This window comes from Bombina bombina, chromosome 3 (assembly GCF_027579735.1).
Source record: "Bombina bombina isolate aBomBom1 chromosome 3, aBomBom1.pri, whole genome shotgun sequence".
NCBI lineage: Eukaryota > Metazoa > Chordata > Amphibia > Anura > Bombinatoridae > Bombina > Bombina bombina.
In genome coordinates, this window is record NC_069501.1 from 1,202,300,268 (window position 1) to 1,202,372,356 (window position 72,089).

Consider the following 72,089-nt stretch of genomic DNA (forward strand, 5'->3'; position numbering starts at 1 on the left):
CTCTGAGGATCTGAAAAAAAGAATTGTTGCTGTACATAAAGATGGCCAAGGCTATAAGAAGATTCCCAAGACCCTGAAACAAGAGCTGCAGCATGGTAGACAAGACCATACAGTGGTTTCACAGGACAGGTTCCACTCAAAACAGGCCTCGCCATGGTCGACCAAAGAAGCTGAGTGCACATGCTCAGCGTCATATCCAGAGGTTGTCTGAGTGCTGCCAACATTGCTGCAGAGGTTGAACAGGTTGGGGGTCAGCCTGTCAGTGCTCAGACCATACGCCACACACTGCATCAAATTGGTCTGCATGGCTGTCGTCCCAGAAGGAAGCCTCTTCTAAAGATGATGCACAAGAAAGCCTGCAAACAGTTTGCTGAAGACAAGCAGACTAAGGACATGGATTACTGGAACCATGTCCTGTGGTCTGATGAGACCAAGATAAACTTATTTGGTTAAGATGGTGTCAAGCGTGTGTGGCGGCAATCAGGTGAGGAGTACAAAGACAAATGTGTCTTGCCTACAGTCAAGCATGGTGGTGGGAGTGTCATGGTCTGGGCCTGCATGAGTGCTGCCGGCACTGGGGAGCTACAGTTCATTGGGGGAACCATGAATGCCAACTTGTACTGTGACATACTGAAGCAGAACATGATCCCCTCCCTTCGGAGACTGGGCCGCAGGACAGTATTCCAACATAACGACCCCAAACACACCTTCAAAATGCAATATAGCGATGTTAAGTGCATATGGATATGAGTGCACTAGTAACCTACGTATGTTAATAGAACCAGTAACAACTAACGGCTAAACAAATACATTAAGAATAGATGGTAGACCATTAAGAACACACTATATAATATTCATATATGCACAGATACAACAATCAAACTCAATAGTGTGTATGAAATTCACGAACAATATATGCATGAAAAAGAAGCCAGTGTGTATGAGTTTAACCAACAATAGATGTATGTAAAAGTTGCCGGAGACACGGTATACTTATAGTGATCTATCAGGTGTTGCATATGTCACATAACTGTGAATCCAGCACATACGTGGATATAGTAATTAACTATCAATAATAGTAACAAGTGGAATAAAATTATTGATAAAACCCATGAATATACACTAAGTAAACAACATATACGTTATTGTGCTGAGAATCTTATCACTAGGCTGTTATAAGGACACCGTCACAATAGTTAACCCTTAACAGTGTAGACAAATTGTATTGAAGTTATAAGTGAATAACAAACAGTTAACTATTGTAGTAACAAGTGATAGTTAACGGAACTGTTGACAAAATCTATGAATGCAGACCAAGCAAGTAATACATATGTCATTGCACTGAGAATCTATCAAAAGCTATGTACACTGTTACAACAGTTAACCCTTAACGGTACATACGAGTTCTATTAAAATAAAGTGTGAATGCCAATAAGTCATTTACTGCTAACAAAATTAAAGAGGCAAATGTCTCAGTAATGGGGACGCATCACTGAATAACCCTGATAGTGTGCTAGAACCTATAAGTCGGAAACCGGTACACAACAGTTAATGACATAGCATGGTACTATAAACCAACTAGTGTTGCCAATGTGTGAATCTATTAAAACCATTTTTATTAATACAGGGGTGCCATAGTTAAACCCTTACCAACGTGCATGAATTCCTAATAACGTGTTACTGTAAACTAATCAATATTACCAATGGTCCAATATTGAAAAAATCTTTTTCATTAATATAGGGGTGTAATAGTTAACCCTAAACAACGTGCATGAATTCCCAACAATACTACGTGAATGGAGTTAAGCTATACAGAGTGACAAACCAACACTCAATACTTGGTTTTGATGCACCTCAGTAAAAAAAACATACAATCAAATAAACATCAACTGAATATAACTATTCCAATGATATCATGGAAATTGTACTATAGTATCCATGTGTTATATCAATTCATAATAAGTGCCTTTTTGCAACTAACAGCAGTTCATTGAGGCATAGACCTCATAGGAATATATTATTCATTAGGCAACTTAATTACAAACCATACTGTGGTATCGAATCTGAGTCATATAGTGACAATATTATCCATCTTTAATTGTGAATGGATAGATCTGCTTTATATCAGAGATGACCAATAGAAGTTGACTTATTCTATGCTTTACACTTGTTATGACAGTGTGAAACAATAAGATTATTAATATTATTTTGACACACTATTCATTTGATATTCACCGCCCTGTATAATCCCAACTATTGGAAACTACATAGAGAGATCTGACCATACAGTTCATGCTATAAAGGCCATATTAATAACTTTCAGATCTCGCAATTTATCTAATACGGCTATTTATGATAGAGTGATTTTAAATGTTTTTCCCATCTTTTAACCGATTTAATAAAGGTTATATTTTATTTTACATTTTTTGCTTCTACAATCAGTCTGGGCAGACAGTGCTGTAACAGCATTTCTTTCCAGGGAACCTAATCCCAATTTTTCAAACAAGTTCAGCGTTAAATTCTAGCACCACTCCTTACAACAAATACATATATATTGATGCTTGAGACACAAGGTATCAAAAGCAATAAGCAATAGAGAAGCTTGCCTTTATAGTGCCCTTGCAACTGTGTGTATAGTGTTAAACACCTCCAAGATGACCACTGCCTTGCTAAAGAAGCTGAGGGTAAAGGTGATGGACTGGCCAAGCATGTCTCTAGACCTAAACCCTATTGTGCATCTGTGGGGCATTCTCAAGCGGAAGGTGGGGGAGCGCAATGTCTAACATCAACCAGCTCTGCGATGTCGTCATAGAGGAGTGGAAGAGGACTCCAGTGGCAATCTGTGAAGCTCTGGTGAACTCCATGCCCAAGAGGGTTAAGGCAGTACTGGAAAATAATGGTCTCCACACAAAATATTGACACTTTCGGCCCAATTTCGACATTTCCACTTAGGGGTGTACTCACTTTTGTTGCCAATGGTTTAGACATTAATAGCTGTGTGTTCAGTTATTTTGAGGGGACAGCAAATTTACACTGTTATACAGGCTGTACACTCACTACTTTACATTGTAGCAAAGTGTCATTTCTTCAGTGTTGTCACATGTAAAGATATAATAAAATATTTACAAAAATGTGAGGGGTGTACTCACTTTTGTTAAATACTATGTATATGTGTATATATGTATATATATGTGTGTGTATATATATATATATATATATATATATATATATATATATATATATATATATATATATATAAACTGTAGCAAAGAAGCACTCACTGAACGATTCCAACTGTGACAAAAGACTTTAATTCAAATGAGTGACGTTTCGGGACAATAACAGTCCCTTCCTCTGACAAGCTAACAATGTGAAAAAGCAGGCCTTAAATAGGCTCCAAAAATACCCTCCCCATAAGTGTGACCAATCACGGTCAAGGTAACAAAACCTATCTTACCCAGTAACAAATAGTGATCGATATTACAATAGTGCAAAGTAAGTTAATCAAGTGAGTTAAAACATAGGACCCCGTGTTGCTAATAGAGTGGGGGGAATAATCACAGTTCAACCCTTTCTAATCAGCTGCTAAACGACCATAAACAAAGGAAAAAACGAAGAAAAAACGAAGAAAAAAACATATTATGTGAGGATCGTAATTCAACCAATCTGTGTGATCCCAGTCATGTAGATCGTAATTCCACCAATGGGCCGTCATCAGACTTGTGGGAATTATAATAGTACCAATCAGCAGCCTAATAGCATTCTGTATCAGAAGCGTCATACCATTACGCTTTCCAGATACGCCCACCTGTCACTGACTATGCCCGTTGCCTATAGCAACACAGTAAAAACATTTTGCTAAATCGGATCAGATCGCTACTTGCCAGTCATGGACAGATGCAGCGATACGCTCGCCATAGAGATCACAGCGGCTTTCGCATATCGGATAACAAAGGCGTTGCACAGCCAAAATAATGCTGTTAAAGAGATGGCGAGATCCGACCAATCAGCCGTGTGTCCACACCCCCATGGGCGTAACAAGATCATCACTGTGTTATTGTCCGCCTCTGTGCCTCTGTATCAGAGATGGGCTAATCTATTAAAATAATCACACTCGTCTAAAGGTGACAAGCAGTTTCCATCCTGGGCCACACATAGACTGTCAATGGCGAACACGGCTATATTCGTGTAACACTACCAATAAATTTCAGCTGTTTATTTCACAACAACAAACTGTTATTTATAATACCTGTCTGTTTCAACGGTCGCTGCATGCAGACTCCTATGCTGTGCATCAAACAACATCCTAAGAATAAAGTGTAAACAGTGTAAATAGAAACAATATATGTAAAAAAGGGGGACCTATATGTATAAAACCTATATGTATAAAACCACATATAAGCTATTATATATCCATAGAGAGTAATCACAAAAAAGTGAAAAGTATAAACAAATAAATCTTAGTTGTGTTTCTAATACCTATCTATTTCCACGGTCGCTGCATGCAGACTCCTATTCTGTGCATCAAACAACATCCTTAGAGTAAAGTGTAAACAATGTAAAAAAGGAACTATATATACAAAACGGGAAACCTATATACATATAATCTATATGAATAAAACAACATATAAGCTATTATATATCCATAGTAAGTAATCACGAAAAAGTGAAAAGTATATCACTGTCGGTTCCTTGTAAAGGCTCCGCCAGCCTTGTATCTAACCATAATTGTGGCACCGATTATGGGATTGGTGTGAAGTAGACCACCCAAGCTAAAAAGCAACACGGGGTAAGCACAAAGTGAATATAATTAAAATTAAAATTGAAATAATGTTAAAATTAATTCGTCCATATAATGGACACAATATTAACAACATGATGTCAAGAGAACCACCTATGGATATTACATAGGGGCAATATAGGACAGAGAAATCAGCATTGTCTTCAGTTACATTGTGCTTTTAGATCAATCAACTGTATTCAGGGTCTGGAAAAATAGTAAAAATAATAATAATAATAATAATAATAATAATAATAATAAAGATAAATAAATAAAATACAATAAAATAATAATAAAACAAAATGAAATGAGATGATAAATCAATGAAAGTAAATAAAATGAACTGAAATCAATAAATCAATACATAAATCAAAATAAATAAATAAAGAAAATAGACTAAAATAAAATAAAATAAAATAAAATGAGATAAACTAAATAAAATGAAATAAAATAAATTAAAATAAACTAACCAAAACAAAAATAAAATAAATATAAATAAAATATAAAAATATAAAATAAAGAAATAAAGAAATAAAGAAAAATAAAGAAAGTAAATGAATAAGATATAAAAGACGAGGGAAAACAAGGGGGGAAGAAACTGTAGAAGAAGAAAAAGCCAGTAGTAAATAAGACAGAAACAGCCACCATACAGAAAATGAAACCACATTAAATAAAATACGGGGGAATCAAGAAGTCAAGTTCGAGAGGAAAGAGAAATAGAGATAGAATAAAGACTAAGAACAAATGGATCATGAGCTCTCATTGAAATGGACATCAATATTCATATAGACTGGGTCTCAGCGTTCATAAATAACATTGCCATCCTGTGTGGGTGTTGAGACCCCTGGGACTGAGGGTACCAAGTTCATAGATCCACCTTGATTCTTTGCGGAGTAGCATGTTATCTCTGTCTCCCCCCCTCCGTGGGGTCGGTACGTGGTCGATCAGTCGAAATCTCAGATCGTTGACAGTGTGGCCTGACTCCAGGAAGTGCCTTGCGACCGGTTGATCTGCCTTTTTGTTTCTTATGGCCAAACGAATGCTGGACCTGTGGTTGGCCATTCTAGTCCTTGCATCGTCGGTTGTTTTGCCAATATAAAATTTCCCACAAGGGCAGTTCAAAAGATATATTACATATTGGGTGGTGCAAGTCAGATAGTACTTGATCTCATATGACCTGTTGCTTTCAGGGTGGTGAAAGTGGGAGCCAGTGATCATCCCACTACACGTCACACAACTAATGCAGCGGTAGCACCCTTTCTTTTTCGTCCTCAGCCATGTCCTTACACCCCCTTCTGGATTGACATCTGCTTTCACAAGATGATCCCTCAGATTTCTTCCTCGACGAAACCCTATCCTTGGTGCCTTCCAATTCTTGAAAGGCAGGGTATGGTCTGCTTCAATCAGTTTCCATTCATCCTTAATCGTATGGGTTAGGGGTATAATGTCTGGTGAATATGTGGTCACAAAGGTGAGTTGATCTCCTTGTTTAGATTGGGACTCTTCTCCTGGTCCACTCGTACATAACACTCCTGATTTAATCTCTAGCAGATCCTTATGCTTGTATCCTCTCTCCCTAAAGCGCTCTGTCATATCCTGTAGTTGTTCTTCACACAATACCTCATTGGTATTATTTCTAATCACCCGTTGGTACTGGGCTTTAGGGATATTGTGTATAAGGCTAGGCTGGTGGCAGCTTCTGGCATGCAGTAATGAGTTTCGGTCCGTAGCTTTACGGAACAAAGTTGTACCCAATCTCCCATTCACCTTGAAGATCCTCACATCAAGGTAGTCCACCGTGGAATGACTGATTGTGTGGGTAAATCTAATGGGACTTTCAAGTGTATTCAGATCCTCAATCCATTGTGTTAGGCTATCCTCCCCATCAGACCATACCAGGAACAGGTCGTCAATATATCGACAGTAGTACCTGATGTTAACATTGTTGAAGATCTTCATAATGGATGTCTCATAGAATGCCATAAACAGGTTGGCCAGCGATGGGGCCACATTGGACCCCATCGCTGTCCCTGAGATTTGTAGGTAAAATGTAGAGTCAAAAAGGAAGTAGTTCTCCCTCAGGCATAATGAAAGGAGGCAGATGATAACTTCTTCTGATGGGCCAATGTATGCTGCCTTCCTGAGTGCATGTGTAACTGCTGTGATGCCATCTTGATGTGGGATGACCGTGTAAAGGCTAGACACGTCAAGAGTGACCAAAAGGTCTCCATCAGTGATGTCCTCCAACTTCTTGATGCCCATGATGAAATCATTTGAATCCCGTATGTATGATGGCAAGGATTGCACCAAAGGCTGTAGGTAATGGTCAACAAATTGAGCTAGTGGTTGAAGTAGCGAACCCCTCGCTGAGACAATGGGTCTCCCAGGAGGGTTATAGGCATTCTTATGTACCTTCGGTAGAGTGTATAGCAGGGGGATTATTGGATGTTTCCGACTTAAGAAATTATAATCTTGTTGTGTGATAAGTGCCCTCTCTTTGAACTCCATTAGTATAGTGTCAATTTTCAGTTTAAGTTTCACAGTTGGATCGCCCCTGAGTGGTGTGTATGTCTTTTTATCAGACAGTTGTCCAAGAATCTCTTGCTTATAGTATGCAGTGTCCAGTAGGACTATCGCCCCACCTTTGTCCGCTGGGCGGATCACTACTGAGGTGTCTTCTTTCAAGGTTTTAAGAGCTGTCCTCTCACTCTTGGTGAGATTATCTCTGATCCTCATTTTAGGTCTGTCCTTGATGGATGTAGTAAGAAAATTAGTATAAGTGTGGATAGTGGAGTTATTGGAAGAGGGATCAAATGAGCTCTTGGCTCTAAATTTACACTCTTGTTCTTGATCATAATTAAAGAATTCTCTGAGTCTTAGGTTCCTGCCAAACCTCTGGATGTCTATGTAGGCATCAAATTCATTGACTTGCATGGATGGCACAAAGGATAAACCCTTATTTAGTAGGCTCACTTCAGACTCAGTTAGAGTGCGTGAACTGATGTTAATTACGTTGTTCTCTATATTCTCCGTTGTTGGTGGCGGCGGGCAATGCCCCCCCCCGCCTCGTGTGTGGCCTCCGCCTCTTCCTAAAAAACGATTGGCTGTTGGATGAGCTGCCAGTGGAGGTAAGGCTGCTCGACTGGCACCAGATGTCTCCCATTCGCCTCTGTTGCCCCTTGAACGGGTCATAACTCCTCTTTGAGTAGTGGCGGAATTTTCCAGTGGGGTCTCTGGGCCTGAGCTATCACCAGAGCTAGTGTCCACTGTTGTCATCGATTTTTTAGTGTGTCTACGTTCACATCTCGGTCGGTATGTCCTCCTATCTTCTGGGGACAGCATCCACCTGTAGATAGATTTATAGGTGTAATCCTGTGTGACCGTCTGCAGCTTACGGTTCTTAAAGGCTATCAGTTCCTGTTTGTAACTCTTAATCTGGAGACTAAGTTTGGAGAGCCAGTTGGTGTTAGTATCTGATTCGAATATATTCAGTTTTTCTAATTCAAATGTCTGTATTTCAGCTTTGACTGTTTGGAGCAAGCGACCCACTTCCCTGATAACCAGTAACATTAAATCAAAGGAGCACTTATTTAGAATTTTGCACCAGTTGATGCAAAATTCATTATTGGATCTCCCAATCGTAGGGATGTTTCTGATTCTAAACCCCCTTGGTATCATCCTCTTTTTATGGTAATCTGAGAGGTACGAGCCGTAAGCTGCAGACGGTCACACAGGATTACACCTATAAATCTATCTACAGGTGGATGCTGTCCCCAGAAGATAGGAGGACATACAGACCGAGACGTGAACGTAGACACACTAAAAAATCGATGACAACAGTGGACACTAGCTCTGGTGATAGCTCAGGCCCAGAGACCCCACTGGAAAATTCCGCCACTACTCAAAGAGGAGTTATGACCCGTTCAAGGGGCAACAGAGGCGAATGGGAGACATCTGGTGCCAGTCGAGCAGCCTTACCTCCACTGGCAGCTCATTCAACAGCCAATCGTTTTTTAGGAAGAGGCGGAGGCCACACACGAGGCGGGGGGGGCATTGCCCGCCGCCACCAACAACGGAGAATATAGAGAACAACGTAATTAACATCAGTTCACGCACTCTAACTGAGTCTGAAGTGAGCCTACTAAATAAGGGTTTATCCTTTGTGCCATCCATGCAAGTCAATGAATTTGATGCCTACATAGACATCCAGAGGTTTGGCAGGAACCTAAGACTCAGAGAATTCTTTAATTATGATCAAGAACAAGAGTGTAAATTTAGAGCCAAGAGCTCATTTGATCCCTCTTCCAATAACTCCACTATCCACACTTATACTAATTTTCTTACTACATCCATCAAGGACAGACCTAAAATGAGGATCAGAGATAATCTCACCAAGAGTGAGAGGACAGCTCTTAAAACCTTGAAAGAAGACACCTCAGTAGTGATCCGCCCAGCGGACAAAGGTGGGGCGATAGTCCTACTGGACACCGCATACTATAAGCAAGAGATTCTTGGACAACTGTCTGATAAAAAGACATACACACCACTCAGGGGCGATCCAACTGTGAAACTTAAACTGAAAATTGACACTATACTAATGGAGTTCAAAGAGAGGGCACTTATCACACAACAAGATTATAATTTCTTAAGTCGGAAACATCCAATAATCCCCCTGCTATACACTCTACCGAAGGTACATAAGAATGCCTATAACCCTCCTGGGAGACCCATTGTCTCAGCGAGGGGTTCGCTACTTCAACCACTAGCTCAATTTGTTGACCATTACCTACAGCCTTTGGTGCAATCCTTGCCATCATACATACGGGATTCAAATGATTTCATCATGGGCATCAAGAAGTTGGAGGACATCACTGATGGAGACCTTTTGGTCACTCTTGACGTGTCTAGCCTTTACACGGTCATCCCACATCAAGATGGCATCACAGCAGTTACACATGCACTCAGGAAGGCAGCATACATTGGCCCATCAGAAGAAGTTATCATCTGCCTCCTTTCATTATGCCTGAGGGAGAACTACTTCCTTTTTGACTCTACATTTTACCTACAAATCTCAGGGACAGCGATGGGGTCCAATGTGGCCCCATCGCTGGCCAACCTGTTTATGGCATTCTATGAGACATCCATTATGAAGATCTTCAACAATGTTAACATCAGGTACTACTGTCGATATATTGACGACCTGTTCCTGGTATGGTCTGATGGGGAGGATAGCCTAACACAATGGATTGAGGATCTGAATACACTTGAAAGTCCCATTAGATTTACCCACACAATCAGTCATTCCACGGTGGACTACCTTGATGTGAGGGTCTTCAAGGTGAATGGGAGATTGGGTACAACTTTGTTCCGTAAAGCTACGGACCGAAACTCATTACTGCATGCCAGAAGCTGCCACCAGCCTAGCCTTATACACAATATCCCTAAAGCCCAGTACCAACGGGTGATTAGAAATAATACCAATGAGGTATTGTGTGAAGAACAACTACAGGATATGACAGAGCGCTTTAGGGAGAGAGGATACAAGCATAAGGATCTGCTAGAGATTAAATCAGGAGTGTTATGTACGAGTGGACCAGGAGAAGAGTCCCAATCTAAACAAGGAGATCAACTCACCTTTGTGACCACATATTCACCAGACATTATACCCCTAACCCATACGATTAAGGATGAATGGAAACTGATTGAAGCAGACCATACCCTGCCTTTCAAGAATTGGAAGGCACCAAGGATAGGGTTTCGTCGAGGAAGAAATCTGAGGGATCATCTTGTGAAAGCAGATGTCAATCCAGAAGGGGGTGTAAGGACATGGCTGAGGACGAAAAAGAAAGGGTGCTACCGCTGCATTAGTTGTGTGACGTGTAGTGGGATGATCACTGGCTCCCACTTTCACCACCCTGAAAGCAACAGGTCATACGAGATCAAGTACTATCTGACTTGCACCACCCAATATGTAATATATCTTTTGAACTGCCCTTGTGGGAAATTTTATATTGGCAAAACAACCGACGATGCAAGGACGAGAATGGCCAACCACAGGTCCAGCATTCGTTTGGCCATAAGAAACAAAAAGGCAGATCAACCGGTCGCAAGGCACTTCCTGGAGTCAGGCCACACTGTCAACGATCTGAGATTTCGACTGATCGACCACGTACCGACCCCACGGAGGGGGGGAGACAGAGATAACATGCTACTCCGCAAAGAATCAAGGTGGATCTATGAACTTGGTACCCTCAGTCCCAGGGGTCTCAACACCCACACAGGATGGCAATGTTATTTATGAACGCTGAGACCCAGTCTATATGAATATTGATGTCCATTTCAATGAGAGCTCATGATCCATTTGTTCTTAGTCTTTATTCTATCTCTATTTCTCTTTCCTCTCGAACTTGACTTCTTGATTCCCCCGTATTTTATTTAATGTGGTTTCATTTTCTGTATGGTGGCTGTTTCTGTCTTATTTACTACTGGCTTTTTCTTCTTCTACAGTTTCTTCCCCCCTTGTTTTCCCTCGTCTTTTATATCTTATTCATTTACTTTCTTTATTTTTCTTTATTTCTTTATTTCTTTATTTTATATTTTTATATTTTATTTATATTTATTTTATTTTTGTTTTGGTTAGTTTATTTTAACCCCTTAATGACAACTGACGTACCAGGTACGTCCTGCAAAAACTTGCAGTTAGTGACAATGGACGTACCTGGTACGTCAGTTGTCTTAGAGAGTGCTGGAAGCGATCGCAATCGCTTCCAGCAGCTCTCAGGGTATTGCAGTGATGCCTCGATATTGAGGCATCCTGCAATACCCTTTAGAAAGCATCCGATGCAGAGAGAGCCACTCTGTGGCCCTCTCTGCACCGGTAGCGATGCGGCCGTTCGTTGGTGGGTGGGAGCTTACAGGGAGGAGGGTGGGCGGCCCATCGCTACCCGGCATCCGGTTCCTTTAAGTGCATTGTGCACGCCGGATGCCGGGAGCGTGCGGGGGGCTGCGTGCACGCGTGCGCGTGCGTGTGTGTGCGCAGCAATCACTGCCACTGCCACCAATGAATTTTGGTAAGAGGGAGGGGGGCAGAATTTTTTAAATAAAGGATCAAAGGATCAGGATTTGGATCTGGTGGGGGGAGTGGGGGGGGGTGTTGGGGCAGCTACACTACAGAAAAAATAAAAATAAAACATGCAAAAACACTTTACTTTTTGGGGAAAACTGGGTACTGGCAGACAGCTGCCAGTACCCAAGATGGTGGCAATTAGGTAGGTGGGGAGGGTTAGAGAGGTGTTTGGGGGGGATCAGGGAGGTTGGGGGTTAAGGCAGGGGTCCATCACAGCTGAATAATTAAAAAAAAAAAAATTAAAAAAAAAACACCTTTTATTTTAGTACTGGCAGACTTTCTGCCAGTACTTAAGATGGCGGGGACAATTGTGGGGTGGGGGAGGGAAGAGAGCTGTCTGGGAGGGATCAGGGGGTGGGATGTGTCAGGTGGGAGGCTAATCTCTACACTAAAGCTAAAATTAACCCTGCAAGCTCTCTACAAGCTACCTAATTAACCCCTTCACTGCTGGGCTTAATACAAGTGTGGTGCGCAGCAGCATTTAGCGGCCTCCTAATTGCCAAAAAGCAACGCCAAAGCCATATATGTCTGCTATTTATGAACAAAGGAGATCCCAGAGAAGCATTTACAACCATTTGTGCCATAATTGCACAAGCTGTTTGTAAATAATTTAAGTGAGAATCCTAAAATTGTGAAAAATGTCACTTTTTTTTTTATTTGCTCGCATTTGGCGGTGAAATGGTGGCATGAAATATACCAAAATGGGCCTAGATCAATACTTTGGGTTGTCTACTACACTACACTAAAGCTAAAATTAACACTACAAGCTCCCTACAAGCTCCCTAATTAACCCCTTCACTGCTGGGCATAATACACGTGTGGTGCGCAGCTGCATTTAGCGGCCTTCTAATTACCAAAAAGCAACGCCAAAGCCATATATGTCTGCTATTTCTGAACAAAGGGGATCCCAGAGAAGCATTTACAACCATTTGTGCCATAATTGCACAAACTGTTTGTAAATAATTTCAGTGAGAAACCTAAAGTTTGTGACAACATTTGTGAAAAAGTGAACAATTTTTTTTATTTGCTCGCATTTGGCAGTGAAATGGTGGCATGAAATATACCAAAATGGGCATAAATCAATACTTTGGGTTGTCTTCTAAAAAAAAATATATACATGTCAAGGGATATTCAGGGATTCCGGACAGATATCAGTGTTCCAATGTAACTAGCGCTAATTTTGAAAAAAAGTGGTTTGGAAATAGCAAAGTTCTACTTGTACTTATTGCCCTATAACTTGCAAAAAAAGCAAACAACATGTAACCATTGGGTATTTCTAAACTCAGGACAAAATTTAGAAACTATTTAGCATTTTTTGGTGGTTGTAGATGTGTAACAGATTTTGGAGGTCAAAGTTAGAAAAAGTGTGTTTTTTTCCATTTTTTCCTCATATTTTATATATTTTTTATATTAAATTATAAGATGTGATGAAAAAAATGGTATCTTTAGAAAGTCCATTTAATGGCGAGAAAAACTGTATATAATATGTGTGGGTACAGTAAATGAGTAAGAGGAAAATTACAGCTAAACACAAACACTGCAGAAATGTAAAAATAGCCATTGTCATTAAGGGTAAGAAAACTGAAAAATGGTCCGGTCATTAAGGGGTTAATTTATTTTATTTCATTTTATTTAGTTTATCTCATTTTATTTTATTTTATTTTATTTTAGTCTATTTTCTTTATTTATTTATTTTGATTTATGTATTGATTTATTGATTTCAGTTCATTTTATTTACTTTCATTGATTTATCATCTCATTTCATTTTGTTTTATTATTATTTTATTGTATTTTATTTATTTATCTTTATTATTATTATTATTTTTATTTTTACTATTTTTCCAGACCCTGAATACAGTTGATTGATCTAAAAGCACAATGTAACCGAAGACAATGCTGATTTCTCTGTCCTATATTGCCCCTATGTAATATCCATAGGTGGTTCTCTTGACATCATGTTGTTAATATTGTGTCCATTATATGGACGAATTAATTTTAACATTATTTCAATTTTAATTTTAATTATATTCACTTTGTGCTTACCCCGTGTTGCTTTTTAGCTTGGGTGGTCTACTTCACACCAATCCCATAATCGGTGCCACAATTATGGTTAGATACAAGGCTGGCGGAGCCTTTACAAGGAACCGACAGTGATATACTTTTCACTTTTTCGTGATTACTTACTATGGATATATAATAGCTTATATGTTGTTTTATTCATATAGATTATATGTATATAGGTTTCCCGTTTTGTATATATAGTTCCTTTTTTACATTGTTTACACTTTACTCTAAGGATGTTGTTTGATGCACAGAATAGGAGTCTGCATGCAGCGACCGTGGAAATAGATAGGTATTAGAAACAACAGTTGGTTGTTATGAAATATACAACTAAGATTTATTTGTTTATACTTTTCACTTTTTTGTGATTACTCTCTATGGATATATAATAGCTTATATGTGGTTTTATACATATAGGTTTTATACATATAGGTCCCCCTTTTTTACATATATTGTTTCTATTTACACTGTTTACACTTTATTCTTAGGATGTTGTTTGATGCACAGCATAGGAGTCTGCATGCAGCGACCGTTGAAACAGACAGGTATTATAAATAACAGTTTGTTGTTGTGAAATAAACAGCTGAAATTTATTGGTAGTGTTACACGAATATAGCCGTGTTCGCCATTGACAGTCTATGTGTGGCCCAGGATGGAAACTGCTTGTCACCTTTAGACGAGTGTGATTATTTTAATAGATTAGCCCATCTCTGATACAGAGGCACAGAGGCGGACAATAACACAGTGATGATCTTGTTACGCCCATGGGGGTGTGGACACACGGCTGATTGGTCGGATCTCGCCATCTCTTTAACAGCATTATTTTGGCTGTGCAACGCCTTTGTTATCCGATATGCGAAAGCCGCTGTGATCTCTATGGCGAGCGTATCGCTGCATCTGTCCATGACTGGCAAGTAGCGATCTGATCCGATTTAGCAAAATGTTTTTACTGTGTTGCTATAGGCAACGGGCATAGTCAGTGACAGGTGGGCGTATCTGGAAAGCGTAATGGTATGACGCTTCTGATACAGAATGCTATTAGGCTGCTGATTGGTACTATTATAATTCCCACAAGTCTGATGACGGCCCATTGGTGGAATTACGATCTACATGACTGGGATCACACTGATTGGTTGAATTACGATCCTCACATAATATGGTTTTTTCTTCGTTTTTTCTTCGTTTTTTCCTTTGTTTATGGTCGTTTAGCAGCTGATTAGAAAGGGTTGAACTGTGATTATTCCCCCCACTCTATTAGCAACACGGGGTCCTATGTTTTAACTCACTTGATTAACTTACTTTGCACTATTGTAATATCGATCACTATTTGTTACTGGGTAAGATAGGTTTTGTTACCTTGACCGTGATTGGTCACACTTATGGGGAGCCTATTTAAGGCCTGCTTTTTCACATTGTTAGCTTGTCAGAGGAAGGGACTGTTATTGTCCCGAAACGTCACTCGTTTGAATTAAAGTCTTTTGTCACAGTTGGAATCGTTCAGTGAGTGCTTCTTTGCTACAGTTTATCTATTATCTTACAGCACCCTGACAAGTTGCATAAGTTGGTGAGAGTGCACTTACACCATCACTTGAAATATATATATATATATATATACTGTATATGTGTGTTTGTATGCATGTATGTATATGTGTGTATATATGTATGTATGTATGTGTGTGTGTGTATGTATGTATATATATATATATATACTGTATATGTGTGTTTGTATGCATGTATGTATATGTGTGTATATATGTATGTATGTATGTGTGTGTGTATGTATGTATATATATATATACTGTATATGTGTGTTTGTATGCATGTATGTATATGTGTGTATATATGTATGTATGTATGTGTGTGTGTGTATGTATGTATATATATATATATATATATATATATATATAAATTTGGTTCTTAGCAAGGAGTAAGATTAATCAGTTAGAAGTATGGGTGAACTCAATTTTCCTGTACAAAAAAAGTCTATTGCACATCCAGGGCGCGACCCGATATAGATCGTAGTTTGCGGCGCAAGCGAGGGAACCCCAGCCGCCCGTAGTTTCAGCTCGTAACTCGAGCTATCCAATATACCCCACCGTCAGATGCTAAAGTGCCGTAAGTCGGATAAACCAGCGATGTCCAGAAATCTGCGTAAGTACAAATTTCTGGAGCCGCCAGTGACTTACGGCACTTTAGAAACTGCCGGCACCTACAAAACCTGACTAAAGTATTAAATCTCCCGTACTGTCTAACACGCCTCCCAAACATAGCCGACACGTCTAACCCTCTATCCGCTATCCCCCCTCTCACTCCTAACAATAAAAAATGTATTAACCCCTAAACCGCCGCTCCCGGACCCCGCCGCCACCTACATTAAACTACCCCCTAATGTGAGCCCCTTACACCGCCGCCAGCTACATTAAACTACCCCCTAATGTGAGCTCCTACCCCGCCGCCAGCTACATTAAACTACCCCCTAATCTAATCCCCCTTCCCCGCCGCCAGCTATATTAAAATTATTAACCCCTAATCTAATCCCCCTACCCCCCGCCACCAGCTATATTAAAATTATTAACCCCTAATCTAATCCCCCTACACCGCCGACAGCTATATTAACTATATTAACCCTAATTATATTAGGGTTAATATAGTTAATATCGTTATTATATTATACATATATTAAGTATAATAACCCTATCTAACTCTAACATCCCTAACTAAATTCTTATTAAAATAAATCTAATTAATATTAATATTATTACTTAAAATATTCCTATTTAAATCTAAATACTTACCTATAAAATAAACCCTAAGATAGCTACAATAATTAATAATTACATTGTAGCTATTTTAGGGTTTATATTTATTTTACAGGTTACTTGGTATTTATTTTAACTAGGTACAATAGCTATTAAATAGTTAATAACTATTTAATAGCTACCTAGTTTAAATAATTACCAATTTACCTGTAAAATAAATCCTAACCTAAGTTACAAATACACCTACACTATCAATAAATTAAATAAACTACAAATATCTAAACTAAAATACAATTAAATAAACTAAACTACACAGACTAGACGCATCTGAAGGGAGCTCCCAAACATTAATTTATAAGTTGTTTAAAACACCAACTTTAATAGCCACAATCCTAAAAATATCGTTAGCTTATAGCCCTATAAGTGTCCGTCTTGGTGATAGAGACTTTTTGCTGAGCAGTGTGACTTAGAAAGCGGCTCTGAAGCAGTGGGAGGAAGGGAGCTGAGACCGGACAACTACATTTACAGCAGAGATCACCTACCCCGGCCGGCAACCAATTAACATCACACCGGGGAGTCAGGGCCCCGCTCCGGAGGATCACAGAGGTGAATTGACAGAACCGGAGAGTAGAGACATCAGCCTCTGTGCAGCGTGGGACATAGCTGAATAGCACAATAGCACAGCGGTATCATTGCCCCCAAAGCTCTACAAACTAAGGTGCCCCCCTCATTGGGAGACAATCCCCGGACTCTCGGTCACTGACCTCCTGACTGAGCACTCTCTACAGTCTGAGCAAAGAGCCTTACCTTGGAAGCGGGTCAGACCGGAGTTGGCGCGAAAAACCGCCATCTTGCTAGCGGCCCCCTTCAGTTTCTAAGCTTGTCGGTCCTGGCCTGCTGAGGAGAGGGCAGAAGTAGAAGCATCATCGGACCGCAGACATACCTAACAGTGAGTAGGAAAATCCTTCTGCATAACTTTAAGTTCTTGGCGAGATTCGCCATTCCCGCTGATACCGGTCACACATCACATAGCAGTGGGATTTCATTAGCCTCAAAACAGCAACACTGATAACGCTGTATATAAAGCGTTTAAATATTGAAATCTCCACTGAAAACTTCCACTACCACACTGAACTCCATTAATAAGGAGAGATACTTAGAAAAACGCTAGCCTGAACTGGAACTGGCCTTTAGCCAAAAGAGAATTCCACAGCATATATCTGAACACAGGGCTCCTACATACAAATATATGTGTTTACACAGACTGTATACAAGCCAATAAATTTATCCATGTGTTGAGATACAAGTATTCATACAGTTCCTCCCTACATTAACCCCTGCTGGCATTGACATCTACACCTCCAGGGCCTAAAAGAGGCAGATCACAAGGTTGCACTTTGGAAACTACCTTAGGGGTACTATTAGTGGGTTTAAAATCGTTTGACAAAAGGAACTGTGAAATCTCTACAGCTAACCGTACAATCCCCTTCCAGAGAACAAAATAGGGTAATAATCTGACACACGGAAAGCGTAGCACTCCCTGGTAACTTATACCAATGTGAGTACAAGTCCAAACACTCTTAAATAGTCTCCTTACAAGACTCCAATAAAACCAAATCCCCTACCTGGGCTGTTGCTAATAATACTGACAACCTGGGAACACCCGAAGAGGATTAACAGGAGCTTGCAAGTCACCAGACAAGAGAGACTTTTACACTAGCACCCTATACCCCCTTTCATAAGCTAAATGTGAACTTGATGAGAAACTGGGTAGCTACGAGGCCTGAACTTTGAACGCAATTAACCATCGAGCATGGGGTAATAAGAGTTATGAACAAACATCCTTAAATAGCACATAGAGATCCTGAGAATAAACTAGCACAAGAATTGCATAAAAAAGTTGCATTACAAGGAAGATTCCATACAAGATTTCTCTCTCCATTTCCCGAACGCCTCAAGATGAAAAATAAATCACAAACAGTAAAAGAATGCCTCTCGAGGTCTCAATCAAAACACAAAGGATTAGATAAAAGCATCTCTAACCCTGCATCTAGCCCACAGGGCTCAGAAACACCTGAAGGAGCCAGAACAGAAAAACCTAACAAAGAGCTTCTACAGCAGATTAAATCTCTATTTCAAGAAGAATTCAAGACAGCCCTATCAGAAATAAAACAGGACCTTAGGGAAATAGGTGAGAGAACTGCTGAATTGGAGGAAAAGTTAGACAATGTGACTGAGGAAATTCCTATATTGAGAGACTCCATCCAAGATAATTCGGCATACATTAATAGGCTTGAAGAACAGATAGAGGATCTGGAAAATAGATCAAGAAGGTCTAACTTGAGAATCCGGAACCTCCCAGAGACCTATAAAAATCTAGAGGAAACCATTACCGAACTGTTCACATAACTAGTTCCAGATAGTGACCCAACTACTCTCCTAATGGACAGGGAGCATAGGGCCCTCACAAGACCTCAACAGAACGCAAACAGAGACATAATCCTAAAAATGCACTATTACCATGTCAAAGAAAGAATCCTGAAAGCAGCCAGAGTTAAAAAATGCATAGAATTTGAAGGGCACAACATTCAAATATTCACAGATCTTGCCCCTATCACACTCCGCAAAAGAAGGGATATGAAACCAATCACTGCAGCCCTAATGAAGGCACACATAAAATATAGGTGGAACTTTCCTTTCAAACTGGTTTTCTCATATCAGAATGGAAGCTATAGCTGCAATAACCTGGAGGAAGGGAGGGCTCTGCTCCACCGTCTTCAAATCCAAGCTGACATACCATCAACTCCTACGAGATCTTCACCACCAAGAAAATCTTTCCAGAAGGAATGGATACCAGTGGGAAGAAGTGGTAAAGCAAAAAAACAAAGAATTAATCCCAGACAGGACACTGGCGAAACTGACTCGGATGAGACTGAGAACACTTTGCCCTGAGTGCTAAGTAGAATATAATACTCTAAGAGTTATAAGGCTAACTCACTTCAAACAGAAACTGTTTCACTAAGATGGGCCTTGCCCAATGTAGACCATTATGTTATCTTTTCTTTCTTATTAAGGTTCAGTATTATTGTGCTCCCTCTCTTTCTTGTTTAGTTACACTCAAGTTCAGTTACCTAGGAGTCACACTCGTTATATAACCCTTACCCTTGAGAGGTACTGCTCACGCACCAACACTCTGTCTGCCTCAACCAATCTCAGGCGCTTTAAAGCTTTTCGCCTGTTAGACAGAGTGAAATATACCTAGCCTCCTAGAGAGCTCCTTACATTGTACTCCCTATATACCTCATAAAGAGGGATTAATGATGTTTATTCTAGTTAAATATCATCTCAGGATCTCCCCCCCCCCCCACCCTTACCCTCCCCCATCCATCCCTACACCCCTCCCTAACTTCCCCCCCTGATATTCTTGTTCCTATGCTCAAAGGTAAGCTAAATTTAGGTTCGGATTTCGATGCTGCCTAAATGTTATTGTTTTTTCAACTCATTCACACACTGTTATTTCCAATGTTGATTTTTAATATACTATTGTTATATCTTTGGTCATTTTTCTTATGGTTACTCCATGTCACCTATGAGATGGTTTATACACCGTTCACTACAAAAACATTAATTGCTGACAAAATACCTGTTAGACTAATCTTTCTCTTTAACTCTTATAAAGGTCTGATATGCTTTTCAGCTGCGGGAACAGGGATTGGCCTGGTCTGTGGGGCCCCCCCTCAGATGAGAGAAGTCCTGACCCAACCTCATGAGATGTACAGGTACCACACTATGGTAGTCCCCTCTAAACAGCTTCCATATCTATAAAAATAATTTCACATAATATCAGGGGTTTAAACTCTGACATCAAAAGAAAAAAAGCAATCTTAGAATATAAAGCCATGAACGCCAAGATAGTGATGTTGCAGGAAACACATTTTACATCCATGTCTACCCCCAGATATTGGCACAAGGTGTACCCCACACAATTTCACGCCATTGGCCCAAAAAAGAAATGTGGAGTTTCAGTGCTAATCCATTCATCCCTAAACTTCCATGAGGAATCTATAATAAGAGATAGAGAAGGGAGATACATCATAATACAGGGCTCTATTCATAACACCCCAATACTGCTGGTGAATGTATATGCTCCCAACGAGCTACAATCCAATTTTATCTCTAAGCTTAGCAAACACTTAACATTGTGGAAAAAATACAAAGCCATAATAGGAGGTGACTTCAACCTCACCATGAATGATAAAATTGACAGATCCTCACAAACATCCACGCCCACTAATTCAACCATAAAATCAAGTAGAATACTGCTCAACTTCTCCCTCGACCACAACCTGACAGATAGTTGACGCGCGATGAATCAAGGGGTACATGACTACACATATTACTCCCCCATGCACGCATCACAATCTAGAATAGATTACATTTTCGTAAACCAAATCCTGGTCCCCCTAATAGTCAATACAACCATTACTAACTGCTCCTGGTCAGACCACTCTATAGTGGAGACTACGATGGCAGGACTAGTTAACCCACAAAGAACGAAATCCTGGACACTCAATACATCACTACTAAAGGAGGGCCCAACTTTAGATTTGATTAAGCAACAAATTGCTGAATTCATTGAAATTAATAATAACTCCACTAACAATCCAGCCCTAGAATGGGGAGCACTGAAAACCTACACGAGGTCTACTCATATCCGAATCTAGCAAACAAAAAAAGCAAAGGGAGGCGAGACTGCTAAGTTTAAAACTAGAGACTAATAGACTTAGGTCACAACTTGGACGTAATCCTTCACGTACACTAATTACCCAACTTAAAATTAAAAACACAGAATTAGATTCACTCTTAAATTCAGAGGCCGTCAGATCAATAAGAGTAGTTGACACACAATACTATATTTATGGGAACAAGCCGGACCGGATGCTGGCAAACAAATTGAAGGAGATTGTCAGGGCCACAGATTGTCAGAGGAATTAGACTCCTTAAATCTCCCCATAACACCAGAAGAAATAAAACTCGGTATCAAAAATCTTAAAGGTTCTAAAGCCCCAGGCCCTGACGGTTACCCTGGCATTTTCTACAAAACACTACAACCATTGTTAGTACCACAATTAGTTAAGGTATTCAATGCTATGATGCAGGGCAAGGAAATACCAAAAGAAATGTTGATGGCCAGAATTTCAGTGATCTCAAAACCAGGCAAAAGCAAACATCACTGCCAAAATTATAGGCCCATCTCCCTGATTAATCAGGATATCAAACTATTTACCAAAATCTTAGCAAATCGTCTAAACCCACTTCTTCTTAAATTAATTCACCCAGATCAGGTAGGATTTATTTCTCAAAGGGAAGCCCCAGATAACACGAGAAAAATTGTAGATCTCATTAATGTAGCTACTGTAGGATGGGTGCCTTCTCTGTTTCTATCTTTGGATGCAGAGAAGGCATTCGATAGAGTTGATTGGGGTTTTATGTTTGCAGTACTTGAGAAGGTAGGCATTAAGGGACAGTTCTACGATGCTATCAAATCATTATACTCCTCCCCGACAGCGTTTGTTAAATTATCAGGTTACCAATCTTCACCGATACACATTAATAACGGAACCAGACAAGATTGCCGTTATCCCTGCTTTTATTTGCTTTAAGCATTGAACCACTAGCTATCAAAATCAGAGAAAGTAGGGACATATCAGGAATTGAGGTAGGACAAACTGAACACAAAATCTCCCTATTTGCGGATGACGTGATATTGACATTAACAAAACCACTACTATCCCTTCCATTAGTATATAAAATTATCCAACAATTCGGGACCTTGTCGGGCTATAAAATCAACGGAGATAAATGCGAAGCTCTGGGAGTTGGAATCCCAGCCCATACCAAAAAATTAATAGAGCTAAACTTCTCATTTGAATGGCCCAAAAAGTCCATTAAATATTTAGGAATTAATCTCTCTAGCAATATACATTCCCTATATCATTTAAATTATCTCCCCATGTTCAAGAAAATCAGAAACCTTTTAACTAAATGGATGAAGCTCAAAATCTCTCTATTTGGTAGAATTATCTCGGTCAAGATGTCTCTTTTACCCAAATTATTATACTTATTTCGCTCCTTACCCATCACCCTTCCTCTTTCAGACCTACATAAGCTCCAAAAAGACATCTTACGATTTGTGTGGCAGGGGAAATGAGCTAGAATCAATAAAATACTTATGTGTGTCCCCAAAAAGATGGGAGGAGTGGGTCTCCCAAATCTAATCCCATACTACTACTCGGCCCGCATCACTCAAACTTTACATTGGTTCCAAATTAAACACAACTCACAATGGCTAAATATTGATTCTGCTGTTATGAACATTACACCACTCTCGCACTTATTGTGGACCCCAGACACCCCCACTACTCATAAGAAAAGCGAATTCATTGCAATTCAGCACACCTTACACATTTGGAAGATATTGAACTCTAGATTTCCATTACTAAATAAAAGATCAGCGATCACACCATTGATAACCCAAACTTCCTCATTTGACAGCAATGTGCAACATAAATGGCAAAATAAAGGGCTTTACAGTATTGCAGATGTATATAGAGAGGGTAAAATGATATCCTTCACCCAAAATCAGGTCCTAGATACAGAAGATAGGAATATCTGGTATCATTACCTCCAACTAAAATCCAGAGTATATCAAATCATGGGGAATGAAAGAGCCCCCGTAACCACCACATTAGAAAGGCTTTGTTTGGCCGATTATCACATTAGAGGTGGGATTTCAACCCTGTACACCTTATTTAATAACCCCCCTCCAGACACCAAACCCCCCTTAATGTTAAAATGGGAAAATGATACAGGGAGAACCTGGTCAGTTGAGACTTGGAGAGAAACTCTCAGCGGTGGTTTATCTTTTACACAAAACGCAACCCTTAAAGAAAATTTCATTAAAGTAGCCTTCAGATGGTATTTATTCCCGACTAGATCAGGGGGAGGAGGGGACCCATCAACCAAGCTCTGCTATAGGGGATGTGGGGAACCTGGGACATACTCACATATGTGGTGGGAATGTAGATATGTTAAAGAAATATGGGATCAAACTTCAAAATTCATGAGCGAGATCTTCGAAAAAACAATAAAGCTAACTATGGAACAAGCTCTGCTCCACTTTCCGATCCCAGGGCTCTCTAGATACAATAACAAACTAGGAAGATGGTTATGCACGATAGTAAGGTTAGGCATAGCCCAATTTTGGAAGGGACTCCCCCCGAGCTTTGACCTGATAAAAAAAAAGATGATATACCATTTTGATAAAGCAAGTGCCTCAGCAGAATATCTAAATGATAAAAAGTCATTCCTACTACAATGGGAACCTTTTATACATTATCACGAGGCTTCCAGAAGGAGAGGGGGGGTGGACACGGACTAGGCCAGATGAAATGTTGTTTATAGCATCTACGATGAGTGAACTGCAGCAACCTTGAACATGTATGATATAATGTGTATTTTTGGAGTATTGTCTCTATTGATAGAATGACCTTTGAACATTGGAATGTTTGATCATTGATATATTGTATTTGTAAAATCTTTGAATAAAATCTTTTCAACATAAATAAACTAAACTAAATTACAAAAAAAACAAACACTAAATTACAAAAAATAAAAAAAGATTACAAGAATTTTAAGCTAATTACACCTATTCTAAGCCCCCTAATAAAATAACAAAGCCCCCCAAAATAAAAAAATGTCCCTACCCTAATCTTAAAAAAGTTAACAGCTCTATTACCTTACCAGCCCTTAAAAGGGCTTTTTGTGGGGCATGCCCCATAGAAATCAGCTCTTTTGCCTGTAAAAAAAACACAATACCACCCCCCAACATTACAACCCACCACCCACATACCCCTACTCTAACCCAAACCCCCCTTAAATAAACCTAACACTACCCCCCTGAAGATCTCCCTACCTTGTCTTTACCCAGCCAGGCCAAACTCTTCATCCGATCCGGGCGATGTCTTCCATCAAGCGGCAGAGAAGAAGTCTTCCATCTGGGCGATATCTTTAATCAAGTGGCAAAGATGAAGTCTTCCATCCGGGCGATGTCTTCAATCAAGCGGCAGAGCAGAAGTCTTCGACGGACGCCATCTTGGATGACGTCATTTAAAGGAACCTCATTTGTCGGGAAGTCGTCGTGCCGGATGGATGTTCTGCGTCGGAGGAGCGAAGAAAGAAGATTGAAGATGCCGCTTGATTGAAGACATAGCCCGGATGGAAGACTTCTGCTCTGCCGCTTGATTGAAGACATCGCCCGGATGGAAGACTTCTTCTTTGCCGCTTGATTGAAGACATCGCCCAGATGGAAGACTTCTTCTCTGCCGCTTGATTGAAGACATTGCCCGGATGGGATGAAGAGTTCGGCCCGGCTGGGTGAAGACAAGGTAGGGAGATCTTCAGGGGGGTAGTGTTAGGTTTATTTAAGGGGGGTTTGGGTTAGAGTAGGGGTATGTGGGTGGTGGGTTGTAATGTTGGGGGGTGGTATTGTGGGTTTTTTTACAGGCAAAAGAGCTGATTTCTTTGGGACATGCCCCGCAAAAAGCCCTTTTAAGGGCTGGTAAGGTAATAGAGCTGTTAACTTTTTTTGTAATTTAGTTTAGTTTATTTAATTGTATTTTAGTTTAGATATTTGTAGTTTATTTAATTTATTGATAGTGTAGATGTATTTGTAACTTAGGTTAGGATTTATTTTACAGGTAAATTGGTAATTATTTTAACTAGGTAGCTATTAAATAGTTATTAATTATTTAATAGCTATTGTACCTAGTTAAAATAAATACCATGTTACCTGTAAAATAAATATAGACCCTAAAATACCTACAATGTAATTATTAATTATTGTAGCTATCTTAGGGTTTATTTTATAGGTAAGTATTTAGATTTAAATAGGAATATTTTAATTAATAATATTAATATTAATTAGATTTATTTTAATAAGAATTTAGTTAGGGATGTTAGAGTTAGATAGGTTTATTATACTTAATATATATATAATATAATAACGATATTAACTGTATTAACCCTAATATAATTAGGGTTAATATAGTTAATATATAGAATATAATAACTATATTAACTATATTAACCCTAATATAATTATAGTTAATATAGCTGGCGGCGGTGTAGGGGGATTAGATTAGGGGTTAATCTATTTATTATAGGTGGCGGCGGTGTAGGGGGATTTAGATTAGATGCAAAAGAGCTGATTACTTTGTGACAATGCCCCGCAAAAGCCCTTTTAAGGGCTGGCAATAGAGCTGTTACTTTGGGGCAATGTCACGCAAAAGGCCCTTTTAAGGGCTGGTAATAGAGGTGATTACTTTAGGGGGATTATATTAGGGGTTAATGTATTTAATATAGCTGGCGGCGGTGTAGGGGGATTAGATTAGGGGTTAATTAATTTAATATAGCTGGCGGCGGGGTAGGGGGATTAGATTAGGGCTTAATTAATTTAATATAGCTGGCGGCGGTGTAGGGGGATTAGATTAGAGGTTAATTCATTTAATATAGCTGGCGTCGGTGTGGGGGGATTAGATTAGGGGTTAATACATTTAATATAGCTGGCGGCGGAGTAGGAGCTCACATTAGGGGGTAGTTTAATGTAGCTTGCGGCGGTGTAAGGGGCTCACATTAGGGGGTAGTTTAATGTAGCTTGCGGCGGTGTAAGGGGCTCACATTAGGGGGTAGTTTAATATAGCTGGCGGCGGGGTCGGAGCTCACATTAGGGGGTATGTAATGTAGCTTGCGACGGTGTAGGGGGATCACATTAGGGGGTTATACTTTTAATGTAGGTGGCAGGCGGGGTCCAGGAGCAGCGGTTTAGGGGTTAAACACTTTATTAGGGATTGCGGCGGGGGATCGCGGTTGACAGGTAGATAGACATTGCGCATGCATTAGGAGTTAGGTTTTATTTAGCAGTTCACGGTTGACAGGTAGATAGACATTGCGCATGCGTTAGGTGTTAGGTTTTATTTGGCACGTAGTTTAGGGAGTTACGGGGCTCCAATAGACAGCGTAAGGCTTACTACGGCTGCATTTTGTGGCGAGGTGAAAATGGAATAAGATTTCTCCATTTTCGCCACGTAAGTCCTTACGCTGTATTTTGGATACCAAACTGCACGGGTTTGGTATACTTGTCTATGGCCAAAAACTACGGGCGAAGGCAGAAATATACGAGCGTAACTTCTAGGTTATGCCGTATATAGGATACCAAACCCGCACAAATTTTGGCATCGCCGGCTTCTGTGGGCGACGCTGTATATCGGATCGAGGCCCCACAGTATAGCTAGATCATCTATGAGTAGAGGAGGGACCAATTAGAACCAACAGAATGCATTAGGGATCAGGTGGAAGACAGTTTGTTGGTTGCCATACGAAAGAGACAATGTTTTCACTACTCTGGTATTTAATTCAGATGCAAAGATTGAAATTAGAAACACAAACTGTTTGAATAGTTATCAATCATACACATATACAACAGTACGTTTACTGTATTTGCATTTGGAAAATCTATATCTATTCTTTGGAGGACACTGATCCATATTTATATTTATTTAGCCTTTATTTGTATTCTTTGATTATACACTATTTTATCTACCATCGGATTTAGACCTGCTACAAAAGAATACAAACGTATTTTATAACATTTCCCCCTGAGAAAGCATTATTTATTTACATGCTGCTATACGTATTCATGGGACTTCACAACAGACAGAAAACCATAAACTATATATAAGAGAGAATATTAAAGGGACATAAACTCATTTTTTTTCTTTTCATAATTAAGATAGAGAATACAATTTTAAACAACTTTCCAATTGACTTCTATTATACATTTTGCTTAATTCTTTTTGTATCCTTTGTTGAAGGAGCAAAAATCCACTACTAGGAGCTAGCTGAACACATCAGTAAGCCAATGACCAGAGGCATATATAGGTAGCCACCCAGCTCCTGAGCCTACCTAGGTATGTTTTTCAACAAGGCTTACCAAGAGAACAAAAACAAATTGGAAAGTTGTTTCAAATTGCATGCTCTATATGAATCATGAAAGAAAAACGTTGGGTTTCACATCCCTTTAACCACTCAGACAGTTACCATTCATTTATATTGCTACAACCATATTGTGATGAGAGCAGGATGTGATGTCACTAGTATGTGGGCGGGGCTTAGGTCCGGTGTCTGTGTCGCAGTTAGTTTAGTACAATCAACCTGACTAGATGTGTATTGTTATGCTCTGCAATAAAATAGAGTTGTACCATCATTGCTGTGTCCTGCATATGTCCTGCATCACATGACATGGTGTCAGAAGTTCTGGACTGCGCTTCTGTTCCTGATCGATTGCAATGTCTAAGTTTACCCCACCTGAGCCTTTTGACTTCTCTCAGCCTGCAGCTTGGCCCACATGGCGTCAGCGGTTTCAGCGCTTCAGGATTGCTTCCAAACTGAACAAGGAGAGTGGTGAAGTACAAGTTAATTCTCTTTTATACTCTATGGGGAAAGATGTGGAGCCAGTGTTCAATGCTTTTATTTTCCAAGAAGGGGAAGAATTTAACTTTGATATAGTTATGGATAAACTCAGTGCCCACTTTGTGCCCAAAAGAAATGTGATTCATGAGAGAGCTTGTTTTCACAAATGTAATCAGCGTGTGGGAGAATCTGTGGAGTCATTTGTAGGCAGCCTGTATGAATTAGCTGAATTCTGTGAGTTTGGTGTTGCTAAAGAAGAGCAAATCAGAGACAGAATAGTTATTGGAATTGCAGATGCTGAAGTCTCCCTGAAGCTTAAGTTAGAGCCTGATTTAACGTTAGACAGGGCTATTAGGATGGCCCGCCAGAGTGAACTGGTGAAAAAGCAAAGTGCTGATCTGAGGTCTGAGAGTATTGTGGACGAAGTGCAACAGTCTAGGAAAATTACTAGTGAAAGGCACAGTGTGAGCAGTAGATCTAAAGTACTAGAAAGGCCTAGAAGTGGATGGGCGCAACATGCCCGATGCACACGGTGCTACCAGGCTCATGATCAGAGTGCTATATGCCCGGGCAGAGATAGAAGATGCAGAAAATGCAACAGAATAGGCCATTTTGAAGTGGTGTGTAAAACTGAATACATTAAGGCGATGCAGGTGGACAGTGACCAGGAGGGTCAGGAAGTGTCTTTTGTGGGGTCTGTTGTGGAACGGACAAGCTCAGAGGAAGATTGGAAAGTTACTTTTACTGTAATGGGAGCCAAAGTTGATTTTAAGATTGACACAGGAGCAGATATCACTGTAATGTCTTTTGCTGAATTTATGAAACTGCCTAGACAGCCCCAGCTGGCGAAGGTTACTACAAATGTCCATAGTCCTGGTGGCCGCATTGATTGTGTGGGGAAATTTCTTGCCAGCTGTGAGTACAAGCAAAGGAAGTTTACCATGTGGGTGCATGTGATCCGAGGTCAGTGTGTTAACAGTTTATTGAGCAGAAAAGCAGCCTGTGACTTGGGCCTCGTGGCCAGAGTGAATGAGATTTCCGAAGATATGTTTGGCGAGTTGGGCCTACTGAACTGCAAACCTGTCCGTATAGCACTTAAAAGTGACGCAGTCCCATACAGTATTTCTACTCCTCGTAGAATTCCGTTCCCGCTCATGCCTCAAGTGGAGAAAGAGCTCATGCGCATGAAGTCTATGGGGGTTATTGAAGAGGTTGTTGAAGCAACTGATTGGTGTGCCCCCATTGTTCCAGTTGCAAAGAAAAACGGAAAGGTGCGCATCTGTGTGGACCTGAAAAGGTTGAATGAGGCAGTGAAGAGGGAGAGATTTGTGCTGCCGACATTGGAAGATATAGCCCCGAAGTTGGCTGGGGCGAAGTACTTTTCCACATTAGACGCTTCTAGCGGCTTTTGGCAGATCCCCCTGGATCCAAAGTGCCGCAAACTGACTACCTTTATCACACCGGTAGGTCGGTTCTGCTTCTGCAGACTCCCCTTTGGGATATCCTCCGCTCCTGAAATCTTTGAAAGGGAAATGAGTTCTCTGCTGAGTGGCCACGTGGGCACAGCGGTCGTCATGGACGACATTCTAGTGTATGGGTCTACAGTGGAGGAGCATGATCAGCGTTTGAGTTGTGTGCTGCAGGCTATCAAAGAGTCTGGGCTGAAGCTGAATAAAGAAAAATGTCATTTTAGGAAAACTGAATTATGCTACTTTGGGCATATCATCAACGGGGATGGCATCAAGCCAGACCCCGAGAAAATTTGGGCTATTGAACAGATGAAAAGCCCTTCTGATGTACATGAGCTGAGACAGATATTGGGCCTTGTAAATTACGTGGGCAAGTTTCTTCCAGATTTATCTACAGTTTTACACCCTATCACAGAGTTGCTTAAGAAAGATGTTGCCTGGGTCTGGGGACCCTGACAAGAAAAAGCGTTTCTGCATGCCAAGTCCCTGCTGGGGTCTGCCCCAGTGCTGGGGTTCTACGACCCTTCAAAAAAGACTGTGGTTAGTGCTGATGCAAGCAGTTATGGGTTGGGGCTGCACTCCTGTAGCTGAATGACAACAAACTACAGCCCATCGCCTACTGTTCCCGCACACTGACGGCTGCGGAGTCAAAATACGCTCAAATTGAGAAAGAGTGCCTGGCTGCAGTTTGGGCCTGTGAGTGCTTTCAGCGTTATCTAGTGGGTTTGGAGAAATTTAGTCTGGAAACTGACCACAAACCGCTAGTCCCTCTAATTAATTCCTATGACATTGACAAAACACCCTTGAGATGCCAGAGACTGTTAATGAGACTGCTCAGGTTCAATGTCCAGGCAGTGCATGTGCCGGGGAAACAGCTGGTTGTGGCAGATACACTATCCAGGCTCCCGCTGGCTGCTGCTGAAGAATCCACCACAGAATCGGATGTGAAAGTGTATGTTGATTCAGTTCTGGCCTCTAAGTCCATTTCTTCAAGGAAACTGGAAGAGATAAAGAAAGAGACATATTTGGACACAGATCTGCAAGAAGTTATAAGGTACATAAGAGAAGGCTGGCCCAAGAACCGGGCAGCCTGGATGTCTTTAAGTGCTTACCAGCCAGAGAGGTTGCAGCTCACGGAGCTGGAGGGGTTGGTGCTGTTCCAAGACCGCATTGTAATTCCTGTCAGCATGAGGAAAGAGATGTTAAACAGGATTCATGATGGCCACTTGGGCATTACAAAGTGCAGAGAGAGAGCAGCTACAGCTGTGTGGTGGCCTGGGATCAGCTCCGACATTGCAAATCACGTGTCTAAATGTGCCTTTTGCCGGGAACGCCGGCCTACTCAGAGAAGGGAGCCCTTGATGTCTACTCCGCTGCCTGCGGGGCCGTGGCAGAAAATAGCTGCTGATTTGTGTGAACTGCATGGGAAGAAGTTTCTTGTTGTGATCGACTACTATTCCAGGTATTTGGAAATTGCACCCCTGAATGATATCACAAGTCAGGCCGTTATCATTCGCCTGAAGAGCTTGTTTGCCCGCTGGGGCATTCCAATGGAGCTGGTGAGTGATAATGGTATGCAGTTCGCTTCTTCAGAGTTCAGTGCTTTCAGCAGGGAATATGATTTTGTACATTCCACGTCAAGTCCACATTATCCGCAGGCCAATGGAATGGCTGAAAGGGCAGTTCAAACAACAAAATTCATTCTAAAGCAATCTGAGCCGTACCTAGCCCTCTTGTCATACAGGGCGATGCCCATTCAAGCCACCGGGTTTAGCCCGGCACAGCTGATGCTAGGACGCCAGATTCGCACCACTTTACCCTCAGTGGGTGTCTTCAAGTCGCCTGGCCCTGTTCCTCGGGACGAAGTCCTTAAGAGGGATGAAGAGGCCAAAAAGGGTTATCGTTTCTTCTACGACAGGAGACATTCTGTCAGGCCTTTACAGGAACTGAAAGCGGGCCAAAGTGTCAGAATTAAACTGGATGATGAGAAGAAATGGAAGACGCCTGCTACGGTAGTGGGCCGCTCTCCAGAACCAAGGTCTTACACAGTCCTTACAGAGGGAGGGACGGTTACACGCCGTAACCGAAGACATCTTCAGTCTGTACCTGAGAGTCTGGAACCGGATACCTCAGTACCACCGTCGGTGGGATCCCCTGTTCTAAGAGAGGTGCCTTCCCCTCAGCAAGATCACAGCGGGGATATATCTTTGCTTCCAGCAGACTCTTGTTCACCATCTTCTGTATCAGGGGACAGTTCATGCAAAATTACATCAAGCAGAAGAGTGGTGAAACTTCCGGCCCGATACAGGGACTGACTTTAGCTAGAACAGTGACCGGAAGTATGGGCAGAATAATCCCATGGTCACTGTGGACTAGGGTAGTCTACCCCGATGTCCAAGTCAGGATGTAATTTATTTGTTCATGTTTTCTAATCTATCTGTTTTTATAATGTTCAAAAACAAAAATGTTGTTGTATGCCCTGTTGGTGTACCTTGTTATTTATTACATGCAAATGTATGCTTTGCCTTTGAAAAAGGGGAAGATGTGATGAGAGCAGGATGTGATGTCACTAGTATGTGGGCGGGGCTTAGGTCCGGTGTCTGTGTCGCAGTTAGTTTAGTACAATCAACCTGACTAGATGTGTATTGTTATGCTCTGCAATAAAATAGAGTTGTACCATCATTGCTGTGTCCTGCATATGTCCTGCATCACATGACACATATAATCTGCAACAGTAATGGTACAAGTGAGAGTTAAAGGGACATGAAACACACATATATTCTTTCAAGGTTTAGAAAGGGCATGCCATTTTTAACAACTTTCCAATGTACTACTATTATCTAGTTTGCTTCATTCTCTTAATATTCTTTGTTGAAAATCATATCTAGATATGCTTAGTAGCTGCTGATTGGTGGATGCACACAGATGCCTTGTGTGATTCGCTCAGCCATGTGCATGGCTATGTATTCAACAAAGGATATCTAAAGAAGGAAGCATATTAGATAATAGAAGTAAATTGGAATGTTGTTTAAAATTGTATACTCTATCTGAATCATGAGAGAATTTTTTTGGATTTCAAGTCCCTTTAAATACAGACTAAACAACCTCAGTGTATTAAACCATAACTTATATGGGGACTAACTACAGAATGTGTATAACTTATATGGGGTCTAACTACAGAATGTGTATAACTTATATGGGGACTAACTACAGAATGTGTATAACTTATATGGGGACTAACTACAGAATGTGTATAACTTATATGGGGACTAACTACAGAATGTGTATAACTTATTAGGGGACTAACTACAGAATGTGTAATACATAACCCCTCCTGTTACTGCTGTATATGGTCATTATGCACATATAAATCTAGAACAAAATGTTTATATTTTGCTACTCATTTCATTATTGTGTTTCTCAGGATCCTATATATTGTCTCTTTTTGCCTTTCATATTACATGTATGCAATTACGTTAAAGGGAGAGTATACAGTGATCTTATTTTCTCCATTTTAATAAGTTCCCAATGACTCATTTTACCAGCTGGAGTGTATTAAATTGTTTATCTCCTTCACCTTTATTTGAAATATATTTGAAATAGATGTTTTTGCCTGTTGAAATTTCCACCTATACCGAAAATTACATAGCTTTCAATAGTCAATCCGGATGTACTGCAAACAAGGAGGGACAGAAGAAATACCACTCCCTGTGTGGGTGGAGAGAGTGGTACTAAAATCTTTGTTTTCAATTGTTCCCACTAAGTATACATTTAAAGAAAAGATAAGAGGGCTTTGTGTGTGGATAGATAGATAGATAGATAGATAAAATAATGAGATCTGCTATCCCTGCAAACTTAGCCCATTTGATTGGGTTGTGATATCACTTAGCAAAAACAGCTATTTTATATACAAAATGTAAAGGAACAATTTTCCATATGTTTTAAGTTTTTACAGTACACTGTGCCTAATAAGGGAAAAGTCTAAAACGAATCAATAGTTAATAAGTACAAATGATCATTGTACCTATAAGCCAATAGGCATTCATAGGATGTGCTTCTTATACATCTGTACAGATTTATTTGGGGGGGTGCAAATCATTTATCACAAAAAAAATAGTGAACTTGAAAAAAAACTCCATCTACAAAACAGCCGACTCTAACACATTCTCAAAAGAAAACTTGAAAACTTAATTAAAAATATATAAAAGAGAAACAACCTCATCAAGTGTGAAATAGCGAAACGCGATACATCACAGTGGCAATAGAGTCTTTAATAGTTTCGCAGGCTGGGTGAAGGCCACTGTAGCTGGAAAAGCTCAACCACGCCCGTCACACTTATGACCGGCCCCAGAAGAAATGTTACATTCCATCCAGCGAGACTACTTTACCATAACAAAACAAACATGTGAATACTTTACAATTACTAAAATTTACATAGAACTGTTTTGCAAGCGTGTTTCTGAAGTGTATTTATTGTTATTCCATGTTGGTTGGGTTCATGTCTGATGAGAAAGAAATCATGATGTATTGAGTATTTTGTGCAACTATAGCAGGAATGTCCATTAACAAAAGGCTGGAAAAGATTGGTAAAGCAATGGTTAGTGAATTTCAAACATGAGCTTGCCCCTTGGCAACCTCACTAGCATCTGTGCCTATGTACTGTTGGTCATTGTCAAGGGTGAAGGGATAGTCTGGTCAAAGTTAAACGTTCATGATTTAGATAGAACCTGCAATTTTAAGCAACTTTCTAATTTACTCAACCAAGAGAACAAAGAAAAATTGATAATGAGAGTAAAATAGAAAGTTGCTTAAAATTGCATGCTCTATCTGAATCATAAAATTTATTTTTGACTAGACTATCCCTTTAAGAAGGTCAATATTTGGTAATAAGTAATATATATTTGTCTGCAAAAGAATCAAGACAAGTTAACATATAATTATATAATAGTGATAAACCATCTGTACATTTTAAAAGTTAACTGAAATTTTAATAATACAATCAGTATAACCGAAGTCCTCCAGATGCTCTATTTAGGCAAATTAAAGGAGCATTGTACACTAGATTTTCTTTACATAAATGTTTTGTAGATAATCCATTTATATAGACCATCTGGGAGTGTTTTTGAAACAATGTATAGTTTTGCTTAGTTTTTAATAACATTGTGCTGATTTTCAGACTTTTAAACAAGCCCCAAAGTATCAGATGTAAACTGAAGTCTACAGATTTCTTCTGCTCCTGTTTCTGTAATCTGTCTTTTCATATGCAGGGGAGAGGGGGGGGGGGTCTGCTCTTCCTGATTTCCCAGCACCTTTCACTGGGTGTCCCAGCCTAACCTTATTAACAGTGCTAAACTGGGAGCTTCTAAGTACATTTTTAAAAGGTTTTATGCTGTATTTTTAGATCAGTATCTGTGCATATTCTTCTTTATAGTAGTGTCTATTAGGGGTCGATTTAGCAAAGCTTTGCACCCCTTATGACTGCAGGTTCTCACAAGAGAACTTGCAGTCCATATTTAACAAGCAATGGTCATCAGACTGCTGTTTTCCTAACCTTTCGCCACCTCTTAGGTGGCGAATTTCAATCTCCCCGGTCTCGTCCAACCGGGGAGATTGACAGTTCCTGCCCGTGCATGATTGGCTGTGTGCGGGCTGGGGAGCGGGATCTCAGGCAATTGCAAAATAGCGCTTGTGTGCAATGCTGAATTCCAGCAGCGGAATTCAGCCCGCCAGAGGCAAGCTGCGGTGGACAGGGGCGCGTATGTGCACCCCTGTCCACCGTAGCTTGATAAATCAACCCCTTAATCTTTATAGTAGTGTCTATTACACTCAGTTATAAGAAAATTGGTGTACACTGTCCGTTTAACATCCTATTTCAGTGAGGCTACAGAAGCACACTCTGCTATTTTGCAGCATTTGGACGTAGGATTCTGATTGGCTGTACCTCCTGTTTATTGAGCTAAGAAAAAAAACTCAGATTTAAAGCAGTCAGTGCTGATGGGGATAGTGGCAGCAGGGGTTAAATCTTAAAAAAATCAGATTTCAGGTCCCAGACTTGGACAAAAAACTGGTAGTTTTATTAATGTTAAAATGAAGGTTTAAAAAAGTTTCAGTTTAAAATCTCTCTGTTAATATAACTACATACTTACAATAACGTAATACATCAGCTAAAAAAACATCATTTAAATGTTGCCTTTAATATTCTGCATCTTTACAATCATACTATTGTTAAATATAATTTTCCATAGAAATATAAACGAATCTGACGTTTTATATAAGGGCCACCGCCCTTGCCTTGGGAACAATAATTAACTGTGAAATATTCAATAAAACTCAATCCCAAAGTATTTGGATAGCTGCAAAAAATTATATTGACTGAGTCAATGTGGGTGTTAACTGCAACTTTGATTGTTTTTAACAGTGTATCAGACACTTGCAGAGAGACCAAGACAAACGTGGTATAATTATACTAATTTATGACATCAGTATTTAACACCCTTACTCTAACACAAGCAACATTTTACCATTTAACACCAAAAATTATTTTTATTTTACTTTTTTGACACTGTAGGATGATGCACATATTCTCTAATCACACGTTCAAAATATTTGTAATACATTTATCTCACTTACTTTTATTTTTGGTTTATGATGCCCCAGACTTATTTTTTAAATGTATTATTGATTTATTATGAATGCTATAATAATTAATAGTTAAAATGGGGAGAGAGTAAGCGCTAAAAAGCTTAAAAGGCTAGTAAAAGGTACATTTTAATACATATAAAAATTTACAAATGGCAATCAGACGCATGGATCCATGTCTGACTTAACAAAAAAATATATAATAAACAAATCTAAAAATATCTAAAAATATCCAATGGAGTATAGCATGTGACGCTGACTTAGTGAGCCAGTGATAAGGAGTTAGAAGGACATATACATTCAATAATATAAACAACCTAAGTGAGTGATTGAGTGCACACAATAGCTTTCAACAAAGAAAAATAGCATTCACAAAAAAGAAAAATAGCATTCACAAAAAAGAAAAATAGCATTCACAAAAAAGAAAAATAGCATTCACAAAAAAGAAAAATAGCATTCACAAAAAAAGAAAAATAGCATTCACAAAAAATAGTGTTCACAAAAATTGGCGTACATAAAAAATGTTCAAATGTTCAACCGGTTATATGTAAGTGAATCCAGTAGTGTTTCCTCCAAAGTGACGTGTAGAAATATAACGTGAAGTCAATAATAGTAGAATGTAAACGTTGAGTGGGTCAAATTATTGTGGTTCAGCTGCTAAATTCAAAAATTGTAAATCCGTTTTATTTATTTTTATACACCTCACGGATTTACAATTTTTGAATTTAGCAGCTGAACCACAATAATTTGACCCACTCAACGTTTACATTCTACTATTATTGACTTCACGTTATATTTCTACACGTCACTTTGGAGGAAACACTACTGGATTCACTTACATATAACCGGTTGAACATTTGAACATTTTTTATGTACGCCAATTTTTGTGAACACTATTTTTTGTGAATGCTATTTTTCTTTTTTGTGAATGCTATTTTTCTTTGTTGAAAGCTATTGTGTGCCCTCAATCACTCACTTAGGTTGTTTATATTATTGAATGTACATGTCCTTCTAACTCCTTATCACTGGCTCACTAAGTCAGCGTCACATGCTATACTCCATTGGATATTTTTAGATATTTTTAGATTTGTTTATTATATATTTTTTTGTTAAGTCAGACATGGATCCATGCGTCTGATTGCCATTTGTAAATTTTTATATGTATTAAAATGTACCTTTTTACTAGCCTTTTAAGCTTTTTAGCGCTTACTCTCTCCCCATTTTAACTTTTGTATTGTTAGCCTACTAGGAGGCTATATAGTTAGTAAGCTTAAGGCCCTGGGTGTAGCGCTCGGTCCACTTCTCCTGTTCCTATAATAATTAATAGACACATGATAAAACATTTCATTGAATAAGCATGCAGTCTATTGCTCATGTGTGTTTCTATAAAATAAATGTATGTTAGATGGAAACTAAACACAAGACATGTTCACTTGCTATAGAATAACATCTCAGCCGAGTCTAAACATTTTTAAAACAAATTGTATTTGTTGTTTCCTAAAGATAATAAAGTACAGATATGTAGCAGGGTTTGGCCTGTGCACATTTCCAGTTCTGTGAATTAAACAATCCACAATTTTCTTTGCTTCATTATCTTGTTATCCTTTGCTGAAGGAACAGCATTGCACTACTGGCAGCTAGATGAACACATCTAGTCAGCCAATCAGAAGAGACAAATGTGTGCAGGCACCAATCAGCAGCTAGCTCCCATTAGTGTAGGATATGTGCATATTCTGTTTCAACAAGGGATACCAAGAGAACAAAGCACATTTGAAAACAGAAGTTAATTTAAAAGTGTCTTAAAATTGCATACTCTATATCTGAATCATGCACGTTTAATTTGTACTTTTCTATCCTTTTTATTTGCAATAAATTATATATCATTGAAAAACTTCTTCATAAAATAATTGATCCAAAAAACAACACTATATACTTGTATATAGAGTTCTTTAGGAGTAAAACGTTCATACACTTTTCAACCAGAATAAAATCTGCTCCAATTGCTATATACAAAACAGTCATCTGAACAATACATCCATGGGAAATTGTAAATATTAGTTACACCATATGATTAAAATCCACCTCTCAAAGTCATTTTCCACCACTGAGTAACACCAAGCTGGCTGACTTGACACACTGGTTGATAATTACTAATCTAAGCCTTGTAATAACAAACTGATATTTATACAAATTAGTTAAATACAGTATAACAAAAAATAGCCCCTGGAATCTGTAGATCAATTTGCAAGTAATGTTTTACAGGCTATTCCAAAGGTCATAATATACATGATGTAATCTTTTGGCATTCTGGAAAATTGTTACATGGCAATAGCTAGAGTTTCCCAAACTCCCAGGCCTGACGATTGCATTTAACAAAGGATTGCTCTATCCCCATGAGAACTATCTGTTAGTAAAGCATTTTAAAAAAGTACATTGAAAAAGCAGCTGTGTTGATTGTATTTTCAACTATGACATATAATTGCTATTGCAAACAATTGTAGAATGAATTAAAGTCTGCTTCACATTAAAATGTATATAACTATGAAGTATCACAATACGATTGTTATTATATTCGGGTAAATGTTTTTCAAATTTTCACAAAAAAATTCCAATGGTTTCAAATTCATATTGAAAGTGTGAAGTAAAAATAATAATTAAAGTATGCATTAAAAATCATATTAATATTACTAATTAAAAGTTATATTAAAAGCAAGCAGCAAAATGTTTTATGCAGTAAAAAAATATGACATTAACATCATGCCATGTCTAAAATTGAAAGTGCACTTTATTTTTCTATTGTACAATTAGTCTTAAAGCCTTGGGGAGTTGGCTGAACAGTGGTATTTTTGGGTAAATCTAAAAGCATTTTACACTTGGAGGTCTCAATGTTTTGTTTTGCCAAAAATATTCTGCTGTGTCAAAATACCTTTGTGTCTGTCTCAGACCTCCTAACTATCCCAATTTTAGGAATCCCTAATTCAGAGCTCTGTCCAACTGTTTCTCTCAGACAGCCATATCTCTCGAATATCAGTCACACTCACCAATTAATGAGACATGCCACAATCCTGTCCCTTTTTCACATGTAACCCTACGGCCTCCTGACACAGCCCCACACACAAAATGGCAACACCCACCCCCTCAACCTCCTGAATTCCGGATACAGACACACAAATGTTGGGAGGTATGCACAGATATAAAAAGATATTAAACTATAAGTTAATCCAATTTGTCGTATGCTGAAAATACAGTAATTTAATATTAATGTGTAACATTTGATTTTGCTCTCCCCTGAGAGATTCTCCATTCCATAGAGCTTCATAACTTTCTGTGTGAGGGGGAAGCTACTTCCTCAGACTTCCAAGTTCATCTACCTTTTTTGTAGAATTAAATGTGTTCTGCACAAATTTACTCCATTCAGGCAAATTTTAGAGAATTGGTCTCTGTATTTCATAGGGAATGGCAAGAGAAAGAGGTCAATTTCATAATAGATATAACCTCGATTTTTTTTACTTGTACTCATCTGGGGCGAGATTACATATGCGGCATCGCCCGCAAAAGCCAGTGTCGCTGGTTTTTAGTCGGGTATTGCTATCACATATACGGCGCCGCATATAAGTGCAGCGCATACATTTCACCCATCGCCCGCAAATTTTACTCCCATAAGCTAACATAGAACCGCGTTGCAAATCGGTATCACATATCACACCTAACGCATGCACAATATCTACCTGTCAACCGCAATCCCCCACCACAATAACTAATAAAGTATATTAACCCCTAATCTGCCAACCCCCACATTGCAATATGGCTAATTAAACTATTAACCCCTAATCCGCCATTCACCCACATTGCAAACTACCTAATAAAGTATACTAGCCCCTAATCTGCTGAACCCCCACAACGCAATAAACCTAATAAATGTATTAACCATTAAACCGCCAACCCCCACAACACAACCTAATTAAGCTATTGACTCCTAAACTGCCAACCCCCCACAATGCAAATAACTAATTCAATTACTTAGCCCCCTAACCTAACACCCCCTAAATTAACCCCAATTACCTAAAATTAAAAATTACTAAATTACAATTAAAATAAAAAACCTAACTACTTTAAAAATAAAAAAAATAAGTTTAAATTAATTACAAACAAAAAAGTCTAACATTAAAGAAAATAATAAACCAAATTATCAAAAATAAAAAAATGAAACCTAATCCCTATGAAAATAAAAAAGCCCCCCCAAAATAAAAAAAAACCTAAACTAAACTACCAATAGCCCTTAAAAGGGCCTTTTGTAGGGCATTGCCCTAACTTAAACAGCTCTTTTACATTTAAAAAAACTATATTCCCCCTAACAGTAAAACTCCCCCACCCACCAAACCCCCCAAAATAAAATAAGCTAACACTAAAAAATCCTAAACTACCCATTGCCCCTAAAGCTGCATTTGTATGGGCATTGCCCTTAAAAGGGAATTCAGCTCTTTTACTGCCCTTAAAAGGGCATTCAGCTCTTTTACCGCCCAATAAAAATAAAAAAATAAAAAAATAAATAAGTCTAACCCCTAGATAAGTACTCATGGTTCCTGAAGTCCGGTTGTAAAGTCTTCTTCCAAGCGACGACCTCTTCTTCCATTGCGGCGACCTCTTCTATCTTCATCCAGGACCGCAGAACTGAAGACCGGTGACCGCACAGACGTGCAGCGTGGAGGATCCTCTTTGTACGATCACCGCTGTACACTGAATATTTAATTTAAGTTCCGCGTTTAAATGTGGTGTACCTTGCATTCCTATTGGCTGATTTGAATCTTCAAATTCAAATCAGTCAATAGGATGAGAGCTACTGAAATCCTATTGGCTGTAACGCGTAACATGAATTCAATATTCAGTGTACGTCGGTGATCGTACGAAAAGGATCCTCCATGCTCCATGGCTCTGCGGTCACCGGTCTTCAGTTATGCGGTCGCCGGTCTTCAGTTCCGTGGTCCTGGATGAAGATAGAAGATGTCACCGCAATGGAAGAAGATGTCGCCCCTTGGAAGAAGACTTCACCGCCAGACTTCAGGAACCGTGAGTACCTATCTGGGGGTTAGACTTAGGATTTTTTAAAAAATGTATTTTTTAGTATAGGGATTTTATTGAGCAGTAGAAGAGCTGAATGCCCTTTTAAGGGCAATGCCCATACAAATGCCCTTTTAGGGGCAATGGGTAGCTTAGGTTTTTTAGTGTTATTTTTTTTATTTTGGGGGGTTTGGTGGGTGGGGGGTTTTACTGTTAGGGAGAATTAGTATTTTTGAAAGGTAAAAGAGCTGTTTAGCTTAGCACTATATGGCAGCAGTTTCCATTTGCTTCAAGTTACCAGCACGGGAGTGTGCTGCCAGTAATTTACATAGGGCATATGGTGCAGCTCCTATTGGCTGAAAGAGCTGCCTGTCAAATTGAAGAATAAGAAATTGTGTGACAGAGGCTGCATTGAAGCAGGTAACGGAGCCTCACAAAAGGGTTTTTTTATAAAATATTAAAGGGACATTCCGGTCAAAATTTAATTGCACATAGATGAATTAGATCTTTGAATAGAAACATATTTACAATATAACTGTATTGGCAAAAATGCTTCTAGAAAAAGTTATCACTGTTTGGTGTCAGCATTTTTCTCTTCATGTGCAAGTGAAGCATAGCTAAGTATTGAAATACAAAAGTTCCAAGGAGCACTGAGTGGAAATAAAATCAACTTTTATTGTAAATACTTAAAAAGATGGGATAGCAAAATAGCCCCCGGGGTAAAACTGAGGTTAATATCAGCAGATAACAAAACAGGCTGACGCTTTTCGGCTTGCGCCATACTAGTCTCCTACCCTCCTGGTAAAATATTTTGCGCTGAGCAAGCTTGAAGAGCACTTTCCGCATGCCTATTGGTTAGTTAGTACACACCTTTCTCAAAACTAACCAATACAGCAATTCCAACATGTACTAACCAGACCTCCCACATCTACAGCGAACCTGCTACAATACAATAATCTGGGGGCTTCGTAAGTGTAAATACATATATTTCCTAACATGTCAAATGTAATTTTAACAAATAAATAGGCCCCTCCTCGTTATCTATTATACGGCACTGGAGAGACAGTCAGTGTGCCTAATGTTATTGCTCTGGTTAGAGCTACACATTGCTGAAATTGCCCTGTGAGTTTAGGGGTATAAGAGACCATAGCTAGGTATTTTCAGTGCACCAGCATTTTAAATATTGCAGCTGCTCAGAAAGCCAGTGGGATTTGTATTATGTTAGCAATTAACAAATTGAGTCATTACCAGGTGATACCATCACCTTAGGCTCTCTGAGAAAGTGCTTTGTTTAAAATGCTGCTGCACGGTGCATACTTAAATACACATTTAAAACAGCTGTAGCTTTTATAAGAAGCATTTTTGCTAATACATGTATATTACAAAACATCTTCTATTCCAAACTGAAATGCATCCATGTGGATTTCAATTTTGGCTGGAATGTCCCTTTAATTTTGTTTAGGACAAAAATAAGAACATCAATATGCTTAACATTATCTACGCATTTAAAATATTAAAGGTTACTTAGGTGAATTTACCATAATTTCAAGCACAGATTTAAACAACCTGTATAACCTCACATTTAAAGGGACATTAAACAGCTGGGTACAATTATAGCAATATGGTTATTACTCACTCTGCTATTGTTTTCCCCTCTGTACCTTCAGCTCTCTTTAAAGCCGTTGTCTCATTTTAACTCATGACAGAATCCAGCTGGTAAAGCTCTGCATTTTATACTGGGTGCCACCATCTTGTAGCTTGTATATTGTTACATCCTGTGATAGGAGCAGTGCACTTTCACAGATTTTTGTCAGCAGCACCTTGCACTTCAGTCTAGCTTACATAATAGAGAACAAAAGAGTTACATTTTTGCAGTTTTTTGCATAGTTTAAAAGTTACATAACAAAAACTCCAAGATGGCGGCACCCCGTGTGCAGATGCAGAGCTTCACTAACTGATACTTGTAAGGGATTAAATTAAATTGAGAGATTAAAGTGAAGGTAAACTTACATTTATGCCTATCCAGGATTTCATTGGTTTCACAAAATCAATATCACTTTCATTCATGATTCTTTCTAAATCTAATTACAAACCGAGTTATCATCATTATCGTTCCATTTGCGATTGTACACAAATGCAACCCTTAATTTGTATTTTTTTTTTGCTGCCGATCACATTTCTGTAGCAGCCAATTGAATTTCTGGCCGTTAGGTGCCCGTCAGTGCACGTCATCCGCATATTTGACCATGTGCGCATGCGCTATTGTTGGCTTCCGTGAGCGTTCACGATTCGCACATGCGTATTCCAAATATTCAGGAATCCATCATAGAACTTGCCCATTCTCGCTTGCGCAGAACACTGTAAAATCGGCAATTGGTGCATGCGCTGTTTCACTGAGCCTCGTGAACGCGCTTTAGGAGACGTAGAAAGCGGGTGGGACCGCTCTCTATGTCAAACACAAGAAAAGCCGGAACTGGTGTGTGGGAGGAGTTAGAGATCGCATAGGTAGGGAGATAACAATGTAAAAATAAGAAAATTGTGAAAAAAAAGAAGAAAAAAAAGTTAGTGATTAGATTAGGGTAATATTAAAGAATGCATTCCTGTATTTCATATGCTGAAACTTAACCTTCACTTTAACTTTAAAGTCAGTGGAAGGGACAGGTGGAAAAACAATATTAGGGTGAGTAGTAACCATCCTATTGTAGTTGTATTAAGCAGTTTAATGTCCCTTTAAATTTAAATAACACTAGCTCCAGTTCCCACTAGCTCCATATTGAGAACCCGGTGGAAAGTTAAAGGGACAGTCTGCTCCAAAAATGTTATTGTTTAAAAAGATAGATAATCCCTTTATTACCCATTCCCCAGTTTTGCACAGAAAACATGGTTATATTAATAAACTTTTTAACTCTGTCATTACCTTGTTTCTAAGCATCTTCTGACTGCCCCCTGATCACATGATTTTATCTATTGACTTGCATTTAAGCCAATTAGTTTAATTCCTTTAATTACTTAGTTACCATTAGTTGAAAAATAAAACACACTTGTGTATGCTCAATAATATAATGAGCCATATAACTACTGTATATCCTAGAAATGAAGATTATCAATGAAGATAATCAGTATTTATACATTCAACATGTGTTATGTCCACATAATAATAATTAATAAGGATATATATCCTACCACTGAGTTTTGTTTATCTAGGCAATCCATCTATACATATATATGGTCTATCGGCATTCATTACTTTCATATATAAACAAAACCTCAACTACTTGATCCTCGTTATTTCATTTCAATTACTGACCATATATATATACCCATATGTATAATAACGTATGGTGTGTATAACCCAAAATTCAAGGTTATTGAATAATACATGATGAGTTTTACTCAAATATTAATTTAAACTCTTAAATGGAATATTAGTCACCTCAATGAGGACTTGTGTTTCCAAAATGTCACTCTCTATGTTAAACCCCAAGCATGCGTGGATTGTAAATATACAGAATGCCTCTCTATAAAAAGAGACATCATTCCGACACTTCTCCGACATATATTATATTCAATTTCATTTGATGAAAATCTGTTGCTCCCAAGTCTGTTTCTAAGCCTCTAAAGACAGCCTATTATCACATGCTTTTTTATTTGCTTTTCACAACAGGAGACTGCTAGTTCATGTGGGCCATATAGATAAAATTGTGCTCTCTCCTGTGGAGTTGTGCATGACTGCACTAATTGGCTAAAATGCAACTCAATAGATAATAAAGTCATGTGATCAGGGGGCAGGCTGCAGAGGCTTGAATACAAGGTAATCACAGAGGTAAAAAGTATATTAATATAACAGTGTTGGTTATGCAAAGCTGGTGAATGGGTAATAAAGGGATTAACTATCTTTTTAAACAATACAAACTTGGAGTTGACTGTCCCTTTAACGTTATTTACAATGTTTCTTTGGTATACTTATGATTTTCCACCAGAACAAAAAAAAAAATGTATAAATAGATTATTAACCTTCAACCTCTTAAATATTATGCAGATGCAGCTTGTGAAACAATCTTAGTTAAATTAACACTGTACAATAATATTTTTTCTCTTGTAATGTATTTTTAGTCACGTGTTATACTAGCTGCAGAGTATTAATGAGAAAATGCTTTTTATATTTATTTTTGTATTTGAAGCTAATTGAAATCCCACCCATTGTTCTCCCATTCAAATGGGGCGAGTTAGCAGAAAAAGCAGACCTTCATATCTTCTCTCTCTATCTCTATTTATACACACATGGCCATACATAGGTACTGACATTTTTATTATGGGAGGTGGTTTCAATGAACAACACCAGCTATTTTTATTACAAAACTTAACCTAAAGGAGCATTTTTCAGTACATTTAAAACTGGTATAAAAAGTCATTAGAAGTATAGCGAGAGATAAACAAAATGCAAACAGTTTCGCTTTACTCTTGATATTATACTACCTGCTTTTTATAATATACATCTTTATTAAAATCTCTTCCATTATACTCCCAGCCTACCACTCTCAAAAACATACCACAAACTTGATTTAATTTGACATAATCTGCGCAATTTCCATGGTTCATTAAAGCGCTTGTAATTATATATCAAAAAGAATAATCGCTTCCAATTAATGCTGCTCCTGTCTAATATATACAGCTACTTGAACATAAATGCGTTTATAATTTTATGAAGCTACCAATCAAGCAGATGTAAACCAGACGGTAGTTAACAAAGTGTGTAAGCTACTGTATATGGTAAAGAACGTGCTGACAAAGTAACGAAGGCAAATCACAGAAAATCTTTGAGATTTTTATAGACCTTGTATTGTAATGTAGAAGTCTCTGTTTCACATAAAGAACAATACATAGCAACATAAAAATGTCTCAAGATAAAATTTGTGTTTCTAAATTGTTTTTAAGGGCTTTTCTGTACTGACAAGACTTTTTAGCCACCTGAGTGGGGAGGTTTTAATGTCAGGCCTCTACATACTTTTTTAAACAGATTCACTAAACAGAATCTCCAACTTATATCAGACATAGGGGGTAGATTTATCATTGTGCGGACAGACATGATCCGCTGTAGTGGTCATGTCCGCCGCACATCGATAAATGCAGACCGCATACACTGTCAGCATTTATCATTACACAAGCAGTTCTGGTGAACTGCTTGTGCAATGCCGCCCCCTGCAGATTTCGTGACTGCTAGCAGGGGGTGTGTGTCAATCAACCCGATCGTATGTGATCAGGGTGATTGCTGTACACTGCCTCAGAGGCGGCGTACAAGTGGTCTTAAAACTGCTGCTTCTTAACTCCTGTTTTCTAATTGTATTTCTTATGAGTTATTTGAATGGCTTTCTGTCAATGGTAAAATTATTTTATATGCACAATACGGCGTACTAATGATAGCATGGGATGTAATAAACTGGACTGAGCAACTTGATATAAAAAGTCTATAATAAATCCCATTTACCAGAGAATGGATACAGCAACCGTGATATAATAGCGCTCATATTACAAGTTAAAAGTTAAAGGTTGCGCTCGAGCAAAAGCAACTTGAGACCTGAAGTAAAGTGTAAGGTTTAAAAAAAAAAGCACAAAGCGCATCCAAAACATATTAAAAGTATTACTCATATAAACACTTTTTAATAAAAAAATATATATATAATTTTAATATTGTTGAAAATGTATTAAAAGGGATATGGTATATGGCAAAGTGCTTGACTGCAAAGGGCTCCAATGAGTGTGTATGTATGTATATGTATATATAGATATATATATATATATATATATATATATATATATATATATATATATATATAAATACAGTATATATACAGTATATACAGTATATATACATATATATATATAGATATACACAGTATCCCACAAACGTGAGTACACCCCTCACATTTTTGTAAATATTTTATTATATCTTTTCATGTGACAACACTGAAGAAATGACACTTTGCTACAATGTAAAGTAGATAGTGTACAGTCTGTATAACAGTGTAAATTTGCTGTCCCCTCAAAATAAATGAACACACAGCCATTAATGTCTAAACCGTTGGCAACAAAAGTGAGTACACCCCTAAGTGGAAATGTCCAAATTGGGCCCAAAGTGTCAATATTTTGTGTGGCCACCATTATTTTCCAGCACTGCCTTAACCCTCTTGGGCATAGAGTTCACCAGAGCTTCACAAGTTACCACTGGGGTCCTTTTCCACTCCTCCATGATGACATCACAGAGCTGGTGGATGTAAGAGACTTGCACTCCCTCACCTTCCGTTTGAGGATGCCCCACAGATGCTCAATAGGGTTTAGGTCTGGAGTCATGCTTGGCCAGTCCATGACCTTTACTCTCAGCTTCTTTAGCAAGGCAGTGGTCGTCTTGGAGGTGTGTTTAGGGTCATTATCATATTGGAATACTGCCCTGTGGCCCAGTCTTCGAAGGGAGGGGATCATGCTCTGCTTCAGTATGTCACAGTACATGAGTACCATGACACTCCCACCACCATGCTTGACTGTAGGCAAGACACACCTGTCTTTGTACTCCTCACCTGGTTGCCGCCACACACGCTTGACACCATCTGAACCAAATAAGTTTATCGTGGTCTCATCGGACCACAGAACATGGTTCCAGTAATCCATGTCCTTAGTCTGCTTGTCGTCAGCAAACTCTTTGCAGGCTTTCTGGTGTATCATCTTTAGAAGAGGCTTCCTTCTGGGACGACAGCCATGCAGACCAATTTGATGCAGTGTGCGGCGTATGGTCTGAGCACTGACAGGCTGACCCCCCACTCCTTCAACCTCTGCAGCAATGCTGGCAGCACTCATACGTCTGTTTCCCAAAGACAACCTCTGGATATGACGCTGAGCACGTGCACTGAACTTCTTTGGTCGAGGCGAGGCCTGTTCTGAGTGGAACCTGTCCTGTGAAACTGCTGTATGGTCTTGCCCACCGTGCTGCAGTTCAGTTTCAGGGTCTTGGCAATCTTCTTATAGCCTAGGCCATCTTTATGTAGAGCAACAACTCTTTTTATCAGATTCTCAGAGAGTTCTTTGCCATGAGGTGCCATGTTGAACTTCCAGTGACCAGTATGAGAGAGTGTAAGAGAGATAACACCACATTTACCACATCTGTTACCCATTCACACCTGCGACCTTGTAACACTAATGAGTCACACCGGGGAGGGAAAATTGCTAATTGGGCCCAATTTGGACATTTCCACTTAGGGGTGTATTCACTTTTGTTGCCAACAGTTTACACATTAATGGCTGTGTGTTGAGTTATTTTGAGGGGACAGCAAATTTACACTGTTATACAGGCTGTACACTCACTACTTTACATTGTAGCATAGTGTCATTTCTTCAGTGTTGTCACATGAAAAGATATAATAAAATATTTACAAAAATGTGAGGGGTGTACTCACTTTTGTGAAATACTGTGTGTGTATATATAAATATATATATATGTGTGTGTATTTATGTTTTTATATGTGTAAATATGTATGCACACACATATACATAGTCAAACTTCAATGATTCTTTATTCTGGTGATGTTTTTTGGATAGTCTTACGGTCTGAGGAAGGGGAGACTGTCCCCGAAACGTCACCAGAATAAAGAAACACTGAAGTTTGTCTAAAATCTAGCGAGTGCAGTCTGTATACCTCTAGTATAGTATACTTTACTTCAGGTCTCAAGTCGCACAAACTTTTCTAGCGCTATTATGTGTTTCACTTGAGCGTAATGCATAACTTTCAACTTGTAATATAAGCACCGTTTAGCACGGCCACACTAGCCATTGAAAGTATAGGGCATACTAAAGGGATGTCAGCCGGGCTACACATTCTCTGGTAATTCTTCTTTACCATGGACTCGCTAATCCTAGCACGGCCCTGCAATATTGATAATGCACCCTGTGTGTTTTATAAATGCTAATAATAAAATTTAAAAAATAAATAAAAGAAACATATTAGCCAGTCACTATACATTTTTGACCTCCTTATCATGTCAGTCATGACTTTTGCTTGGGTTGCATATAGTTTGTTTCCATGATCTCTGATCCTTGCTACAGCCTACGATGCTCCTGTCTGTTATAGGATTTTATATTTTTTGTACATTTACTCACTTGGTAGCAAAAAATCCCTTGCAAAGACAGAAATATTTATCTTGATTTAGTAAAACCCATTAGTGAAACTAATATTTTGCAGAAAAATAAATTTGAAGCAACTTTGCAACTTTAAAATTGACGAATTAAAAAGGATTTCACTCACCCCCTCTTCATTTTCGTTCAGCTCTATTGTAATAAAAGGAGTTTGATTTGTCTTATAGAAAGCGTTTCACTGTGAAGAATACCAGTATCACAAGAAAATTTTGCATTTGTAAACCACTTTACAATATTTTCTCATTCACGTGCAAGAGTTCATGTATTGCGCAACTATAGATGCTAATTGATGGAATATCCACTAACTTTACACTTTCAAAGATAGATGAAGTGAGGCTCAATAAATGTCAAATTGATCTTGCTATTACAGGCCCATTGGTAACCTCACAAGCATCTAAGATTCTAGCCCATTGTGTAAAAAATTCAGGTGTTTTTTTCAGATTGGTTTGGTGATTTCACTTGTTGTTTACAAACAAAAAACCTGAAGTTACTATAGAATGAATTTGTGTTTAAATTTAATTTATTAGAATGTTGGTCAATTGTTAAGCCATTATGTTTATATATATATATATATATATATATATATATATATATATATATATATATATATATACACACACATATGTATTTATGTATTTATATGTGTATATATGTGTATATATGTATTTATATGTGTATATATGTATTTATATGTGTATATATGTGTATATATGTATTTATGTATTTATGTATTTATATGTATTTATATGTGTATATATGTATTTATATGTGTATATATGTGTATATATGTATTTATGTATTTATGTATTTATATGTGTATATATGTATTTATGTGTTTATATGTGTTTATATGCATTTACAGGCATATATACACATATAAACACATAAATACATATGTGCATTGGAGCCATTTTCAGTTAAGTAGATGAAAACCTAACTGGAGCTATTTTCCTTGATTTTGAAAAGGCCTTTGACACAGTAGACCATGACATACTACTGCTCAAACTAAAAAACTCAGGTATTGGTGATCGTCCGCTAACCTGGTTTCGATTATATCTATCGGATCGATCACAGTATGTCTCCATTTCTGACAGCAACTCCCTCCCTCTCCCAGTCACGTGTGGTGTTCCCCAAGGTTTCATTCTTGGCCCCCTACTAGTCACATTATTTATAAATGATCGGCCAAATGTCTGCAAATCCTCAACTGTTCACATGTACGCAGACAACATGGTAATCTATGCAAGCAAATCCGATCTGCCGCAGCTTGAGGTAGTGTTACAATACCAGTTCACAGAGGTAGAAAAGTGGATCTCAAAAAACAAACTCTTCCTAAACACTGACAAAACTGTCACAATGTCACACGGTACCTAAATTACACAAACTACAAAATTCCCATCTATGCATCAAAACAAAATCAAATTGCACACTGACCGCAGTCCACTCTTTCAAATACTTGGGTATGTTGTTAGACCCCAATCTATCTTTTGGCCTCCACATAGAAAAACTTGTATCTAAACTCTATCAAAAACTAGGTGCCCTGTACAGAAACAAATGCTGTCTAAGCCCTACAGTAAAGGAAAAGATTGTACAGCAAATTCTAATGCCGATCATGGATTATGGGGATGCAGTATATGCACCTGCACCGCAAACTCACCTTAATAAACTTAATACATTGTATAACTCGTTCTGCCGCTTTGTGCTACAATGTAACTCCAGGACCCACCATTGTGACAAGCTAAAAGAACTAAACTGGCTGTCGCTGGAATCCAGACATATTATTTTCCACCATAGTTTGCAAATAAATTCTTTCCAAATCAGACAATGTGATTGTCTGGATTTGTTTCCACATTTTGTCTCTCATAGTTGAGGTATACCTATGATGAAAATTGCAGGCTTCTCTAATTTTCTTAAGTGGGAGAACTTGCACAATTGGTGGCTGACTAAATACTTTTTTGCCCCACTGTAAGCATGATGAATCAAAAGCTTTAACCAAGATGCCAAAGAAATGGCAGAAGCCTTCTGACCTTTCCTAGAACCAGAAAAGATAATAAATAGACTAGAAGTCTTTCTGAAATCTTTAGTAGCTTCAACATAATATTTCGAAGCTCTTACCACATCCAAAGAATGTAAGGATCTCTCCAGAAAATTCTTAGGATTAGGACACAAAGAAGGGACAACAATTTCTTTACTAATGTTGTTGGAGTTCACAACTTTAGGTAAAAATTTAAACAAAGTTGGGGGCGGAGCTTGGCCATCAGGGGAAATGGCTGTGTGATCGTGTAACTCTTAGACCTATGTACCCCAAGACCCAACCGTATCAATAGCACAGACCTCCAGAATACTCAATATATGAGTCCCTAAAAGCCTTAGTACCTTGTGACATCAGGGAAGAGTTTAGCAAGAAGCTGCGCACAACTTACCCCTGCAACCGCATCAGCAACTCGGGACACGGAGACCCGGCACATACCGTGAGCGGAACGAAGCGGCAACACATGGTCCCAACACCGGGAGCTCAAACCCACAAACAAATGACCACCGGCTAACAGGGTATAAAGCCAGAGACTCCGTAGTGAAAAGCCGCGACACATCGAAACCACGTGGCGCCGGAGGATACACTGCAGAGCAACGGAGGGACAGGCCTGAATGGAGCTGCCACGAGCGGCCAAAGTATAACATTCCTGAAGAGGGGTAAGCGGTGACATAATAATACAACCCCATCACAAATATAAGCGCCACACAAGCAAGAGACTGCTCAAACAAATACACATTAACCGCAGCAGGGTATACCCAGAAAATAATCTGACTACTAGGGGGTAAATATAAAACTACAAAAAAGAGACGCCATAGACACTTACAATAAAATAAAAGGGGGATACAGAAGGCACCAGAAAGTGAACTAATACGCCTCTGAAGTAGACTTCAAACACAGCAGTGACTACATTGTGAAAGGTGTATATGCATACAATATAACTGGAGAGAAGGAGAAATAAAATAACCCACAGCTTAAGCTTTGTCAATAATTCAGCAGGTTACACTATCTGCAGAAACGAAAAAGCTGAACGGTTTGCAGGGAAAGACCCTAATATACATATCCAATTAAGACCACTACATTTGAAGACTACCTCACAAAATATATCAATAACCTCCTAAGCACACTATAAAATATGCCAGGCCGTAGGCCTAATAAAGTTGAAAACACTCCACGTTCTAAAATGCTGCAACAATATCTAAAACCAATAGAAGCACCCCCAGTCGCTACATCAACGGCCTCTGAGACAGACAAACTTCAAAATGCACACGCAGAAACGCAGACACTAAGCCCCAATAGCATAGGCCTGACAAGAGAAGATATTTTGCCACTTTGCACCAAAAAAGATCTAAAAGAAATAGTGTCAGAGGTAAAAAACTGGTAAGGAGATTTAAAGAAAGATTTAACACGGGTGACCCAAAGGGTTACTATATTAGAAGAAAGCCATAACACTATGGATACAGACATTCAACACATGTCAAGATTGGCATATGATCAAGAAGACACTATACAACACCTCTTAGAGAAAGTTGAAGACTTAGACAACAGGGGCAGAAGAAACAACCTAAGAATTAGAGGTATTCCAGAGTCTATTCAACCTACGGCACTGGAGGGATGCTTGCAAGACCTATTTAGAACGCTTAAGGGTGACAATAGCGCACCAGAGATAGTGCTTGAGAGAGCACACAGAGCACTAAGGGCAAAGCCACCACCCAAAGCACCCCCGAGAGATGTCATAATTAAGATGCTACACTTTAAAGACAAAGAAGAGGTCCTACGGCACGCTAGAATTAGGCAAAATTTCACACATGCTGGAAATCGGATTCAAATCTTCCAGGATCTCAGTCCAGTAACCCTCCAAAAGAGAAGAGAACTTAATTACATCACCAGCGCCCTGAGAGAACAGAAAATTGTATATAAATGGGGCTTTCCAGTCTGTATAATAGCAAACAAAGAGAACACCACAGCCATCTTTCAAAGAAAAGAAGATCTCCCACGCTTCTGTGAAACCTTACAGCTCAACATCCAAGAACCTGATCTTGAAGAACATACAGAAAGGAATCGACCGCCTCACAGGCGAGAAGAAAAGCAACCGACAAAAAAGATAACAGAAGCCACAGCTACTGTATCACAGACAGAAGCATCTGAAGATGAAGACACTGGTCATACTGAATGACATAATGTTCTATACCTTGGGGACAATAATGAAAGGGACTCTGATTTCAAACAGATGATAACAGGTCGTATGCTAATGTTATATATACTTGTTAACTATATTTTCTATGTTTTTTTTTATATAGGTTGGGTCTGGGGACAGGGATACTGCTCCATTTGCCTTATTTTGTATTGTATTGTATTGATTTGTTAAGTTTATGTAAAACAGTTCAACAGCATAAGTTAATTTCAGAGATTACTGCCGTAGACTGAGGAGCCGGGTCAATTGTAACTGTATCCTAGCTGCTGGGAACAATTGTAATAGTTAATCCTCTGTATAGTCGCAGGTTGTAAGCACCTCACTGCTCTTAGGCCCGTCTATATTACACACGTAGTTCACAGGGTTATAATAAACACATGCAGGCCCATTTATCAAAGGGCTTGCGGACCTGATCCGACACTGCGGACCAGGTCCGCAAGACCTCGCTAAATGCGGAGAGCAATACGCTCTCCGCATTTAACATTGCACCAGCAGCTCACAAGAGCTGCTGGTGCAACGCCGCCCCCTGCTGACTCGCGGCCAATCGGCCGCCAGCAGGGAGCTGTCAATCAACCCGATCGTATTCGATCGGGTTGATTTCCGGCGATTCCTGTCCACCTGTTCAGAGCAGGCGGACAGGGTTATGGAGCAGCGGTCTTTAGACCGCTGCTTCATAAGTTGTGTTTCTGGCGAGTCTGAAGACTCGCCAGAAACACGGCCCTTCAAGCTCCATACGGAGCTTGATAAATGGGCCTGATAGACTACAGAGTAGGAGAATTTAGAATTATATCCAACCAGCTCATTGCAGAGAAGTAAATTATACAGTTATAGCTTTATTGAGGCAGAACACTAAAACACTGACAAGGATTTAGTCATCAAGTTAGAACCTGAACTATGCAGCCAAGATCAATAAAGTTAATAACTATCAATGCAAAGGGACTTAATAGTCCTGAAAAACGTTCAATAGCCTTTACCCAACTGCACCAAACCTCAGGGGACATATTGTACATACAAGAGATACATTTCAGGAAAGGAAGAGAGCCCAAGTACATTAACAATAGATACAACAATGCCTTCTTGGCGTCCTGTACATCTAAGAAGGGTGGGGTAGGTATCTTTATAAGAAACAACGTACACTTCAACCCAATAAATGTCCTTAAGGAACCTAATGGGGCGTACATTATAGTAGTTGGCCTGCTCTATAACTCACCAGTCACACTTGTGAATGTATACTTACCAAATGTAGGACAACAGCAGATGTTCAAACAAGTATCCCAACTACTACTGGAACATGCAAAGGGAGTCATCCTGATGGGGGGAGACTTCAACCTACCATTGGACCCGATATATGACACCTCACTAGGCAAGACTAGCACACCCCAAAAAGTGATAAAAGCTATACAAGCGCAACTACACCAACTCAGACTACACGACGTTTGGAGGGCAAAGCACCCATATGTAAGAGACTATACATTTTACTCCCACCCACACAACATCTACACCAGAATTGACTATGTAGTTACAGACCAAATAGGCCTAGCTTTGGTCGAGGAGTCTACTATACTGCCGACCACATGGTCTGACCATGCACCAGTGCAATGTACACTTAAATGGCCAAACATACCCATTAAACCATATCTGTGGAGGTTAGACGAACATTTACTGGACGACCCATTAATAACTACCGAGATTGACTCAGTCATTAGACACTATTTTGAGGAAAATACTAGCAGAGACACCACTCCCTCAACACTATGGGAAGCACACAAATGTGTAGTAAGAGGAGAGCTAATAAGATGTAAAGCTAGGGAGAACAGAAATAATAGACAATTTGTAAATTCTATCACATCACAAATCAGATACTGGGAGACGGAGCTTAAAAAACAACCAGACTCTACAACTGTGTTAAGCAACTTGACAACAGCCAAAACAGAACTTAACACTCACCTGATAAAAGAATACCAAAGGAAAGCAGACAGACTACAACAAAAGTACTTCGATGTCAATAATAAAACAGGAACCTCTCTGGCAAAGGCTCTTAAGAGGAAACAATTAGATACTCATGTACACGTAATGACAGACTCAGCAGGCAATACACATAAAGACAGTATACACATAGCTGACACATTCAGGCAGTATTTTGAAGCGTTATATAACATCCAGACAGACGGCAAACAAGAGGATATAGAAAGCTTCTTAGCAGGAATACAACTTAATGAACTAAGTAGAGAAGATTCTGAAAAATTAGATTCATGTATAACACCAGAAGAGATTAAGACAGCCATCACAAACATGCCAAATGGCAAAAGCCCAGGCCCAGATGGCATTAGTATCAAATACTATAAGACCTACATGCACCACATACTGCCTCCATTAACAGCACTATTTAACTCACTACTCCAGGAAGGGGGATTTACAGATAACATGCTAGAAGCACATATCACGGTCCTTCAAAAAACCAGGAAAAACTTTAAACAAACCAGAAAATTACAGGCCCATTTCACTCCTAAATGTGGATATTAAAATATTTGCCAAAGTTCTAGCCATTAGAATAAACAAATACCTTCCCTCTTTGATACACCCAGACCAAGTGGGATTTGTCCCGGGCCGAGAGGCGCGGGATAACACCATACGGACATTCCAATTAACTTACTACGCCCAGTCACATAATCAGCCGATGGCACTTATATCCACAGACGCGGAAAAGGCGTTCGACAGAGTAAATTGGCTTTTTCTCAAATCTGTCCTTTACAAACTGAAATTTAGTGACACCTTTATCCAATTAATCTTTACTTTATATCAAAACCCCACAGCGCGAGTAAAAGTAAATGGATTACTATCAGACAAATTTGTAATCAGAAACGGAACGAGACAGGGATGCCCTCTCTCCCCCATATTATTTGCAATTGCCATAGAGGCACTAGCCCAAAGACTCCGAGAAGACAATTTGATAACGGGAATCACCATCGCGAACAACGATTACAAACTGGCGTTGTACGCGGATGATATCCTACTTTCCTTAACGAACATTTATCTCTCCCTGCCAAGAGTCTTAGAGACTTTCAGAGCATATGGGAAAGTATCAAATTTTCAATTGAACCTTTATCTCTTACAAACTACACCTGTACCACTACCCCTGCAATACATACCCAGAATTCAAAGCACAATAGAACAATATGTGTGGGGAGATGTTAGACCTAGAATATCCAGCATACTGATGTACAAGCAAGCTATCAACCTGAGGACACTGCTAGATTGGTGTAGCAACAAACATGATAAAATATGGGTGCAGCTGGACTGCTCCATACTGGAAACTGGAAATGCTGGAGATACTGCCTGGTTGCCAAAAAAAGACAGGCCAGAAGCAGCTTCCAAATATCCATTATACATAGAATTTTTTACTAGCTGGGATAAACTGATGAACACCTCCACAAACATATCTTCTCGACCCTCACCTCTGACTCCCCTTTATCATAATCCACAGATACCATGGACAGGCAGGGAACCTACCTTAACACACAGAGTGCCCCTTAGGGAGAGATCAATATCGACAATAGTTGAGGGAGGGAAACTGAAAGCTCTTGAGCACATACAAGAGACAGAGATTGGAGACAGCTTGAATTGGCTTGATCATACACGACTAAGCCACTATTTAACAACGCATAGACAAAAACACAACTTACTTAGATCGCCTACCACATACGAAACACTTTGTCTACGTGACGCGCCGACTGAGCATGCAACTTCTATATTATACAAATTACTACTAATAGAAGACGAACAAACCTTACCTACATACACCAAGACATGGGAAAAAGAATTAAACACGAACATTGACTTACAAGACTGGTTGACAGCTTTCCAGATCACAAAGAAAGCCTCAATATCGGCCGCAGTGCAAGAGTCCAGTTATAAATTCATATCACGCTGGTACCTCACCCCTTACAAACTAAAACAAATTTATAAAACAACCTCGGGGAAATGTTGGAGGGAATGTTGCGGGAGGGCACACTGACTCACATTTGGTGGGACTATCCAGGACTTGACCAATATTGGACTGAGATACTCAATCATATTAGGCTAGCGACAGGGAAACCCCTACAGAATAGCCCTGAAACCTTGCTGTTTCTTTCACTACCCCGCCTTAAGAATAAGGCTTCTAATGCACTGCGACTGGTCATGTTGAATGGAGCGAAAATGTTGATCCCCAAATACTGGAAAAGCAAAAGAATACCAACAGTTGAGGAATGGAAGCAAAAGGTAGACTCCTTGCTACACCTAGAAAGGTTTCACCACTTACAAAATGGCACTATAGACATCCATGAGATTATGCTGTTCCAGTGGTGAGAATGTCAACAGAGGGATAACCTTAGGGATACTTAAAAAAAAAAAAATGCATAAAATTGTTCTAAATTTACCAGTAAAAGGATATAGTATTAATTATGGAAATGATAACGATATATGCTGGCCTAGTTCTACAACTCATGCAGTAGAAAGGTAAAAGACTTACAGCTTTGTGAACTGAGATAACAAAGACTATATGGCGTCAAGTGAACATTTTTACTACATACTTTGTATAATTTGCCCAACCGTTGGGCAACATGGAACTTTAATAGAACCTGGATATGACTTCTCTGTAATGATACAATCTTGATGTATACTATTTACATTTGTTGCATAACATGTTTGCTTACAGTTTTTATTTTCAATAAAGCTCTTTTGAAATTAAAAAAAAAAAAAAAAAATTTAAACAAAGTCCACAAAAACCGCCTTATCCTGATGAAAAATCAGAAAAGGAGACTCACAAGAAAGAGCAGATAAATCAGAAACTCTTCTAGCAGAAGAGATGACCAAAAGGAACAACACTTTCCAAGAAAGTAATTTAATGTCCAGAGAATGCATAGGCTCAAACGGAGGAGCCTGTAAAGCCTTCAAAACCAAATTAAGACTCCAAGGAGGAGAAATTGATTTAATGACAGGCTTGATACAAACCAAAGCCTGTACAAAACAATGAATATCAGGAAGTTTAGCAATTTTTCTGTGGAACAGAACAGAAAGAGCAGAGATTTGTCCTTTCAAAGAACTTGCAGACAAACCCCTATCTAAACCATCCTGAAGAAACTGTAAAATTCTAGGAATTCTAAAAGAATGCCAAGAGAATTTATGAGAAGAGCACCAGGAAATGTAAGTCTTCCAAACTCAATAAAAAATCTTTCTAGACACAGCCCATTGTTCAGACATCGATAACAACGCCTCTTTTCCCCCCTGTCCCTTCAAGCCCATATCTCCGTGATCCCAAAACCCAATAAACCCCCCGACACCATCCCCAATTACAGACCGATTTCTCTACTGAACGCAGACATAAAAATTTATGCTAAAATATTATTGACCAGACTAAACCGCTATCTCCCATACTTGATCCATCACGATCAGGTCGGCTTCATTCTCTTCAGAGAAGCGAGGGATAATACGGTCCGTAACCTCCACCTCCTCTGGCACTCTAAGAAACGGGGTCTCCCCACGATATTCCTATCCACCGACACGGAGAAAGCTTTCGACTACGTCGGTTGGCCCTTTCTTAGTGCTACCCTCCAAACCCTTGGTATCGGATATTCTATGCTTCATAGAATCTTCGCATTGTACAATGGCCCGAGTGCTCGAATTTCAATCAATAGTATACTCTCCATCCCTTTACAGATATCAAATGGCACCAGACAGGGGTGCCCCCTGTCCCCCTTATTATTTGTCTGTCTCCTAGAAACTTTCGCCACCAAAGTCCGACAAAATTCGGGGATTCAGGGTATCTCGATTGGGGATGAATCTTATAAACAGTCTCTGTTCGCAGACGACGTGTTATTCACACTAACTAATCCCATTAAGTCCATTCCCGCCCTCCTGGAAGAACTTACACTCTTTAATAGCTTGACCAATTTCCTCATTAACCGTTCCAAGTCAGAATTCTTAGGGGTTTCCTTGTCACCCGCCCTCAGTCAACATCTTAGGACCTCCTGTCCTTTTCGTCAATGCACCTCCTCCTTAAAATATCTAGGCACATATCTCACCGACGAGTTAGACCTGGTTTACAACCTAAATTTTGCCCCTTTAAAACTCTCTCTAGAGTGTGAACTATCCTCCTGGCACTCCAGACGCCTCTCCTGGATGGGTAGAATCAATGCAATAAAAATGACCGCCTTCCCCAAAATTTTATACTTGTTACAAGCCCTCCCCACCCCCCTCCCTCCCCGATACCTTACCAATCTCCAACGTCTATTTAATTTATATGGGGGGAAAACACTCAAGAATTAATAAAAAAAACATGATGAACCCCTGCATTCATGGCGGTCTGGGCGTCCCAGACTTAAGTATGTATAGCCAAGTGATTTTTATTCAAAGAATCCTTGACTGGAGAGTTCACAAGGCCCAGAAAAGATGGATTGTTCTTGAAGAGCTTTTGAACTCCGGTTTAGACCTACAATCTAGTTGCTGGACCCCAGGAGGCGAGGATTGGCAGGGAGGTATAGATAATCCTATCACTAAAGAGACCCTGACTCAGTGGGAAAAAGCCAATAAAATGAACCCCTATCTCTCGTCCAGACCCTCCCCATTGACCTCTTTGATTCACAGTCATGAGTTCTCTTTGACTGACTGTGGGAAGTTTCCTGGGTCTCACGAGCCCTCCTCGGACATATCCATACACCACATTTCAGAAAATGAACACCTCCGATCGCAAACACAACTTCATGAGACAGGCTTCACTTGGGCCCAAAACTGGTTCACCTACAGGAAGGTCCACCACTACATTACGACCCATAAACATCACCTCAATTTGTTGAGACCCCGGACCAAGTTAGAACAACTACTCTCTTCCACATCCGCACTTAACCACACCCTCTCTAAGATATACTCCATTCTAACCCAACCCCCTCCCAGCAGCCTGCCCCCCTCTGTGGAATCCTGGGAGAGGGAACTAGGGGTTGTTATCCTCCCTCAGATGGCTTCCTCCATGTTTATTAACACTAAATCCTCCTCATCCGGTATTAGAAATGAATTACAAAATCCTACATAATTGGTACCTCACAACACGTCGTATGCATAAACTATACCCCACAACTAATAACCACTGCTGGTGCTGTGGTCATGTAGGTAGTGGTATGGGCCATATGTGGTGGTGTAATGTTATCAACTCCTTTTGGAGATCTCTAATCGGGGAAATAGAGAAGATTTTTCAGAAAACAATACCTTGTGACCCACTACTGTTCCTTTTAAATAAGAACATCAAGCTCCCCTCCAAAACCCATTATATACTGTTTTGCATTTTCACAAATAGTGCCAAATCTCTCATTGCTAAAAATTGGAAGTCCCCAGAGCCCCCTGATTTAGTACAGTGGAAAGCTAAGGTTTCAGACCTTTTAGAACTAGAAGAATACAGTGCATTCAGAATAGATAATAGAGACCATTTTATAATTGCACAAGATATATGGGAGCAGTATCTTAAATCTAACTAGCCGCCCTTGTGTGGTGATAGGTTCTTAATTCCTCTTATCAACGCACCAATGGAGACCTAATTTCTGCTGTTTACTCTGTATAAGCTGTACTTTCAATCAGACCCTTTTATCATCTCTATGTAATTACTTCTGGACAGTTCTATGGCCAATACGGCTATTTTTCATTTACATTTCCCCCTTTTCATTTTCCTTTTATTCTTTCCCTTTCCACCTTTTCTTTATATTTCCATGTTTACCCTTTATTTTTTTTTTCTCTCACCCTACGTGAAAGCAGTTACTTGAATTTGATATTGTTAATTAAATTGGAATGTGTTTGACAAGTTTGTATCTGCTGATACAATTATGTATACTTTCTTAAAATCCTCAATAAAAAGAATTTGGAATAAAAATCTTTCTAGACACATATTTATGAGCCTGCAACATAGTAATAATCACTGAGTCAGAGAAACCTCTATGACTAAGCGTTCAACAATTTCCATACCATCAAATTTAATGATTTGAGATCCTGATAGAAAAACGAACCTTGAGATATAAGGTCTGGCCCTAATGGAAGTGGCCAAGGTTGGCAACTGGACATCAAACAAGATCCACATACCAAAACCTGGAGTCACCAGCAGCACAAACGATTGCTCCATGATGATTTTGAAAATCACTCTTGGAAGAAAAACTAGAGGTGGAAAAATATAGTTAGGTTGATAACTCCAAGGAAGTGTCAATGCATACACTGCTTCCGCCTGAGGATCCCTGGACCTGGATAGGTACCTGGGAAGTTTCTTGTTTAGATGAGATGCCATCAGATCTATTTCTAGAAGCCCCCATATCTGAACAATTTGAAAAAACACATCTGGGTGAAGAGACCATTCTCCCAGATGTAAAACTTGTTGACAGAGATAATCCGCTTCCCAATTGTCTATACCTGGGATATGGACTGCAGAAATTAGACAGGAGCTGGATTTTGCCCAAGCAAGTATCCGAGATACTTCTTTCATAGCCTGAGGACTGAGAGTCCCTCCCTGATGATTGACATACGCCACAGTTGTGACATTGTCTGTCTGAAAACCAATAAACGTCTCTCTCTTCAAATAGAAGCCAAAACTGAAGAACTCTGAGAATTGCACGGAGTTCCAAAATATTGAATGGTAATCTCGCCTCTTGAGATTTCCAAACCCCTTGTGCTGTCAGAGATCCCCAGACAGCTTCCCAACCTAAAAGACTTGCATCTGTTGTGATCATGGTCCAGGTTGGATGAACCGAAGAGACCCGTAGAACTAAACAATGGTGATCTAACCACCAAGTCAGAGATAGTTGAATATTTGGATTCAAGGATATTAAATGTGATATCCTAGAATAATCCCTGCACCATTAATTCAGCATTAAAAACAGGAAAAGTTTCATATGAAAACGAGCAAAGGGAATCGAATCCAATGCTGCAGTAATGAAACCTAAAACTTCCATGCATATAGCTACTGAAGGAAATAATAGAGACTGAAGGTTCCGACAAGCTGAACCCAATATAAATTGTCTTTTGTCTGTTAGAGACAAAGACATTGACACAATCTATCTGGAAACCTAAAAAAGGTGACCCTTGTCTGAGGAATCAAGGAGCTTTTGATAAAATGATCCTCCAACCATGTCTTTGAAGAAACAACAGAAGTTGAATCGTATGAGATTCTGCAGAACGAAAAGACTGAGCAAGTACCACGATATCGTCCAAATAAGGAAACACTGAGAACCTTTGAAAAGATTCTTAGAGCTGTCGCTAAGCCAGAAGGAAAAGCAACAAATTGGTAATGCTTGTCTAAAAAAGAGAATCTCTGAAAATGAAAATAATCTGAATCAAAACCGAATATGAAGATATGAATCCTGTAAGTCTATTGTAGGCAAATAATGCCCTTGCTGAACAAATGGCAGAATAGACCTTATAATCACCATTCTGAAAGATGGTACTCTAACATGACAATTCAAAAGTTTTTCTTTCTTTGGGACAATGAATACTTCTGAACAAAACCCCATACCCCGTTGCTGAAACGGAACTGGTATGAATACCCCAGATAACTCCAGGTCTGAAACACACTACAGGAAAGTCTGAGCCTTTACTGGAATAGCTAGAATATGTGAGAGAGAAAAAGACTTCTCACAGGCGGTCTTACTCTGAATCTTATTCTGTACCCTAATCTAATCTTAACCTGCCCCCTACCAGCAATTTGGGGGTTGGCTTTGATCTCTTAAATGGCTTGAATTCATTCCATTTTGAAGAAAACTTCCAATTAGAAGCATGTTACTTGGGGAAGAATTAGGTTTCTGTTCCTCATTAAGAACAAAAACTGTCGGCTAGATTTAGAGTTTTGAGGCCAAAGGGGTGCATTAGCTACGCGTGTTTTGTTTCCCCCGCACCTTTTAAATAACGCTGGTATTTAGAGTTCTCTGAAGGGCTGCGTTAGGCTCCAAAAAGGGAGCGTAGAGCATAATTTACCGCCACTTCAACTCTCAATACCAGCGTTGCTTACGGTAGCGGCCAGCATGAAAAACGTGCTCATGCACGATTTCCCCATAGGAAACAATGGGGCAGTTTGAGCTGCAAAAAAAACTAACACCTGCAAAAAAGCAGCGTTAAGCTCCTAACGCAGCCCCATTGTTTCCTATGGGGAAACACTTCCTAAGTCTGCACCTAACACCCTAACATGTACCCCGAGTCTAAAAACCCCTAACCTTACACTTATTAACCCCTAATCTGCCACCCCCACTATCACTGATGCCTGCATTATACAATTAACCCCTAATCTGCTGCTCCGGACACCGCCGCAACCTACATTATCCCTATGAACCCCTAATCTGCTGTCCCCAACGTCGCCGACACCTACATTATAATTATTAACTCCTAATCTGCCCCCCCTCCAACGTCGCCGCTACCTTACCTACACTTATTAACCCCTAATCTGCCGACCAGACCTCGCCGCCACTATAATAAATGTATTAACCCCTAAACCGCCGCACTCCCGCCTCAAAAACCCTATAATAAATAGTATTAACCCCTAATCTGCCCTCCCTAACATCTTTGACACCTAACTTCAAGTATTAACCCCTAATCTGCCGACCGGACCTCGCCGCTACTCTAATAAATGTATTAACCCCTAAAGCTAAGTCTAACCCTAACACTAACAACCCCCTAAGTTAAATATAATTTTTATCTAACGAAATAAATTAAATCTTATTAAATAAATTATTCCTATTTAAAGCTAAATACTTACCTGTAAAATAAACCCTAATATAGCTACAATATAATGAATAATTATATTGTAGCTATTTTAGGATTTATATTTATTTTACAGGCAACTTTGTATTTATTTTAACTAGGTACAATAGCTATTAAATAGTTATTTACTATTTAATAGCTACCTAGTTAAAATAATAACAAAATTACCTGTAAAATAAATCCTAACCTAAATTAAAATTAAACCTAACACTACACTATCAATAAATAAATTAAATAAATTACCTACAATTACCTACAATTAAATCAACTAAACTAAATTACAAAAAAACCAAACACTAAATTACAAAAATAAAAAAAATTACAAGAATTTTAAACTAATTACACCTACTCTAAGCCCCCTAAAATAATAACAAAGCCCCCAAAATAAAAAAAATGCCCTACCCTATTCTAAAATAAAAAGTTAACAGCTCTATTACCTTGCCAGCCCTTAAAAGGGCTTTTTGCGGGGCATGCCCCAAAGAAATCGGCTCTTTTGCCTGTAAAAAAAAACCATACAATACCCCCCCAACATTACAACCCACCACCCACATACCCCTAATCTAACCCACCCAAACCCCCCTTAAATAAACCTAACACTAAGCCCCTGAAGATCTCCCTACCTTGTATTCACCCAGCCGGGTATCACCGATCCGTCCAGAAGAGGTCCTCCAGAGGGTCCGAAGTCTTCATCCTATCCGGCCAGAAGAGGTCCTCCAGAAGCTCGGTAGTCTTCATCCAGACGGCATCTTCTATCTTCTTCCATCCGGAGCGGAGTGGGTCCATCTTGAAGCAGCCGGCGCGGATCCATCCTCTTCTAACGAGATCCTAAGTCCAAATGAAGGTTCCTTTAAATGACGTCATCCAAGATGGCGTCACTCGAATTCCGATTGACTGATAGGATTCTATCAGCCAATCGGAATTAAGGTAGGAAAAATCTGATTGGCTGATTGAATCAGCCAATAAGATTCAAGTTCAATCAGATTGGCTGATCCAATCAGCCAATCAGATTGAGCTTGCATTCTATTGGCTGTTCCGATCAGCCAATAGAATGCGAGCTCAATCTGAGACCGAAGAAAAATTGATAATAGGAGTAAATTAGAAAATTTCTTAAAATTGCATGCTCTATCTGAATCATAAAAGAAAAAATGTGGGTTTAGTGTCCTTTTAAGCATAAGTCAGGTGATCTTCAATAAGGTGTTGGGTGATGATGTGCGCATTCACACAAGTGCATTTCTCCTCTTCTGCCATTCTACTATGGAAAATTATTCTGTGTAACTGCAAACTGCAGTGCTGTTGTAATCACCTAAGCAACTTGACAACCAATTCATTGGATTGGGGTTGACCCCTAAGTGAGTTCTGCCTCTGTGATGGCTGCATTATGATTTCCTCCATACTAGAGAGTTTTTGGGAATCAGGCCCTGAAAGAGATGCCGCAATATTTAAAAACTTCACCAGTCCCTATCATTTATGGGGACTAACCCTGCAACATTCTACACAATGGTTTCTTGGAGATGTGGTTGTAACAACACTATACTTACTGGAGGTTAAGTGCTTGTGCATGGCCAGTGCTGCACTGCTATGAAGGGTGAAGTGGGCAGGCGCACTGTTAGAAGAGGATCTTCTGCTGTCAGTGCCAGGGACCATAATAAGTCATGTCAGGTTGCTCTTAATCTTCATCTGCCTGTGCACTATCTTTAGCGCTTTTTATATCCTTCTACCTTGAAGTGACCTTGTTCCTGACACCAAGGGCTAGATTTAACAAGCAGCAGATGCTACTTTCTCCACCCAAAGTTTCCGTAAGACCCCTGCTCATTAACTTGTCTGCCACCTTTTAGGTTGTGGACTGCAATCATCCCAATACGATCGGGAGGATTAACACCCCCTGCTAGTGGCCGCGAATGTGCAGGGGGAAGCGTTGCACAAGTATTTCCCAAGAAATGCTTGTGTAATGTTAAATTCCGACAGCGTATGCTATCAGCATTTTGCAATGTTGGGAGTCATTTATTAAATTGACCATTAAAGCTGAATGGGAGGTGTTAAAAGGTCATCTCAGAATCCCATTCAGTGCTTGGTTTTTAATATGGGGACTGAAGCATTCTTGTTCCTGGCCTGTTTCCCTGATTTTGACCCCCGCAAAGACTACCTGTCTGGCCATTCTACTGAGATACACTATCTGATTTACTGGCTTATGAAATTTAGAATTGTATCCTGACTTTTGCACCTGACTTATCCTTATAACAGGAAGTCCATCAGCCTTTTTAAGTGGTGTATTCCTGAACTGCTCTTGATTTGCAAAACTACAAATTGTAAAAAGTTAGTACAAGTTGTGCACAAAATATCACTTCAACAAAAGTGATATTTGCGCTGAACTGAGTAATACCAGTGCACGCTAATGTGCGCAGGTGTTACAAGTTAGGTGCAAACACAACATCACATTCACATTGCACAGAAGCTATGCGGTCACGAGAGCGCACTTCCATAGGCTCCAATGGGAGCCTTGTTATCATGCCGTCAGACATGGCATGAGAACTAGCGCAGCAATGGGCAGCAAAGTGTAAATATATATGTATATGAATATGTACAAATATATTTCTGTTTATATACTTACATTAACACATACTGTAAATGCATATACATATATATTTACAAGGAATGCACAGTTCCTATAGACTGCAACATAAAGGCACTTTTCAGTGCCTTTTTTTCTAACACCTGCCACTTTTAACCCCTAAAAACTGCTCCGTGCAAACTAAAAGACAATGGGGCACTTATAGAAAATTAATCAGAGATCTGATCTCTGGTTAATTTTCTGAGCGCTAATTGCTACTGCAAGCTTGCTTGTAATGGCTGGTTATTTATCGCACACAAATTTGGCTATTTATGGGCACGCAATAAATTAGTGCTCCACTTGTAATCCAGCCCGTAATGTGTTTAATAGAATATCCCTTTACCTTATGTTTTGGACAGATGAATGACAATATCTTAATCTAGTTAAACACTGAAATAGTTCCACTAGTGTTGACACTTTATAACACCAGGCAGATAGCAGTAGCAAAAATACTTTCCAAATGTCATTCCAAGAAGTCTCATCAATGGAAGAAATTCAGTTCTCAGAAATCTCCCTGCTTTTCTCAGCATTTCACTTTGAGTGTTTCTTTGGAAACTGTCTCGCTCGTGCATTTCTTCTGCACTTTTATTTACTTTATTTCTGTTTATGTTTACGTTCCGTGAACTAAGTTGTTTTCCAATAACTGTTAAAGGGATAGGAAAGTCAAAATTAAGTTAGTATGATTCAGAAAGAGCACGTCATTTTAAGAGACTTTTACATTCACTTCTATTTTCAAATGTGCTTTGTTCTCTTGGTATCTCTTGTTGAAAAAGAATACACACATATCCTACACTAGTGGGAGCTAGTTGCTGATTGGTGTCTGCACACATTTGTCTCTTGTGATTGGCTAACTAGATGTGTTCAGCTAGCTGCCAGTAGTGCAATACTGTTGCTTCAGCAAAGGATAAAAAGAGAATGAAGCACATTTGATAATAGAAGTAAATTGGAAAGTTGTTTATATATACAGTATCTCAGAAAAGTGAGTACACCCCTCACATTTTTGTAAATATTTTATTATATCTTTTCATGTGACAACACTGAAGAAATGACACTTTGCTACATTGTAAAGTAGTGAGTGTACAGCCTGTATAACAGTGTAAATTTGCTGTCCCCTCAAAATAACTCAACACACAGCCATTAATGTCTAAACCATAACAAAAGTGAGCACACCCCTAAGTGGAAATGTCCAAATTGGGCCCAAAGCGTCAATATTTTGTGTGGCCACCATTATTTCCCAGCACTGCTTTAATCCTCTTGGGCATGGAGTTCACCAGAGCTTCACAGGTTGTGACTGAAGTCCTTTTCCACTCCTCCATGACGACATCACGGAGCTGGTTGTTGTTAGAGACCTTGCGGGATCATGTTCTGCTTCAGTATGTCACAGTACATGTTGGCATTCATGGTTCCCTCAATGAACTGTATCTCCCCAGTCCCGGCAGCACTCATGCAAGCCCAGACCATGACACTCCCAGCACTATGCTTGACTGTAGGCAAGACACACCTGTCTTTGTACTCCTCACCTGGTTGCCGCCACACACGCTTGACACCATCTGAACCAAATAAGTTTATCTTGGTCTCATCGGAACACAGAACATGGTTCCAGTAAATGTAATCCATGTCCTTAGTCTGCTTGTTGTCAGCAAACTGTTTGCAGGCTTTCTTGTACATCATCTTTAGAAGAGGCTTCCTTCTGGGACGACAGCTATGCAGACCAATTTGATGCAGTGCTGCAGCTCAGTTTCAGGGTCTTGGCAATCTTCTTATAGCCTAGGCCATCTTTATGTAGAGCAACAATTCTTTTTTCAGATCCTCAGAGAGTTCTTTGCCACCAGGTGCCATGTTGAACTTCCAGTATGAGAGAGTGTGAGAGCAATAACACCAAATTTAACAGACCTGCTCCCCATTCACACCTGAGACCTTGTAACACTAACAAGTCACATGACACTGGGGAGGGAAAATGGCTAATTGGACCCAATTTGGACATTTCCACTTAGGGGTGTACTCACTTTTGTTGCCAACGGTTTAGACATTAATGACTGTGTGTTGAGTTACTTTGAAGGGACAGCAAATTTACACTGTTATACAGGCTGTACACTTACTATTTTACATTGTAGCAAAGTGTTATTTCTTCAGTGTTGTCACATGGAAAAATATAATAAAATATTTACAAAAATGTGAGGGGTGTACTCACTTGTGTGTGTGTGTGTGTATATACTGTATATATGCTATAATGTCAACTTTTATCTTTCAATACTAAAGTCTATTGACAATTTTAGCTTGCAGATATACCTATTCAAATTATATGTAATCAGCTTTAAAGGAAATAAAAGTGAAATTTGCAGTGCATGTCAGTGCATTTCAAATGAAAATAGAGGCATTTTTGTGCAAGTGGTAGATAAGCGAGCAAGTGTTCTACTGCCATACGCACTCTTTAATTATACTGTCTGATCCTTTGGAGGACTTTGTTATTTTAAAAAGGCAGCTTTAGGTTTGAGCCAAGATTATCTTCCTTTCTAATTATAGATCTCCTTAGTTATTTCCACTTCTTATATCTTGAGAAAGCCATATCTTTACTTAGTGTTTGCAAAACAGTTAATCTATTTGTTATTTTAAGGGTAGACAAGATATGTACTAGGGCATTATTTGATAAGAAAAACTAATATTTTAGATATTTGGTTTCATAAAGTACTTAGGTAGTGAGTTTTGCAGATGCACAAAAACAATGCTTTTTATGCCAAACCAATAATGGCCAGTTTCCAAGTCAGGCACTAAGATAGCAATATTGCTGGAACGTGCTTACATTAGCGTGTAACTTGATATTACAAGTCCATGGTAAATCACATTTACTAAAGAAGAGTTAGCAACGCCAATATCACTCTAGCACAACTCTAGCACAACCTATACTTCTAATGGATATTGCAACCTATCTAAATGGTGCTGGTTTTACAAGTTGAAAGTTAAAGTTTGGGCTCAAACAAAAGCCGAAACTGCGCTAGAATATTTAACACAACTTTTTTAAAATGTTAAAAGGGATATGGTATTTGGCAAAGTGTTTAGCTGGGAACGGCTCTAATGTGTTTGTGTGTGTGTGTATATATATATATATATATATATATATATATATATATATATACATGATGTAGAAAATTTCATTTCTGACAAAATTTTCATTCTGAATATTCAAGCAAATTCATTTCCCCGAATATCCATTGCCTGCACTATTACATTTTTGTTTAGTTTAGTTTAACAGGAGGCTTAACCATTCCTAAGACCTGCACTAAAGTTAATACAGGTCCTGAGAGCCAAGCGCAGCTAGGGACCTGGAAAAAAGAGGATTGGGTTATAAATAGTAACAGGTATGCAGCAATTGTTTTAAATGTTTTTACAGAATGTTACACTGCTTCAGTGATTTCCCTATGGATGAAACATTTCAATTTTTAGATCTGCAATCCAGTAGCAGGATCTTGGCAGCCAATAGGATAAGAAGAAATATATGGAATGACAAGAAGGAACTCTGGGGATTTTTATTTGTATTATATCATATGGCTCTTATGAAACTGTGCTGGTAGTCTCTGACATGGTCCATTAGTTTTATGGAACTGAGATCAAAAATTGTTACCAATTTAAGATTTAGCCCCTTCACTTTATAAATCACAGGTTAATAGTAAGTTACAAGCTCAGTGAGGCAGTTGATCCTTATTCTCTGTGACTGATTTTTTCATTGTGTCCAGTGGTTAGCAACCTACGAAATTAGTTTGGTACCCAATTCTAGGGCTTTTTCCCCTGTCACTGCCCCGCAACAAGCCCTGTGCACTATGCTTGGGAGACAGCACATCATGAACAGAAGAAACTAGAACAGCAGACAGTAGCTGGTTGCCCTGGATATAGGAATGGCAAAAGGGACATCAGGTTTGGGGGTCTGAAATCTGTGTCTGATGTGGGTGTGCTTCAGAACTAGGATCAGATTTAATGTGTGTCCTTTGTATAGTTATTTACAAGCATTAGCACAATAATACAATACGTTAGGGTTAGCACGCAAGCTAAAGACAGAAGAGGATTTTGTAGCGTGCCCCGATTTTGTAGCGCAAGAATAGAAGCGCTATTGATTTAACTTGAGTGCAGTTATCGCACAGCAGCACTAATATTCTGAGCTCCACTTGTAATCTAACCATTAATCATTTATGAGATTAGAAGACACCCTGGAATAGATTTTAGACCAATTCCTCATACAGAATACTTCCTGATCCCAAAGCTATCTTGGTTTATGTTATTTCCTTATGTATGCATTTATTTAGTCCTATTTTTACTTTATTGCATCTAAACATGGGCAATTTAAAATTAATTAATTTTAGAGTTGTGCCCACACGTGCACTTCCTGTTAAATTCAAAATCCATTTAAATAGCTTTAACTTAAAGGGACATTAAACAAAAAAAAAAAATTTTATGATTCAAATAGAGAATACAATTTTAAGCAACATCGCAATTTACTTCTATTAATTAATTTGCTTCATTCTTCAGATATTCTTTGTTGAAGAAATAGCAATGCACACAGGGTGAGCCAATCACATGAGTCATCTATGTGCAGCCACCAATCAGCAGCTACTGAGCCTATATAGATATGCTTTTCAACAAAATATATCAAGAGAATGAATCAAATTAGATAATAGAATTAAATTGGAAAGTTGTTTAAAATTGCATGTTCTGTCTAAAACATGAATTAAAAAATGTGGGTTTCATGACCCTTTAATAATGTGTACTGCAAAAATATTTTAACACATTAAAATGGCTTTTCATATGCATAAACTTTCTTTCTTTCTTGTTTTTTGTTAACTAATGTCCCTTTTGAGCCCTAAAATTAAACTAAGTATGTGGCCCTAAATGCTTTTTTTTTTTTTTTT